The sequence below is a fragment of the Epinephelus lanceolatus genome, chromosome 6 (assembly GCF_041903045.1).
Source record: "Epinephelus lanceolatus isolate andai-2023 chromosome 6, ASM4190304v1, whole genome shotgun sequence".
Classification (NCBI taxonomy): domain Eukaryota; kingdom Metazoa; phylum Chordata; class Actinopteri; order Perciformes; family Serranidae; genus Epinephelus; species Epinephelus lanceolatus.
The window spans coordinates 35,698,777-35,770,865 of NC_135739.1; the positions used below are offsets into that span (position 1 = coordinate 35,698,777).

The 72,089-nt window shown below is 40.3% G+C and overlaps 1 protein-coding gene across 8 annotated transcripts; it reads left to right on the forward strand.

The window, feature by feature from the left end:
- Window positions 1–6,367: 6,367 nt before the first annotated feature.
- Window positions 6,368–49,906, forward strand: LOC117253638 (NLR family CARD domain-containing protein 3-like). Of its 8 annotated transcripts, XR_013491728.1 has the most exons (17): window positions 6,386–6,441; window positions 6,527–6,679; window positions 9,299–9,439; window positions 10,651–10,755; window positions 11,640–11,744; window positions 13,852–13,956; window positions 14,147–14,382; window positions 24,811–26,575; window positions 28,016–28,189; window positions 30,915–31,088; window positions 32,678–32,851; window positions 34,449–34,622; window positions 36,386–36,559; window positions 38,030–38,147; window positions 40,981–41,065; window positions 41,205–41,284; window positions 49,664–49,906. XR_013491728.1 is itself a non-coding variant. In XM_078169016.1 (14 exons), exons 3-14 carry the CDS (start codon window positions 9,318–9,320, stop codon window positions 38,049–38,051), a joined length of 3,330 nt encoding a protein of 1,109 aa, XP_078025142.1. In that variant the 5' UTR covers window positions 6,368–6,445; window positions 6,527–6,679; window positions 9,299–9,317; the 3' UTR covers window positions 38,052–38,896. The 8 variants fall into 8 exon arrangements, 7 of the variants coding, with proteins under 7 accessions (XP_078025142.1, XP_078025141.1, XP_078025144.1 ...); XM_078169016.1 differs by lacking the exons at window positions 40,981–41,065; window positions 41,205–41,284; window positions 49,664–49,906 and having other exon boundaries at window positions 6,368–6,445; window positions 38,030–38,896; XM_078169015.1 differs by lacking the exons at window positions 40,981–41,065; window positions 41,205–41,284; window positions 49,664–49,906 and having other exon boundaries at window positions 38,030–38,896.
- Window positions 49,907–72,089: the final 22,183 nt, after the last annotated feature.

Below are 72,089 nucleotides of genomic sequence, written 5' to 3' on the forward strand. Positions count from 1 at the left end.
TAATGCTCCATAACTGCTGAAAGTGTACAGTCGATGAACAACTGCCTGTTATCAAGTATGCTATATCAACTTAAAGGGGAACTACGACCATTTTCAAAATTCAAAGGTTATGGCTATGGTCTAAGACTGTCAAAAAATAACCCTAAACATGAACAACTCCCTTCTAAATCCAAAAACTAGAGTGCTAAAACTCTCATTTGTGATGTCGTCATGTATAAAACCTGGAGCTTCTCCACAGACAATAAATTGGGAGAGATGTTACAGATGACAATAAGAGCAGCCAGGGGAAGGTTTTAGGGATATGGGAACATTTTGTGTTTCAGAGCTGAGAACATTGCAATAAAATGAAGCTCATTTGAGTATGAGAAAGAAAGTAAACATTCTGTGGGTCTACAAATTCAGGCTCTCATTTGTTGTCAGTGGAGCAGCTCCACACTTTGTACCCAATGCAATGTATCCTCACAGAACGGTTTGTATGATATCCTATAAAAATGCACACACAACAGTTTGTATATTAGCCTATGAATTAGCACCCTACGAATGAGGTGAAGTCCTAAAGGTAAAGTTACTTAAGACAACTAAAGTTAAGGAGGTTAGGTGTAGCCAAGTAAAGTTACTCTGGTTAGGTCTGGAGGAAAGGGCACATGGTGAGGTTGTTCCTTAAAACAATTTAAAGTTCACTCAAAGTTTAGTGATGAACACCCGTCTCGTACACAAAGTCCCGGGGGAAAGTCCTGTGTTTTTGACCCATCCACAACCTCAACCGGTCTCCTTACGTGCTTCATTTGGGACTGCTTCCTTGTTTACTCCTGTCAGTACATTGGTCATGTGGCAGCCTTCCAAAATATGTGAGCAATGCATGAATTACTGGCTCGTGATTACATGGCATATTGTAAGAAAAAACATTTTACGAGAACAGGCTGCCTTATGAGATCGCAAGTTTAAGACTTTCTTCTCATAGACTGTGTAAAATAATTGGCCTAGTTACCTTGTCATCAGCCATTGGTTTACAGACAGCCATTCTAGAGCCTCGAGTTGGTATTTTGGCCATCGCCATCTTGGTTTTTTGGAGCCAGAAGCGACCATATTTGGATGAGACGATGAAGCTGTGGGGAAGTGAGGGGTGGATCTGACTCATAGACTGTAGGGACATCCTCACAGACAGCCTATCATTCAAGCAGGCCCAGCCTAAAACATGCATAACATTAAGCCTCAATAAAACGTAAATGGATGAGTTATACAAAAAATGTAGCCCCTGTACAGTTGACATGAATGAGGAAATTAGCTGTTGAGAACAAAACTGTTTTTTGTAACCAGGTTTATTTCTGCTGTAAAATCAGCATTTAAACATGGGGTCTATGTGGATTGACTCGCTTTTTGTGCCAGCCTCAAGTGGCCATTCAAGGAATTACAGTTTTTAGCACTTCGGTGTTGACATATATATATATATTTTTTATTTTAGTCCAGGTAGGTGTCTTTTAAATATTGACTAAACTTTTCTAGATCATGGAAATACAGTATTCAAATATTAAGATACTAGTCCATACCCATTGGTAGCTTTGTCACCTTCTACCTATGCCAATCCTCAACTTTTGCCAACAGGGAACTTTAGATATTGGTCCTTAGATTATTTTCACCGAGTTTCATGCAGATCGGTCAAACTTCCTAGGAAGAGATCGATTTTAAGTGTTTTTCAAAAAAACTCAAAATGGCAAAGTTTCATGTCTCTATGACATACGGGGCATGAGATATGCCCGTTCAAAGTTTGCAATTTCAATCAGTTGCTATAGCGCCCCCCTTTGGCCAATTGATGCAATATTACGTCATTCGCATCCTCCCATGATCCTCTACCACTGTGCCAAATTTCACATGGATTGACCAAGTCAGTGAGGAGAAAAACGTGGAACAGAGACACAGACAGACACCCACAGACAGAGTTTTCATCATTATATAGTAAGATTCAGGTAATTTAGGAAATGCTCCCCTTACAGATGATAATTTGTGTGTTGTGTTTACAGTTTGTTTCCACTGCCCTGAAGTGGCCAAAAATATCTACTCCATTCATCTTGTGTGTATTGGACAGGATACTGGCATGATTGGAATAGTATATGGGATGTGATGTCTTCCTTTGTTTAAAATGACCACAATAAATAAAAATCTTGTTGTTACCATTCCTTATGTCACCACTGATCAACCATGATCTGAATACAAAAAGTTGTTTATTGGCTGACATCATCCAAAAGTTGTGAATTCAGGCCATTTATCCAGGGAGACACTATTGTGCAAATTTTAGATTTTCAAAAATTAAATAAATGATCTAACATGAAATCTGTGTGTCAAAACACTGATATATTAAGATGATGAGAAAAGAAAATCTAACACTATAAGTATGCACTGAATAATCAGGCATCCATGCAGAACAATTGAAAGTTAAATATTAGTGTCATTTTCATTGTGTTTGCCATTTGTTTTGGCTGCAGGAGAAACCTTGGACAGTAGGTTTTTTTCCACAAAAGATATTTTGACATGTCACAGTCGGAAAGGCACAAGTTTAAAGAATAAAATTCATGATGGATTTGTTGCATTTAGCCTTGGGTATTGTGGAGCTATCATAAATGTTATTAGTAACACCTGTGCTTTTCCTACAATTACATGTCAAAATGTCTGCTATGGAAAAGGTCCTTTTTTCCACAGTATTCACTCTTCATATCAATTATGCAGTGATGTGCAAATTATACTTCCCATTACTCCCCACCTGCTGCTGTAATAACATACACAATTTACCAGCATTTCTGGCACTATGAGCTCAGTTTTCTTGATAGATGGTATATCAAGGAGAGGTGGAATTTTCACTTGGTGGCCTTGAGTCACTGCGAACATGACTTGCCAAAGTCAGAGGAAAGGCACAGTGAGGGGATGTGTCAGTAACAATCAAACAGCACAGTGCAATTTTGGTGTCTGGAGCTGTGCAGATAGTTTACTTATTATCTGAGTGACAGTGAATGAAAGTCACTAAAAACTAAATCAAGAGATCGCAGCAGCAATCAAATTTCTCTCTCTTTTTTTTTACCCACCAGTGTATTACTCCATAGTTTTCACCTGGGGTCTTGCCATAGCTGCTCTCTCTTGCTCAACACCTGTTGGTCAACACAAAAATTGATCACTGGCAGTTCACCATCTCTTCCACTTGGGCTCTAGTGAGAAGCACAACCAAAAACATTTCCTTTGAAAAATTACTTTCAGTGAAATGTCTTTCTTCAGGAAAACAATTTTTGGCTTGCAGCACATATTCTGTACACAACTCGCCATGGCAGGGACTCTGCACAACTTTATAATACTGATGAAAAGCAGGGATGGGTGGGCTACCAACCACATAGCTGGTGAACGGCTGAGTGTTTTGGAAATCATTCAACACGCCCTACTTCACTTCCCTTCAGCACCTGGTAATATGTAGCACTATAAAAGAGTGGTCTCATGCAAAGTGAGGGGGCAGCATCCAAAAGCAGCAGAGGATTAAAAGTGCATCATAGCAGCCATTAAGCAGGTCAAACAAACTGAGGTATGCTGTTCAAATATTTTGCACACTTTTACTGTATATCACATAGTCCATTATGCAGGGAAAAGATATATCAGAAAAGATCATTTGCAGGATGTGGCCCTTGCCTGAACATCGTTGTTCACTCGCTCCCTTGAAGGGTTGAGACTTCATAAAAGTCCACTTGAGTTTGCAGAGTAATGGTAGACACTTAAAATGGCAGCAGGAATTACCCGAAGGAAAGCGACCAAGGGAAACTCAACAAGGGCTTGTTAAACGACTACAGGGATGCTTCACAGATTTGTTGGGCTCTAAGGAACTCTGCAGCTAATACGACCAGGAAACTCAGGTCCTGAGAATAAAAGGGGCACAAGATGTAAGAGGCTTGGCAGCAGAGGCCTCGGGATTCGGAGCAGGACAGGGTGTGGGAGAAGGAAAGCTGAAGCAAAATTGGCAATTGGCCAAGAACAGTTAAAATCTGAGGCATGTGCTAAGCTTGCTGCCCTCTGCAATCCTGCTTTAAAACTCCATGGTCTGTTGTGTACCAAGGGTATTTTACTGTCGGATAACAGTATCAACTAGATGGTGTGCAGTGTGGTCCTAAATATGCTTTGTTATTGTTTGTTTTTTGTTAGTGAGATAGCAAGCAAGCAAAGCAATTTCTCTCTTTAGGTACAGGTTATGATACAGGTTGGGCATGGATGTCAATGGGGATCAATTTGCTTTAGAGCCAGCCACAAGTGGCCATTCAAGGAACTGCAGTTTTTGGCAGTTAGCTGCATTCTTCAGCCCCGGAGGTTGCTGCTGTTATGTGAAGCACTGGGCTTCATCAATACTAGACACCCACTGCAACTGATGTAGTATAAATAGCGAGAAAGTCTATATAGGGAGGTGACTGGGATGGATGGATGAGTCAGACTCAAGACTTTCACCAAGGAGACCACTGTATGTGTCTTATCTGAAACCAAAAGTCAACAGTAAGTTATTTTAACTACCTACAGTAACATGGTATGCCACATGACATACATCGCATTATGTTTCGTTAGTAACAAGCATACATATTTTAACCTAAACAATGATTTTTTTTTTGCTGCCTGAACCTAACAAAGTGAACCTAAAATTGAATAAACCTTCATAGTAAGTTTATTCTAAAAAGAGACTGTATGCATGTAATGAGTGAAAACTGTACATCTCCTGTGAACACTGAAGTTTATTTTCAAAGGTACTATGCATGTAACTAGCAGAAACTGGCACATCCCTGAGCATCCAAGACTGACGCTACAGGGGGACCTCAAGTGTCACAGTTTAACACATAGGGCCATTGACCAAGTGTTGCTTTTTGAGAAATTGGGAATGAAAAGTTGTTGATTATTATAGTGCACTTATTCAGTTAAAACTATGTGAACTACTAAAAAAAAATCTTTTTAAAAAAAACCTTTCAAAGTTATTTCAATGACCAAATATGTTTTGACCATTTCCTTTGTTTTTGTGCTCATTTTTATTCATTATTCCACTGGCCTGTCACTGTTACCAGCAGAGGAGACTCAGGCACACAACTGACTGAGGACACAGCCTAAATACATTAGGGATAAAAAGGTAGGCCTTAATTAGAGGCAACTGAGACAGGGGAGCACAGGACCACGTGTGGGGAAAACACAATGGGATACTCAGGGACTTTTTCTTGGCAGCGTGTTGCATCTCTATTTTAAAAAGCTGCATCCTCCTATCGTGCGCATTTCAAAACCCAATGTCGCTCAAGTTGACAAACTTGTCCTCCTCCAAAGGCCTCTTCAAAGGCAGACAAATAAATGCAGCCTTCAGGGGTTGAAATTGGAGGATACAAAGTGCTCTACACTTTGTGGCCCATTATGCAATGGTCAATTGTTAAATGGTGCCTTCAGAAGGTCCTTGCCAATGAAGGGAAGTCAGGAATATCGTGTTATCATGTTATATTTAACTGGTGTTTGCATCCAGGTTTTAAACAGTCAGTGCAGTGCTGTAAGTGAGTGATAGAAACAAGGCATTTACACCACATCTTGTCTTGTCTAGATTTAAAGGAAGGTAGCAGAGTAGGGGGCACTGGGCAGTCAGAGCAGAGGCGTGTTTAAAACCTGGCTTGTTGGCTATAGCCACAGGTCTCTTTTCATAGCCAAAATATTGAACATGAATATAAATTATGAACTTATACAAACACTGAATCTTGTGCGGCAAACATAGCTATCTCCGCCCTCTAACTCACATGCAGGCACCTGACACATACACATGCACCTCCATCTAGGAACACCCAGTATTGCCAACTTTTTAGACCCTTTTACTGACTTGCTGTAAAATCTGTCATTAGCTACTCTGGCAGCAGCACAGCATCTCTACCTCCCTCTCCTCTCTCACCATGCACAATGGTAACGGGCATCAGTGTCATTTTGTCAAGGCTCAACCCTGAATGTTTTGAGTGCAGGGCCAAATGTCATTCTATTGTAAGCTAATGTCAAGCTCAACAAATAAAAAAACTATATAGTGTGTGTGTGTGTGTGTGTGTGTGTGTGCGAATAAGACATAGTCCTTGTAACAGCCTGTCAAAAGGTCTCTAAACTGTGTGTGTGTGTGTGTGTGTGTGTGTGTGTGTGTAACACAGCCCTGCCCTCCTGTAAACGCACTGATCAAAGTTTAATGCACCAAAGAAATAATAAAAATAATAGTGATAGATTGTTCAAATCTAAGCTCCAAGTAGAGTCTAAAATCTTGAGAACGAGCCTCAGGCAACTCTGTGTGGCTTAACAAAATTCCTATGAATATAAAGGAAGGAGGTGCCAACAGGAGGGAACACTGAAGGTGAAAGTCTAAAGTCCCTGCGTTCAGACTCCATTTCAAACTCGACACAGCAGTCAGAGGAATACAGGTGAACTGAGGCAGGTAGAGTGTTGATACTATAAAGATAATGATTACTGTCATTATTGATTAATCTGCTGATTTTTATTCTGATTCATTGTTTAGTCTGTTATAGGTGAGAGTGCTGCCTATTTAGCATGATAGAAAGTAACTCTGTCATCCACCATGCTCAGCCACGCCCTGTTCACCTTCAACCTCAAAATGGGGACCGTCTGACTATTCCTCACAATGTATTCACAGTTTTGAAATCTGCTGCATGTAAGTAAATGTTTTGGCTCTTTTGTCATTTGTATTCTGCTATACTGATTTTAGTTGTGCCACATACAAAAAACATATCAGTGGAAAGTTTTGAAGCTTTTCAGGCCTATCAGGTTGTGCTAGTTTCAGTTTAACGTTTGTTGGTAGCTAACACGGGAGTCCAAAGTGTTGCGGGGGCACTGGCAGCAATAATTTAGAAAAGGGGCATTAAGGTGTTCTTCGGGGGCATTTATGTACGTCTCCTTTTTTTTTAAAGATTATTTTTTGGGACTTTTGCCTTCAATGGACAGGAGAGAGTGAAATGGGGGAGTGAGAGACAGTGGGGGGATGACATGCAGCAAATGGTTGCGAGTCGGTGTACCTGTTACTGCTGTAGCGAGGCATCGCCTCTGTATATAGGGGGTGCTGGCACTATCCACTACCCTACCGACGCCCCGTACATCTGCTTTTTAATAGCAGTTTTGTCCTACATGCACATCTCCATAATTTTATCATTAGACTTGCTTTTAGCACCACCATCATCTGATATTGTTAACATTTTTAACATGAGCGGAAATGTTTCTTAAACACATATGAGATAATGTCCAGAGGTTTATACATTAGTTGTAGGTAGTGGGAGCCTCTTGAGACTGCATGCCTTTGCTGATGTCGAGCCCAGCTGGATTTGAGCCCTGGACCTTCTGCATGGGGCTCCATGTCATTGGTCCAACAGCCCATTGTTCCGACCTCTCATTGTTCCGATATGTGATTATACTAGGCTATACTGTATTTGTGTACCATAGAGGATCAGCAAACACAACAAAAGTAGGCTACTGGTCGAGATACAACTGTCATAGAGAGGAGAGAGAGGTGTGGGCCCCTTTATCTGCCCATGTTGAGGTGGACTCCGTGTTGGTGTCCTGGTGGCCACGGGTTGTGATCAGCTCCCGGTGCAGACGGCTCCCTGCGGTATTGTTTCCTCACCTGGTTGCTCTGCGCTCTGCCACATGTTTTTATGTCTACATCATGACTGTGTTTGTGGGTGGGTGGGTGTGTGTGTGGGTGGGTGTGGGTGGCTGGGTGGGTGGGTGTGTCTGTGGGGGTGTGGGTGGCTGGGGGGTGGATGGGAGGGGCATTTCTTCTAACCATGTAAAGCACTTTGTGCTACATTTTTTTGTATGAAAAGTGCTTTATAAATAAAGATTGATTGATTGATTGAGAGAATGAAACACCATAACCTCCTGTTATTAACTCTGGGGTCCGGGTTGTGTGGGGAGCTCTCCGTGGTGCTGAACGGCTCGCGGCGGGCGTATTTCTGCCTTGATGGTGCGCTGCGACCGGCTGTGGGTCAGCTGGGAAAGGCTTGAGGCGAAGCACGCTCACGGCTTATGTGTTTGCCACTTACTTTTTCATTTTAACCCACACCATGATCTTTTCCTGACCCTAACCAAGTGGTTTTTGTGCCTAAACCTAACCAGACCTTAACCACAGGGCATCATGATGATTTCGGAACAACGGGACTTCGGAACAATGGATTTAATATGGTCGGAACAACGGGATGTCGAAATAATGGGCAGTCGGAACAATGGGCAGACCCCCTGCATGGAGGACGAGTGCTCTAACCACTACACTAGGGAGGCCCCAGTTTATATTTGTTTATAATATGCTTTCGGGTTGTTCATCCGTCCGTACGTACAAACGTACGTCCCATTCCCATAAATGATGTATCTCAAGAACGTCTTGAGGAAATTTCTTTGAATTTGATGCAAACATCCATTTCAACTCAACAACTAATTAGATTTTGGTGGTCAAAGGTCAAGGTCAATGTGACCTTGAGTCCGTCTCATTCTTGTGAACACTATATCTCAAGAAGGCTTCAAGGGACTTTCCTCAAATTTGGCACAAACGTTTATCTGGTCTCAGTGATGCAGTAATTAAAACATGGTGGTCAAAGGTCAAGGTCAATCTTACAAAACACGTTTTTGGTCATAACTCAAGAATTCATATGCTATTATGATAAATTTCTCACAAATGTCTAACAGGATAAAATGATGACGTGATGACATTTCATACCCAAAGGGTCAAAGATCAACTTCACTGTGACATCATATTTTTCCTGTAAAAACACTTTTCTGGCCAGTACTCGACACCTTGACTCAGACATTTGGTCAAATACTGAATTTGTGACAATCTTGTGTGTCTATCTTAAAACTGTGCTGATTGTATAGATCTTCTGCATATGGAGCATCCATGTTTTCACAGACATGGTTGTAAACTGTATGTCCAACTTATTTATATTTAAAGCCTATCCCAGTACACGATGTCCCAACTGTCCTGGGGAGACAGAATTTTGTGAAACTGCACACACATTGTGCGTTAAAAAAAATAAAAAAATGTCTTTCACATTTGAGTTGGGCTCTGAAAAGCCTCTGAACAGACAGATGCCTCTGTCTGTTCAGAGATCAAATTCTTTTCATTACTGTTCAAGTGGTCTGTGAGTAATCGAAAGTTATTTTGTATAATTACAAAAGTGTCCCAACCGACCCGCTCTCCCATATTGTATGTCATAAAAGTACCCACCCAATATGTCCTATGAATAAGAAGTTACAGACTTTATCTCTTTCTGTATGTGTGTTACAGTTCTCTCAGATTTGGGAAGATGGATTATTTGAAGGAAGAGGGGCACAGATCAAAGCCTTCTATGTCTAGCTGTCAGCTGACTTTGAAGAGTAATAAAAAATCTCCAGTCTTCAGAAATAAACCTGGACCCTCAGATGCAAAGTAAGAGAATGTTTCTACTATAAACTGACCTGAAGACTATTCTGTTTTTATTAGTATCTGATAATCTACACCACAACACTGTTTTTATAAATACATTAAATATTGTTTCATTCAGTCATCAAGGATGTCCTGATCAAATGATTTGGCCCTGAGTCCTTTAAATTTGGTTATCAACTGAAAACAGAAAATAACAATAAAATATGCTTTTAAAAAGAACAAAGTATATAGGAGTAGCACTGAAAGAATAAATAAGAAGGAAAACTAAATTACCTGTATACTTACAAGGGAGTTCAGGTATAGGAGACACGTAGTTGCTGGTGGGTAAAACACAGGCAGCACCAACGGTGATACTGTTTGAACCTGGTCGGTACATAAGAAAGATACAAGATAATCACTGTAACCATGGTGCTGTCTTGTGTGGTAATACATGTACAAATAGATGGGAGAGGGGTGACAGAATACGGTGGCACAGATTTCCTCCTGAACATCACTGTGAAAGAAAATACAGGTGGACAACAGCTTCTCACTCCCAGTTCGTCAAATACTGCCGCTTTGTTAGTGGACCTCGGCGACAGACACCAAGGCACAGAGGCACCCTTTGCTGCAGTATGAGATGCACCAGGCAGTGGCTGTTTCTGACACTGCAGGCAGCTACCGTGGTATAATGACCAAGAAAGTCCTCAAAGGGAGGGTGGGAGATAAACCTCAGACTTTCACTCAGGGGCCAACTGTTCTGTTCTGTTACTTCAGGGGACTGATTGATTTCATAATTCTACATTAATTTTCTAACTCTTTTTAAATCCATCATGTTTAACTAGTTAATGACATGGTAAACTCACAGCAGAATGGAAAATCATAACGAGCAGGAAGAGTTACACTTAAGAATGCTTGTAAGTGCCAACCCACAGTTCATGACCATAGGTGGGGGTTGGGGCATAGGTGGACCAGTAAATTGAAAGCTTTGCCTAAAGGCTCAGCTCCCTCTTCACCACAACAGTCTAGTGCTGTACCTGCATCACCGCACACCACACCAAACCGCCTGTCCATCTCATGCTCCATTTTACCCCCGTTGGTGAACAAGACTCAGAAATACTTGAACTCCTTCGCTTGGGGCAGTAACTCTCTCATATGAGATGTAGGACTTGTTGTAATGTTACCTCTGGTCTTCACAAGGACTAGAAATATGTGTAAAATATCTGTTGTTTCCACAGACAGAGAGCAGAGTCTCCAATATCCAGCTGTCTGTCTATGAAGAGTGACTGGTCAAGACACGAGCCTCTAAAGTTCAGTAATGAACCTGGACCCTCAGATGCAAAGTAAGAGACTGTTTTGACTGTAAACTGACCTGAAGACTATTCTATTTTTATTATTTTCTGATAATCTACACCACAACACTGTTTTTACAATTACATGAGGTATTGATTTATTCAGTCATCAAGGATGTCCTGATCAAATGATTTGGCCCTGAGTCCTTTAAATTTGGTTATCAACTGACAACAGAAAATAACAATAAAATATGCTTTTAAATAGAACAAAGTATATAAGAGTAGCAATGAAAGCATACATAAGAAGGAAAACTAAATTACCTGTATACTTACAAGGGTGTTCAGGTATAGGAGACACGTAGTTGCTGGTGGGCAAAACACAGGCAGCACCAACGGTGATACTGTTTGAACCTGGTCGGTACATAAGAAAGATACAAGATAATCACTGTAACCATGGTGTTGTCTTGTGTGGTAATACATGTACAAATAGATGGGAGAGGGGTGGCAGAATATCGTGGCACAGATTTCCTCCTGAACATCACTGTGAAAGAAAATACAGGTGGACAACAGCTTCTCACTCCCAGTTCGTCAAATACTGCCGCTTTGTTAGTGGACCTCGGCGGCAGACACCAAGGCACAGAGGCACCCTTTGCTGCAGTGTGAGATGCACCAGGCAGCGGCTGTTTCTGACACTGCAGGCAGCTACCGTGGTATAATGACCAAGAAAATCCTCAAAGGGAGGGTGGGAGATAAACTCCAGACTTTCACCCAACTGTTCTCCATTTTACCCCCATTGGTGAACAAGACTCAGATATACTTGAACTCCTTCGCTTGGGGCAGTAACTCTCTCATATGAGTTGTAGGACTTGTTGTAATGTTACCTCTGGTCTTCACAAGGACTAGAAATATGTGTAAAACATTTGTTGTTTCCACAGACAGAGAGCAGAGTCTCCAATATCCAGCTGTCTGTCTATGAAGAGTGACTGGTCAAGACACGAGCCTCTAAAGTTCAGTAATAAACCTGGACCCTCAGATGCAAAGTAAGAGACTGTTTTGACTGTAAACTGACCTGAAGACTATTCTGTTTTTATTATTTTCTGATAATCTACACCACAACACTGTTTTTACAATTACATGAAGTATTGATTTATTCAGTCATCAAGGATGTCCTGATCAAATGATTTGGCCCTGAGTCCTTTAAATTTGGTTATCAACTGACAACAGAAAATAACAATAAAATATGCTTTTAAATAGAACAAAGTATATAAGAGTAGCAATGAAAGCATACATAAGAAGGAAAACTAAATTACCTGTATACTTACAAGGGAGTTCAGGTATAGGAGACACGTAGTTGCTGGTGGGCAAAACACAGGCAGCACCAACGGTGATACTGTTTGAACCTGGTCGGTACATAAGAAAGATACAAGATAATCACTGTAACCATGGTGTTGTCTTGTGTGGTAATACATGTACAAATAGATGGGAGAGGGGTGGCAGAATATCGTGGCACAGATTTCCTCCTGAACATCACTGTGAAAGAAAATACAGGTGGACAACAGCTTCTCACTCCCAGTTCGTCAAATACTGCCGCTTTGTTAGTGGACCTCGGCGGCAGACACCAAGGCACAGAGGCACCCTTTGCTGCAGTATGAGATGCACCAGGCAGCGGCTGTTTCTGACACTGCAGGCAGCTACCGTGGTATAATGACCAAGAAAGTCCTCAAAGGGAGGGTGGGAGATAAACCTCAGACTTTCAATCAGGGGCCAACTGTTCTGTTCTGTTACTTCAGGGGACTGATTGATTTCATAATTCCACATTTAGTTCCCAACTGTTTTTATATCCATCATGTTTAACTGGTAAATGACATGGTAAACTCACAGCAGAATGGAAAAGCAGAATGAGCAGGAAGAATCTTAATGACAAAAACTCTGTGTGTGTGTGTGTGTGTGTGTGTCTGTTCCACGTTTTTCTCCTCACTGACTTGGTCAATCCATGTGAAATTTGGCACAGTGGTAGAGGGTCATGGGAGGATGCAAATGAAGCAATATTACATTAATTGGCCAAAGGGGGGCGCTATAGCAACCGATTGAAATTGCAAACTTTGAATGGGCATATCTCATGCCCCGTATGTCGTAGAGACATGAAACTTTGCACAGAAATGCCTCTCCTCATGAGGAACAAATCTGCCTCAAGAACCCATAACTTCCGGTAATACAGATTTTCCGCCATTTTGAATTTCTTGAAAAACACTTACAATCGATCTCGTCCTAGGAAGTTTGACCGATCTGCATGAAACTGGGTGAACATAATCTAGGGACCAATATCTAAAGTCCCCTGTTGGCAAAAGTTGGAAAACTTACTAAAACTGAGCTTCTATAAGGCAATGAATATTGCAGAGGGCGTGGCTCATCACATAAAGGTGTATAACATCTCAAGGGTTTCACCGATCACCACGCAATTTTGTAGGCATATGACCACACATATTCTGAGGGGACCCCTCCATTATTGACCCCATCAAACAAAATGGGGGCGCTAGAGAGCTAATTTCTTATCTAGGCCTAACTGCCATATTGATTTTTACTAAACTTGGTAAATATGTAGAATAGGATGCCTCAAGGTGACTGGAGAAATTTAACTCTAATTGGCAACTGGGTGGCGCTATAACAACAGAAAAATGCTTAAAAATGGCTAAAATGCGACCGATCGCTGTGGCTCCCCCTGTGGACCAATGTTTTGGGTTTGTTTTTCTAATTTTTGGTATGACTAAGTCATGGTATGGTATGCTGTACTCAATGGGTATGGACTAGTTACACTTAAGAATGCTTTTAAGTGCCAACCCACAGTTCATGACCATAGGTGGGGGTTGGGGCATAGGTGGACCAGTAAATTGAAAGCTTTGCCTAAAGGCTCAGCTCCCTCTTCACCACAACAGTCTAGTGCTGTACCTGCATCACCGCACACGACACCAAACCGCCTGTCCATCTCACGCTCCATTTTACCCCCGTTGGTGAACAAGACTCAGAAATACTTGAACTCCTTCGCTTGGGGCAGTAACTCTCTCATATGAGTTGTAGGACTTGTTGTAATGTTACCTCTGGTCTTCACAAGGACTAGAAATATGTGCAAAATATTTGTTGTTTCCACAGACAGAGAGCAGAGTCTCCAATATCCAGCTGTCTGTCTATGAAGAGTGACTGGTCAAGACACGAGCCTCTAAAGTTCAGTAATGAACCTGGACCCTCAGATGCAAAGTAAGAGACTGTTAAAAAATGAGGGTGCTTTTTGCCTTTTGAAAGACGTCTCACAGTGGAGCACAGCATTACTCATGAGATTTTGATGACGCTCCACCATGAGATAGTTGAACTGCCTGTGACTGAGTGTGTGAATAAAACAAATTATTTTCAGCCAGACAAGATGTACTGAATGTGTTCATCTCCACAGAGAGAAGAAGAAGAGTCATGTTTTTGTAGAGGAGCAGTTGTCCTGCTGTGCTTTGTGTCAGGACGTCTTGAAGGATACCATCTCTACCAGCTGTGGACACGCGTTCTACAGACACTGCATCACCTCATACTGGGACCAGTCTGCTTCATCAGGAGACTCCTCCTGTCCCCAGTGTAGAGAAAGATCCAGAACAAGAGCTGGACTGCAGACAGCTAGTAAGACCAGCACTGTAAACAGTAAGACTGTACATGTGTCTGCTGATGTCATCATGTTGAAAAACATGATTCTTCTTGTTTTTTTTTGTGTTGTTCAGCACAGAGATTGAAGGGGAACTATGCCCATTTTCGAAATGTATTTACTGCCATGGTCTGAGACAACCAAAAATTATTGGTAAAAATAAACTATTTTTCAAATCCAGAAGCTAGAGTGCTTAAATCCTAGTTTGTGATGTCATAGGGTATAAAGTCTAGAGCTGCTCCACAGACAGTGAATGGTGAAAGAATGTTTTCGGTATATCATTTTGGAATAAAAAAAGACAACAAATATTCTGTGGGTCCATACAGTCTGTCTCCCATTAATTGTCTGTGAAGCACCTCCAGAGTTTATACACTATCACAGGTCGATGGGTCAGACATTTTCAGCAGCGAGCAGCATATTAAAAACTTTTTCTTTTTTTTCTTTGAATTTGAAAAAAAACCTATAATTTTAGTCATATAACTGACCAAGGAACATCACATAACACAGAAACAGATTAAAAAAAGCTGTCAATGCACAGAATCATAACACGTGGCAATAACTGTTAGCAATAACTCACTATCTTACGCAATGAAGTTTCCATTGAGGTCAAGTGTTTAGGAAAATTAAAAGGACGTACTTTTATACAGTCTATGGCGGCAACAGTCAAGTTTACAACAGTAAAAACCTTTAAACTTGTTACATTACATCACACTATTAAAGAATGAAGAACACACGCATCAGTCACTATCAGTCATCCCTGATCATCTTGTCCTCTGTGTTCCTCCCTCTGCAGTCAGAGCAGCTTGAAATATCGTTGTCTATGTGCTGAACACGTGTATTGATAAAGGATTGGCTTTTTACTGCCAGAAGTTTTATTGCACTTACAGTAACAAGTGTAGTTGTCATCAACTAGATTTATCTTTGCGTTATCTTTACTTCATCTGCACCGCGGTCTGTCTGCTGTTCTCTGACCTCACTGTGTGTGTGTGTGTGTGTGTGTGTGTGTGTGTTTGGAAGAGATAAGTCCCAACATGCAGACAGCAGAGGGACTGCAGCATGATGATACATTAAACCAAAACTTTCAAAAGTAACAAAAAAGGATCACGTGATGCGCCAAACAGAGCAGACATAAAAATTCAGCTCCCAGCTGGATTACAATGCTTTTCCCCTTTTAATACATTTTCTGCCAGTGGAAAACCACCCCGCTGTACATTATACCCATAATGTCTTTCAACAACTTTTTGGCACTTTTTTACACATAAAAAGGGAGGTAAAGGCAATGCTAATGCTGCCCATGCTAGCCAAGACAATGATCATGACCTGGAGGGTGATGCAGTGTATGGGACTAACCCTGCTGACAGCAAAGAGGTGAATAAACACCAAGACAAATTAACTGTTGAGTGTTACTGCTAACATAGAGAAGATGTTGGATGCTAAGTTTGCGTGCAAAATTAGACCAGTTAGTGAAGTCTTGGAGAAACTTGACAGCCTCATCGAGAGGATGAGGACAGTAGAGCAGTGGGTTTCAGACTTAGAGGATCGCTCAGCTACAACTACACCCCAGGTGGGAGCTCTGGATGCCTCGCTAAAGAAGGCATTAGATTGCCTGAAGAGTTTGGAAAACCAAGTTCAAAGGCAGAACATGAGGCTCGTCGGGCTTAAAGAAGGTGTGAAGAGCAAAACACCTGTTGATTTCTTTGAATAGTTGATACTAGATGTCCTGAATATGCAAAAGGTGCGAATTAAGATAGAGAGAGCCCACCACACAGCCCGATGAGACACACCAGTAAGGAGGGTCCGAAAACTGTTCTGGTGAGGGTGCACAACTACGCCGACAAAGAGAGAATCATCTACGTGGCAAGAAAAGGAGGCACAATAAATATTGAGGGTGAAAACGTGTCTTTTCATCAGGATTTCTCCATGGGGGTTGTGAGAAAGAGAAAGGAGTTGGCAAACGCCCACAAATTACTGAGAGAAGCTGGCATTCTGTACTCTTGCTGTAATCAGAATCTTTCATCCCAATGGTACCAGCTCTTTCTTCTCGACTATGGAAGAAATTAATGACTACATCAATAAACTGCCATGACAAAATAAACCTTGAGGGTAGATAGTCTGGGACTGCATAAGGTATGACTGCTAGATGCAGAATAACGTGAAATGAGGGCACAGTGGGGCTCTCCCTATCTCATTTTATTGTCATATAACTGAATATACACTGGTATTTACATGGCTGCAATTTGTGCTCATTTGATTTTGATCTCCTACAGCTGTTGTTTGTTACAAGGAGTACAACTAGGCAAGGTTAGATTTTATTATCTTTTAGGTTTTTCTTCAACACTTTTTTTTCCCTGTGTTTAAGTTTTTAGTGGCTCCAAGCTTTTTGTTCTGTTCTTGCTTGGAACACATTTTTATGTTCATCAGAGTCAATTTTACATTTGTAGCTACAGACTGGTCCACCTTATGTTTCATGGCTAAATTTATACATTGTACACACTTCATAACACAACTTGTTGTCAATGACCATTAGAATATGTACACTGAATACCCAAGGTTCTAATAATGTGATAAGAGGAAATATGTCCTGAACTGTCTTAAAAAAACACAAGATCCATTCAGCTTTTCTACAGGACACACATTCAAATGATGTAGAACACAAAAAATATTGTGGGGAATAGGTTGGTCAGGTTTTCTTCCCATCACACTCAACAAATAAAAGGGATGTGATTATCCTAATTTGTAAAAACCTTCCATTTACTTTAACAGCTTGCTGTAAAGGCACCGAAGGAAGATAAGTTCTAGTGAAAGGGGTGCTACATGGTGGAAATATTTTGTTAGGAAATGTCTATGCTTTTGTGCATCTTTATTAAGTCAATTAGCTGATATCGACTACACCCGCATGATTATTGGGGGCGACTTATACGATTGCAAATGTATTTAGTCATCATTAAAGCAAAGCAAATTAACACATGTGTTTGCGATATGTGTTGCAAAGGGTGTGGGTTAGTACAGAGGATGTTGAGTTGCATGCAAAACTCACAACAATAACTCAATAAACAGCATAAATCACAATTGACGGAGTTAAATAGTCTTGCTCAGCCTGTACAACTGCAGTGATGGTATGCCCAGATGTTACATTACCAATCCTTGAATGAATGGAGGGAAGAGTTGCTTTGTGGTGTGCTGCTTTTGTTAGCCAGCAGTGGAAGGCTGGAAAGAGCTGTGGTTCCAGAAGCAGTCTTTGCTGTGTCCTTGTACCGAAGGTGCAGATCTGAGGAGGCCAGTTGCTCTGTGTCTTTGCAGAATTAGATGTTGGGTTGCTAACTCAACTTGGTTCTCCTAGTTTCTGGGAAGTTAGTTGCAAACCTTGTGTTTGCCAAACTAACTTCACTGGTCTCCAGGTTCTGCTCCTGCTGTGGGCATGCAGGGGTGTGAAAATGGGGGAAGGGCATAGCAGGTCCACCTGAAAGAGAGCAAGCCGCAAAGCAACTTGAAATTGAAAATATACTAAAACAATTAGAGGAGAGCTACTATATAACAAAATTAGAAGCGACCCTAATTGCGCTTAAATCAACAAGAACAGCACTGCATAATTTAATAACTAGGAAAGCAGAAAAGGCATATTCTATTTGCTAAACAAAAAATATTTGAATTGGCCAAAAAAAACAAATCGTTTTTTAGCACGGCTGGCAAGGAATGCCCCTGTTTAGTCCTCATCTTTGATATACAAGATAAGAATAACCAAAGGCAAATAAATAATCGTAAGTTTAATAAGTGCTTTAAAGGATTCTATGCTACTTTATATAGTTCAGAGATTGACCTGGAGAGGCTCGGGAAAGGTCGCTTTTTAAATATCCTAACTTTCACACAGATGTCAGAGGATCAAGCAAACTTACTAGAGTCCCCTATTGCCCAGTTAAAAGTGGATAAAGCTCTTTTCTTCACTTCACTCAGGGAAATGTCCAAGAGAGGACAGCTTCAAAGTCAAGCTTTATAAAGTGATGAAGGGGAAAATTGATAACCTCTAGTTGAGGGGTTTTAATAAATTATTTCAAGAGTCTGAACTTCTAGAATCCATGTATGGGGCCAATATAACACTAATAGTAAACAAAAATAAGGATCCAGAGCTGTGTTCTTCCTATAGGTCAATTAACCTTCTCGGAGGGGACAATAAAATATTATCTAATGGCTATCTATTATTAGATAATGGCTAGAGTCTGTTATGCCCTCCATTGTGGATGCAGACCAGACTGGTTTTATTAGGGCTCGAACCTCTTATCACAACACAAGATGCCTATTTAGTATTATTTGCTTAATCTTGATCTTATTTTTTGTCAAAAACTGGGTGCAGTTGTTTCTATGGATGCTGATAAGGCATTCGATACAATCAAATGAGAATATATATGCTTGAGGTTATAAGGAGATTTGGTTTCATGTCAAATTTTCTGGGGTGAATTAATCTCTTATATAAAGCACCTATAGCCTCAGTTATAACAAATAATTTGTTATCTGCTCCCTTTAAACTAACAAGAGGCACGACTCAAGGAAGCCCACTGTCTCCTATGCTATTTGCACTGGCTACAGAGCCTTTAGCTGTGGCTATTAGAGAAAAAAAAAACAAATATTCAGGGCCTAACAAAAAGTACAAAACAACATAAGGTTTTATTATACGCTGATGATATCCTTTTGACGTTAAATGAACCCACAAAATCATTACCAGTTTTAACTGAGTGTATCACAGAATTTGGGCTGATATCTGGATGTAAAGTCAATTTATTTTGATAAATCAGAAATATTGACCTTGGACAACAGTGGAAATAATGAACCAGCCTATGTCAAGCATTTTCACTGGGCTCCAGCGGGATTTAAGTATTTCATAATGAAAGTCACCCCCCATATTAATCAACTTTACACAGAAAATATTAACCCCTGGATAAAAAAACATTAAGAAAAAATGTTCAGAAACACTGAAACACGTAATGTTCTAACGACATTAACCCCCAGCATTCAGCACAAGGACCAGGACCATTTTTTTTACTTTAGGTAAAACTAGAGTGTATGACCTCCTTGAGAAAGATAGATTTAAAACATTTGAGTCTCTGAAAGCTCAGTGCAATATATCCAATAAAGATTTCTACAAATACTTGCAGGTCAGGCATTATATGTATAAGAAAGCCAACTTGCTGGAATTTTCAAATTACTTTGCTAGAGAAGATTTTTTCTGGATCACAAGGGGCAAAAATACTTTATATCTAAATTTTATTCTGAAATAATGACACATATTAAACTGTGATTGGTCAACTCTGACCTACTTCCTCTATTTAAGTTAATCATTTTGACTACTGCTTCATGCTTGATAAAGGTCCAGAGGACCGAAACGTTGCTTCATTAAAAACCATTGCTGTGTAAATGCAAGTGTAACCGTGCTCTACTAACCTGCCTGTAATGGTTGAGGACCAAAAGTAAGCTTTGATTAGTAAGCTGAATAGTGGACCAGTGTCTAGGTTCAGGGAGGTAAATGCTGTGCTGTGTAGTAGTCAGAAAGGAGAGAAACAGACCCAGGGATGACTTACGTTGAACACCTTGAATTTATATACCTTGTAGAAAAAATAAAAAAAAATAAACAGTTTACAACTTAGCTGCCGGCATCTCTATGAAAAGAAAACACAATCAAGTCCCTCTTATGAACCCAATAACCTGAGTATAACTCAGTCAGTGGTAAAACAGAATATTAAATAAAATATTAAGAGGTAATAAAGCTCAGCTTTCAACTCAGTTCAATTCAGTTTCCTTGTGGCAATCCTTGAAACAGTTTGTTGGCTCTGCGCAGTTTCTTTCAGTCAGGTCACATAGTTTTGTCAGTGGATCCTTTAAGTTTCAATTGTCTTGGAGTCAAGAGTTTATTCAAGTTCCAATAGGTGTCTTTTGTTCTTCTGGGTGCACCCTATCTGTAACAAGTCAATATCAGGTTGAGGTCATGTCAAATCCTCTCTGATTCTGTTACACTCTTAATAAACACTATTTTAACCAACCTTGTTTTACAGAATAACAATGGTATTAATTGTACTCAGAAATACCAAATTAATTGCAAAGTAAACAATAAAGCTTTGGTTCACACTTTTTCCTCATATTAACATTGACATATGTGCCCTTTTATGAAAAATAAAGCTTTTTACATGTCACAGCAGTAGCTATCGTATTTTGCATGTAGCACATTAGCTAGCAAGCAGAAACACACACACGCAGCATGACGAAGCGATACAGGCTACTGCCACTAGCTACACAAGTACACAGCATGGCGAAGCGATACAGGCTACGGCCATTAGCTACACAAGTACACAGCATGGCGAAGCAATACAAGCTACCGCCATTAGCTACACAAGTTACCACTATTAGCTACACAAGTACACAGCATGGCGAAGTGATACAGGTTTACCGCCATTAGCTACATTAGCTTAGCTGAAAGTAACTCACCATGACGGTTCGTGTACATTTAACCCACATCAACAGGCTTCGGATCATCTCAATCACCTCCCGATATCACTTATGCACCTTTTAAAAACAGGTATATCCAACTTAATGTGCAACAACTGACAGGGATTTACTTCTCATCCCTCACTCGTTCGCATGTGCTCCTCTTGCTGCTCCGGTGTGTGTAATTAACTATCCACCTTATTTTTCACGGAAACACGGAGGCAAAACAGAACGTAGCCAGCTTCCGGTTTTTTGTGCGACACTTCCGGTCCAGCACTCTTACCACTGTGTAAATGGGAATTGCCTTGTTGTTTACCTTGCTGAGTTTAGCACACTTTTCACATCACTATATCACCGTTTAGACTAATCTGATGTTTGTAAAGTCTATAAACACAATGATGAACAAACATTAGTATTTTCTCTGTGCGTAATTAATAACATGGTTATTGTAGATTAGCTGGGCTAACCATTAGCTGTTAGCCGTGTCTGTAATAACTCACTAAACTCACAAAGTGGCCCGTGAAAAAAATATTTTCTCCAGCAGATGTCTTAGTTACAACATGATTGAGCTAATTGGAGTAGTTTCATGTCATATCCGACAACGGGAGGCTTTTAACAGATGACGATCCTGATGCTAGCTTTGCTGCTGCTGTTAACGTTAGCTGTCCCTGTCAGCTGCAGCCACTGATGCTTTCTAGACATCGTGATTTCCCCAAACTGAATAAATACCACACATAGCAACACAAAACTGCTTTGCTAGCTCAATCACGTTGTAATGGCTGGATGGTTGATGCGTACATGCTGATTCAGGTGCTATCAGAGCCGATCCGCGCATCACTATGGCTTAACGATCAACTCAGTCAATTAAAACAACCTGTCCTGTGTTAGGAGTGTATGTCGCTGACAGAAAGAAAGAAAGAGAAGGGGAAAAAAAATAGAAAAGCAGCGTACATCTCACATATTTATTTCTCACAGTTGCGCACACGTGTGGCTGGCATGTAGAAGCACCGTCTGTGTGTCTGTGTGTCGAGGGTGCGAGCCGCAGCGTCAGCTGCTCAGGTAGAGAGGCTGTGTAGCCTGGTGTGCTTTTTCGCTGATTCGGTTTTGCAGGTTCTCTGCTGGTACACTGGAGACGGGGATCAAGCAGTTTGTCTCACTCGGGATAGATTGTGCTTTTTTGGTTCATAGTTTATGATTGACGTGCAATTTATTCGCGTTTAGGGGGAATAAATTTCTGTTACAGCAGAAACGTGGGCACAGTTATCTATACAAAATACACAGACTAACTAACTAACTAACTAACTGATTGACTAACATAAACAACTGAAAACTGAAAAAAAATAGCTTGCACCGTTAGCTCCGGTAAGGGAAAGCATGAGGGAAAGCGGCTGACCGGAAGTCATGCACAAAAAAACGGAAGTTGATCACTATTCACTTCCTTGTTTGAAAATAAGGTGGATACTGCTACCTGTAAGAGGGTGGGGCTTGCTTCCTCCCTCCTATAGCATTGCATTGCTGTGTGATTTGGCCAATAACAATTAAATAATCTTGACAAGCACATAAATCAACCAATTAACTTCAAATAAACATAGTTTGGTGAACCAGAAGTAGTAGGGAAATAAAAGTATTTATAAATCTTAAATTAAATTCTTTTAAATTAAATAAGGAATTGTTTCTACTGGGTTACACAAGTCAGTGTGTGGGCTATCCTTCTTTCCATATTCTGAAATATTAAAATTGAACTTGGACAATCTTGCTTGGTTAAAGACAGTCTTAAAGTCTTGAGTCTTGGTGCACCTTGCTCAAATGTGTTAAAGATAATGATGTGTGGGATGAGATCCTACGGTTGCCTTCCAGAATCTCAATCTGCAATGGATATAAAGAGTTACAATACAATATCCTACATAGTGTTTATATATCACACATATATCATATTTATGGTAAGTATAAAGCTGTAAGTTCACCAAATTATCCCAAATGTAAAACTCACATAGGCACTAGGTTACACCTGTGGGAATGCAACAAAATTCAGTTATTCTGGAGAGCAGTATGCGCAAATATAAGTTCAGCAACAGGTCAACAGGTGTCAGCAAATCGATTTTTATCCATTTTTACATATCCCTGACTCTCCTAAACAACATAAGGAAGTGGTGGGATGGGTACGGCCCTCCTTCTGTTTCTGTGTGGAAATCTTTGGTCTCTGAGGTTGTGACTCTGGAAAAAATAGGACATTGTATTGATGGAAGGACTGATCTTTTTCTGCATAAGTGGAAGGAACTGTTGGAATCACTTGGACTTCAATATAATATGGACTTAAATGGATAAAAATTGGATAAATGTCTGTACTGGGGACAGTGGATATGCATCTGATCGATGCCAGGTGAGCCTCTTCCCCCATTTTCTCACCTCGGTATGCCCACAGCAAGAGCTGCAATTTTGCTCTGAATATGGCCTGCTCCCAGCAGACAGAGAACCTGATGACCAGAGAAATTAGTGTACCAAACACAAGGTTTGCAACTACTTTTCCAGCACAAGGAGAAGCAAGTCAAGTTAGCGCCAGACTAGCTCTGCAAGTGACTGGGCGACCGGTCTCCTCGGATCTGCATCTTCGCAACAAGACTACACCTGGAATCACAGTTCTTTCCAGCCTTCCATTGGCAACTAAAAAAAGCAGCACACCACAGCATCTCTGTCTTCCACACATTGAAGCATTGGTAATATAACAACTAGGAATAGCATTATTACAGTTGTACAGGTTAAGAAAGACTGTTTAATTCTGTCAATTGTGATTTAATGCTGTTCAATGAGTTGTTGTTGTGATTTTTGTTGTTGTTTGTTAGGTCATTGGTTAATTGGCTTCACCAAAGCTAAGTGATGTTAGTTTGCTAATGCTTTACACAGAGTCTTGCATACAAATTACCATCCTCTGTACTAACCCAGACCCTTTTGCAACACATACCGCATACTCATACTCATACACATACACAAATCTGCTTTCAACATAACTACACCCAAATAGGCGACTCAGAGTCCCCACTTCTGTTCCTTTGTCTTTGTCCTGACTTACCATGCTGCCAGGCAAAACCTCCCCCGGACTGAAGCAAACTTTGATTCGGCCATCTTGTAGTTTTGTGTTATCAACCATTTTATTTTGTAGGCCAAACTGCCTTTGTTTCACATACACCTTTTAGCTCCCTCGCTCTCTGGCACACACACACACACACACACACACACACACACACATATACAGATCCATGCTTGTATATAGTTTGTAGTTAGTTAGAATTTGTGTGTTTTGTTTACCTTACTTTCTTTATGAATAAATACCTTTGGAATCAGACCTGCTGCCTGTTTAATATTGCACACGAGTGAATGAATAGTCAACCTCTGCTTCCAAAATCCCTCAGCCTTTACTATTAATATGGTAACTTTAGTTATGGTTATTAATAAAATTATTACTCAAAATTCCAAATTGAAAGTTCAGTGAACTCTATGAGACTGATATCATTAACTGGCTGTCATTTTTCCCTTTTCGGGAATGGTGCCCCACAAGGTGATTTAATGTAAATTAAGTCACATTATTTAACATAATTAACAATTATTATTAATAATTATTAATCTTTTTTATGATAACCAATTTTCATACATTAATTGGAGATCTGTTATGAGGTCAAGCCTGTATTAAGGAAACACTTATTTCTTCGGTTTCTGGCTTTGAGAGAGAGGAGCTCATGTTTACAGGTATTGATTGAACCTTTCAAGATGATGGAAATAAGATGATGTAATTCTTAACTTAGGTGGTGTTCTGCTTTAAAGATTTGTATAAAGACATCATTACAACATTAACATTTTTGTTTCTTTTTCTTTTTTTGTGTTACTTGTTAATGTTGGTCATAAAAATAATCATCAGACTTTAAATCTATTTCTTTAGTCTCACATTTTTCCTTTTCTTTCAGCAGACAGTGGTCTGCAGGAGGTTTTGGATGAACATAAGGTCAGTCTGAAGAGGAGATGTGAACGTGTGACTGAAGGAACTGATGAAAGAGAACGTGAAACCCTCCTCAACAGGATCTACACTGAGCTCTACATCACAGAGGGACAGAGTGAAGAGGTCAATACCCAACATGAGGTGAAGCAGCTTGAGAGAGCTTCTAAGATGAAGACCCTCCATGAAACTCCAATCAAGTGTCACGACATCTTTAAAGCCTTACCTGACCAACAGAAACACATCAGAGTCGTTCTGACAAATGGTGTTGCTGGCGTTGGAAAAACCTTCACAGTGCAGAAGTTCACTCTGGACTGGGCAGAGGGTTTGGAAAACCAAGATATCAGTCTGGTGATAATGCTTTCGTTCAGGGAGCTGAACTTGATCAAAGATGAGAGGTACAGTCTTCTCACACTGCTCCGTGTTTTCCATCCAACATTACAGAAGGTCACAGCAGAGGAGCTCGCTGTCTGTAAAGTTCTGTTCATCTTTGATGGCCTGGATGAAAGCAGACTGTCTCTGGATTTCAAAAGCAAGAAGGTTGTGACAGATGTCACAAAGAAGTCATCAGTCAATGTGCTGTTGACAAACCTCATTAAAGGGAATCTGCTTCCCCCGGCTCTCATCTGGATAACATCCCGACCTGCAGCAGCCTATCGGATCCCTCCTGCATGCATTGACAGGGTAACAGAAGTACGAGGCTTCACTGACACCCAGAAGGAGGTGTACTTCAGGAGGAGAGTCAGTGATGAAGAGCGGTCCAGCCGAATCATTTCACACATCAAGACATCCAGGAGCCTCCACATCATGTGTCTAATCCCAGTCTTCTGCTGGATCACTGCTACAGTTCTGGATGACATGTTGACTACAGAGCAGAGAAGAGAGCTGCCCAAGACCCTGACTGACCTGTACTCACACTTTCTGCTGGTTCAGACAAAGAGGATGAAGCAGAAGTATGATGAGGGACATGGCAGGGAAGTTCTTCTGAAGCTGGGGAGGCTGGCGTTTAAACATCTGAAGAAAGGAAACATCATGTTCTACCAGGAAGACCTGGAGGAGTGTGGTCTTGATGTCACAGAGGCCTCTGTGTACTCAGGAGTTTGTACAGAGATCTTCAAAAAAGAGAGTGTGCTCTTCCACAAAACAGTCTACTGCTTTGTTCATCTGAGCATTCAGGAGTTTCTGGCTGCAGTCTACCTGTTCCACTGTTTTACCAACAAGAACACAAAGGTACTGGAGGACTTCCTGGGGAGAGACCGGATTAATTACACATCCCTGGATGTCTTCTTAAAGAGAGCCATGGAGAAATCCCTCCAAAGTGAAAATGGTCACCTGGATCTGTTTGTCCGCTTCCTTCATGGCCTCTCTCTGGAGTCCAACCAGAGACTCTTAGGAGACCTTTTGGGTCGGACAAACAACAGTTCAGAAATCATTCAGAGAGCCATTAACAACCTGAAGGAGATGAACCTGTATAATATCTCTCCTGACAGAAGCATCAACATCTTCCACTGTCTGCTGGAGATAAACGACCACTCAGTGCATCAGGAGATCCAAGAGTTCCTGAGGTCAGAGAATAGATCAGAGAAGGAACTCTCTGTGATCCACTGCTCAGCTCTGGCCTACATGCTGCAGATGTCAGAGGAGGTTCTGGATGAGTTGGACCTGGAGAAATACAACACAACACAAGAGGGACGACTGAGACTGATTCCAGCTGTGAGGAACTGCAGAAAGGTTCGGTAAGTCCAGATGTGATTAACATCATAAATCTTGTAGATTAGCAGTTTAATTTTTCAAACAGACACACTATGAAATTCTTTTTACTCATAAAATGTTAAAATGTCATATCTGATGTATTTTGTCACAGATGTTCTTGAGCTGTTTCCAATGCTGTGATGCTGTGTAGATGTTTCAGTTGGTTGTGTTTATAGCTGTTGAGTTAATGAACACGTTTTATCTATTTATTTCTAATAATTGTTACAGTTAACAGTTTTTAACCTTTATGATGGAAGCACCATGTGAACCTGATAAAACAAATAATGAACTTCAGAGGTTGTTGTTTATGTTTTATCACAGCAGCATTTCATCACAGCATCATAGTATTTTATGGTTATATATAAAAGCAGTAAAGTTATTACTCCATAAACAGATTCTGCAAGGTGTTTTATATGATCAGACATGCAGATAATGCCTGAGTTTCTTTACGATACCCTTAAGGGTTCTGACACACCAAGTTGATGGTTTGCTGTCGGTCAGTGTTGGGTCATCAGTGAGTGTCCATCACCAAAGTTGGTGCAGTGTGTTCTGTACTGTTGGCCCTCACCAGCACTAGTCAGCTTTTTTCAGCCAATTTAGAGTGTTGAATTGGCGACTGCAGGGCCAGACGGTGAATGACATCACTCTGATTGGCAGTTCAGCTCAGCGCACAAGAAGAGAAATGGAAATGAGGAAAGTAAACATAGAGCTAAAGTCCAGAGGGAGTGAGACCAAAACAAACCTGTTCCATAAGGTCAGATTATTTTTCTTTATCCATTGAGCTCTTTAGCAGAAATGTTTCTTGATGGTTTGTGTTATTGTTCAGAGACGCACAGTAAATATGCTCTGTTCTTTAAACATTGGATTGTGTTATTAACATGCTAACTGGCTAACTAGCGTCAAGATGGTCATCTGGTTTCCCTTTTTGAATGACGATTACAGATGACTGCTGTCTGCTGGTGTGCTGGTTGACCATCTGCTGTAGTCTTTGCGGTGTGTTTATGTGCAACTTTTTGGCCAAGACATGGTGACATCAGATAATGCAGGGGGCCTTCATTGGCATTAATTCTCTGAAGTCAGTTTGGTGTGTCTGGGCCTTAAAAGTTTAAAATATGATCAGCATTATTTTCCAAAGGAGATTTCTGAAGTCCTAAAAAACTGTGACGGTCACTGTGACCTCATCTCATTCTAGTGAATGTGATATCCAAGAAAGCTTTGAGATATTTCTTTGAAATTTGATTAAAATTCTGGTTATAAATTGGATTTTCATTAGCTTTAATTCTCCATGTTGTTTTTTTATACTTAATTATTTTCGATCTATTAAAACAGAATATGTCAAACTTTTTTTTTTATCAAATGCATGAAGTAAATATGAAGTGTCCTCTTTGACAATAACATACTTTGTAATATTTGTGTCATGTCAGATTTACTTCATGTGGAATCTCAGAGACTCACTGTGAAGTCGTGGCCTCAGCTCTGAAGTCCAGCCCCTCCCATCTGAGAGAGCTGGACCTGAGTGACAACAGGCTGCATGATTCAGGAGTGAAGCAGCTGTGTGCTGGACTGGAGAGTCCAAACTGTAAACTGGAGACTCTGAGGTCAGTTGACTTGCTTATATAGTGATTTTTTGTGTGTGTTTTTTTGTATTGTATTTTTTTGTATGTATTCAATTAAAATCTTTGACTGAAGGTATAAAGCGTTCAGTTTTTCTGAAATTTTATCTCTTTCCAAATAGCAGACCAGTTATGAAAGGTAGAGAAATAATGATTTAGAATGATGATACCATCCAAACAGAATTTAAGATTCTTGACGTTCTTGAGTTATGCTGTGGCTCAGGGGTACAGTGGGTCATCCACCAATCAGAAGATCAGCGGTTTGATCCGCGGCTCCTCCAGTGTGCATGTCGAAGTATTCTTGAGCAAGACACTGAACCCCAAATTGTTCCCGATGATGCTTCCATCGGTGTGTGAGTGTGTTAAAAACTGAGTGGCAGGTGGCACATTGTACGGTAGCCTCGGCCACCAGTGTATGAATGTGTGTATGAATGGGTGAATGTGACTCGTACTGTAAAAAGCACTTTGAGTGGTCGGATGAATAGAAAGGCACTATACAAATGCAGGTCGAACTACCATTTACCATTAACATTGACTAATCATCGCAAAACGCAGGTCCATTTACCATTTACCATTAACAATGACCAGTCATTGCAAACCACAGACCTTTACATTGCAACAAAAATAAATGGTCTGCAATGGAAACATCTTTGACTTAAAAGACAGGTTCCTATTTTTTGGGGCCTTTGTCATACAAAACTCACACACCCATCTACATTCAAAAAGTTATTATTTCCCCCAGGCATAAGCCTGGAAGTGATCATGTGTTTGGTCGTGAATATGTCTATCTGCCTCTGTCCACAGCTACTCTCACAAACTACTGGACCAATCAGCCTCATCTTTTATGTGCACATGTATGAACGTATGCTAAAGGACCTCTCGCAGTTGCGGTGATCCACAATTGTGGAAAAACCTGTTTTATTGACTGTTTCATATCATCACTGACTGCTGACTTCTCACTCCACTTAACCAGCCGGGAGGGCAAGTGATTAACGAAATCATAAACCAAAAGCAACAAGCCTTACAAATGTGTCCCTCTCCTTTTTATTCCATATACAAATACAGTATGAAGGTCATGTAAGAAACTAATTAATGAACAGTTTTTTTAGGCCAACGTGTCTGATTTGATATTGATCCTCTAAATACATACTTGACTAAGATCAGCAACAGTCTGTGTTGACATGAAAAGATGAATGAATGTTGTGGTGACATTTGGATAATGTCTGTAGAACGATGACATCATGATGATCAACCATAACACAATGACAAAGTCACTCCATTCAGTTTAGGGCTCATTGATCAGGACAAAGTAATGTTGAGCTACACATTTAACACTTGAACTAGGGGTGTGCCAAATCATGTCATTCACAATAATATCAATATATTTTTGTTATCATATAAAAAAATTATATTTTTTGTATTTTTTTATATTTTGTGAAAGTATTACTGATTCAACAGTGGTTCCAAGAAGAGGAGAAGCTCCAGTAGTGTGGAATAAACTGTGACTTTACTAGGCCTGGGAGTCCTTAATGTTTTATGAACCGCCTCAGACCTCTCAGACTCTTGTAGCGTCTTACCGCTCAGAGGGAACTTATTCAGTTGCTCCTCTGGCAGCCGCACAGCGTCTCTCCCTTTCCTCTCTCGCTGTGTGCACACAGGAGTCAGTGTCATCAAGTGATTTTGTCATAAACCTTTGGTAATGTAAACCTATGTGACGCTCACAGCTCAACAAAAAACGACATATATGTGAATGTGCAATAGTTATCGTGTTCCAGTGTGATGATTAGAGGAGAAATGGCGGAGCATAAAGGTCCATGTGATCATGTCATTTAGGATTTTGCTAAAAGAGAAGGAAATCACCTGTTGATTTATAGTGGTAGAGGGTCATGGGAGGATGCAAATGAAGCAATATTACATCAATTGGCCAAAGGGGGGCGCTATAGCAACCGATTGAAATTGCAAACTTTGAATAGGCATATCTCATGCCCCATATGTCATAGAGACATGAAACTTTGCACAGAGATGCCTCTCCTCATGAGGAACACTTAAAATCGATCTCTTCCTAGGTAATTTTAACCGATCTGCATGAAACTCAGTGAACATAATCTAGGGACCAATATCTAAAGTTCCCTCTTGGCAAAAGTTGGAAAACTTACTAAAACTGAGGTTCTATAAGGCAATGAATATTACAGAGGGCGAGGCTCATCAAATAAAGGTGTATAACATCTCAAGGGTTTTACCGATCACCACGCAACTTTGTAGGCATATGACCACACATAATCTGAGGGGACCCCTCCATTATTGACCCCATCAAACAAAATGGGGGTGCTAGACAACTAATTTCTTATCTAGGCCTAACCGCCATATCGATTCTTACTAAACTTGGTAGATATGTAGAACAGGATGCCTTAAGGTGACTGGAGAATGTAACTCTAATTGGCAACTGGGTGGCGCTATAACAACAGAAAAATGCTTAAGAATGGCTAAAATTTCTAATTTTTGGTATGACTAAGTCATGGTATGGTATGCTGTACTCAATGGGTATGGATTAGTTTTTACTAATTTGTCATATCGTCAGGAATATAGTTATTGCAAAAATATCCTGAAATACTGTGATATTATTTTAGGGCCATATCGCCCGTCCCTAACCTGAACACATCTGATTGTATTATTAATGATTCTTATCTACCTGATTTTACTCTTTATTCAGACTGTGGGGCTGCAGGTTTTCAGACATCAGCTGTGCTCATCTGGCCTCAGCTCTGAAGTCCAACCCTTCCCATCTGAGAGAGCTGGAGCTGAGTGAAAACAAGCTGCAGGATTCAGGAGTGAAGCTGCTGTGTAATTTTCTAAAGAGTTCACCCTGTAAACTGGAGACTCTGAGGTCAGACACCATTTTTTATGCCTGTACTGAGATTATTAAGATGTGAAAGTTGTGGGGACATTAAATTGCAGACATCAGGCTGATATTATACTGATCCACAATTAAGTCTGTTTTTTTTTGTTCAGTGGTTTAATCAGTTGACTGTGGCAGAGCTATGTGGAGCTAAAACCTTAAGGATAAATTCTGCAGGATCTTCCTTAAAAACAGTGTATAGACTCATACAAAAATAATTCCTCTTAATCAGCACTTATGATCTTCTCTCAGTGTGTTGTAGTGTATTAATCTGCAGAGACTCTGCCCTCTGCCTGTGTTTTCTTACTTCTTATTTTCTGTGTTTGGGAGGTTTCTGGGCATATACCCCCACAGCACTCAGGTGAGGTCAGGGCATTATAAAAAGGTAGTGACTAGGTACCAAACTGTAGCAGCAGGCATCAAAGAGATGCACCACTAGAAAATGCAAATACTGTATAGTTGGCTTTTACTTTCACTTTTGCTGGCAAACGTGTTTACAAACAGTAACCTACAATCCTGCATAGTGTACAGTAAAACTTCCGTTAAAAGCAGAGTATCAGTTAAACCCCCAGTACCTCTTACTAGCCCAGTGTGGCTACACATTTTGACAAGTAAACACCTGTCTCAATTAGACTTTAGGTCTGGTTGCCAAGCAGTTCATTTTTTTATAGAAGTTCTTTGGATGTACCTCAAATTATGTGTCCATTCCTGGATTATCCAGTAAATTATTCAAATTATTTTAGTCCATTCTCAGATCAAAAGAATCAAAATGTTTTTTCATAAAAAAAATAATCCAAGTTGTGAGTATTGTTTTAACAGAATAAAGTGATGTTGTGTCGGTTTACCGGGTCCTGTAATCCTTGAGTTCTGTAACTCACTCTCTAACGCGCTGTTAGAGCTATATCAAATAAATGATTCATAAATGATATATTATCTGAAGCCTAATTTCTATACAAGTAACATTTATACTAGTTTAAAAAAACTATTTAATTGTGTTTCCCTTTTTTTTTGCTGAGCAACAGTTTGATATGAAATAAATGAAATTCCTGTCCCTTATATACGCCTGTCCTAAACACAGACCCGTCAATTTCAGTGATTTAAGAAAATAATAGCCCAGGCTACTAATTAAAGTTTTACAGTAACTTTAAGTGATGTAGTAAAGATGAGTTTAAAATTCACTCCTAACCTTTAAACACTTGATTTCATCTTGAATTTACCCTCATGATTCTTTAAATAAGTGATTTGTGTTTGGTTGCACAACATGAGCTTGTGATGATGGAGCCACTGGTGGAGCTGGCAGGAAGTTTAAGAGGTGAAGTTACTACATCTTTATTGAAGTGGCAGCACATTGTCAATGATATTCATGAGAGTCCTTTTTGTCACTTTTTGTATTTTACAGTTTTTAACCTGCATCCTGGTGGGATTACCACAATAACATAATGACAATGTCACTCTACTCAGTTTAGGCCAACACTTATTAATTAGGACATAGTAATGTTGAACTACACATTTAACACCTGAACACATCTGACCTGATTACTAATGATTTTTATCTACATCACATATTCTCTATTCAGATTGTGGAATTGCAGTTTGTCAGCGATCAGCTGTGATTCTTTGGCCTCAGCTCTGAAGTCCAACCCCTCCCATCTGAGAGAGCTGGAGCTGAGTGTCAACAACCTGCAGGATTCAGGAGTGAAGCTACTGTGTGATTTTCTAAAGAGTTCACGCTGTAAACTGGAGACTCTGAGGTCAGACACCATTTTTTATGCCTGTACTGAAATTTTTTAAGATGTGAAAGTTGTGGGGACATTAAACTGCAGACATCAGGCTGATATTATACTGATCCACAATTAAGTCTCACAGGCCACATCAGGCCCAGAAGCAGCTTCCGAGTGGCCCGGCTAGGTATTGGTATCGAGACCACGTATTAAACCCCCTGGGACAAAAGCTCCACTGTTACCGGGTCTTTTATCGTTACTTTTTAAAGTTTTGGTTTCATGTAACACCACACTGCAGACTCTCTCCTGCATTCTGAATGCTGACCTCCTACACACACATACAGACACACACAAACACAACAGAGTAAGGTCAGACAACAGCAGAGAAGCCACGGTGCAGGTGAAGGGAGTATTACTTCAAGATTACTCTAGTTGACAACAACTACGCTTGTTACTATAAGTAAGTAAGTAAGTGCAAAAAACCTGTGCCAGTAAAAAGCCAGTACTTTGTCAGTTCACAAGTTCAGCATGTAGAAAGCGATGTGTCAGTCTGCTCTGTCCCTCATTTACCGCCGTTATGGTTTACAGTCACATTTTGCACAAGCACATCATGCAAGTGGGACCAATACCAAATTGTTAAAAACAAACTAAAATGCAAGCTGACTGTATGTAGTCTGTTTAACTTACTTTGCCATGTATCTTAAAATGTACCTGAGACAGCCTACCTGTGGACAGTGTGTGTCCTAAGTAGAGGTGGGCAAGGGAGCAGGATGAATGACTGATACTGATATCTGTTCTTCATGTTTACATAAGATAACTCAGTATTGTGACGTCAGTAGTAATATTTATTTTATTATCATGTTTGTTTCCAGTGATAAATTATTGAGCTAATAAAGTGACTTTAGTGTTGTAAACATGACTGTTGCTGCCATGGACTGTATAAAACTATATCCTGTGTGTTATTAGTTACTGTTAATGTCACTTGTTATGCTTCTGTGTATTGACAGCTCTTTTTTTATTGTTTCTGCATTATGTGATGTTCCTCAGTCAGTTATATGACTAAATGGTTTTCTTTTTTGTTTGTTTTTGTTTCAAATGTGACACAAAACATGAGTACTCTAACTAGAGTAATTTGTACCTGTTTAGAAATTTGTCATTACCAATTGCTAAAAAATTTCTAATACGTTGCCTGCTGCTGAAAATGTCTGGCCCACTGACATTTTCTGGTTTAAAATCCAGCCCAATTGAATTTGTAATTGGATAGTCCTGCTTTAAACATTTGATTTCAACTTTAATTTACTCGCATGATTCTGTAAATAAGTAATTTGTGTTTGGCTGCACAACATGAGTTTGTGATGATGGAGTCACTGGTGGAGCTAGCAGCACATTGTCAATGATACTCACGAGAGCTCTTTTTTGTTGTTGTTGTTGTTGTTGTTGTATTTTACAGTTTTATTTGCATCCTGTTGGGATCACCACAATAACACAATGACAATATCACTCCACTCAGTTTATGGCAAAGCTCTTTGATTAGGACATAGTAATATCAAGCTACACATTCAACACCTTAACAAATCTGATTTTATTATTAATATATTTTTGTCTACATCATTTATTCTTTACTTAGACTGAGACGCTGCAGTTTCTCAGCAATCAGCTGTGGTTCTCTGGTCTCAGCTCTGAAGTCCAACCCCTCCCATCTGAGAGAGCTGGAACTGAGTGAAAACAAGCTGCAGGATTCAGGAGTGAAGCTGCTGTGTGATTTTCTGGAGACTCCACACTGTAAACTGGAGACTCTGAGGTCAGACACCATTGTATATATTCACGCCACTTATAGCTGTCGCTGGAAGCATTATGTTTTCTGGTTGTCTGTCCACCCCTCTATCCATCCCATTCTTGTGAAAGCAATATCTCAAGTAGGCCTTGAAGGAATTTCCTCAAAATTGGCACAAACGTCCACTTGGATTGTGGTTGTCAAGGGTCAAGATCACTGTGACCTCACAAAACATGTTTTAGGCTATAACTTAAAATTTAATTCACTAATAATGACAAAAAAATCACACAAATGTCAAACAGAATAAAACAAAGTGATGTCATTATATATCTAAAAAGTCAACTTCACTGTAACATCATGTTCTGCAAAAACAATTTTCTGACCATTATTCAACGTCATATCTTAGGAATAGAGGGGGAAACATTTGGTCAGGTATTGAATTGATGTGTTTGAAGCATCCATGCTTTCACAGATACAGATGTCAACTGTAACTGCAACCTGACTGGTTTGATAAAGCCACTGATGGAGCTGGCAGAGTTTAGGTGAAGTCACTATGTCTTTATGGAGGTAGCAGCACGTTGTCAATGATATTTATGAGAGCTCTTTTTCACTTTTTGTATGTTGCTGTTTTTAACCTGCATCCTGTTGAGTTTTAAGTTTCTATTCTCTAAACTTGTACATTCTAAGTCTTCCTTAGCTCTGAACAGACTATTAAACATTGAAGGATTTAAAGGATAACTTCGGTATTTTTCAACCTGGGCCCTATTTCCCCATGTGTATGTGTGCATATGATTCATGGGTACAACTCATTCTAAAATTGGTTCCGTATTGAGGCGCGAAACGAGCTAAAACGGTAACGTGGGCAAATGCGTTCCTTATAAGTTTGCGCATTAAAAGTGCTTTTTTTCACCACTGACCGGTTTAGATTGCCAGTGTTATCTCTGTAAATAGCATATTGTAGTGTGAGTGTGGTATGAGTGGAGTCAGCTGTCAGTCAGTGTTGGAGCAGAGAGGGGGAGGGCTGCCCCGCTGGGTACTGTAAGTGAGTGTGTATGTATGAAGTGTGTGTGTTACGCTAGAAGAGTCAGAGTTTGGGACGTCTTTTACGTGCTACCCCCTGGAGTGTTACTGGAGTTTTTGGAGTGCTCAAATAAACAGGCCTTTTTCCCAAACGCAAGAACAGGATATTGTGCAACACCCCATACAGCTTTCATTGCTGGCTGCCTTTGTCAGACGGCGAGATGCTGAAGTTGTGGCTAGTTGTGCTACAAATGGATCCTATAACTCCTGTCCAGACACTGCGCCTTGCAGACCATCGGGTCTGCAGTGCTCACTTCTCCCAAGATGACTACTGCCAGCTGAAGAAGAGAAGACATCCAATCCCGAAACATCTCTTCCTCAAGAAAACGGCTGTCCCACGAGTAGAGAGAGCTACAGACACAGTGGAGCAAAGCTCGTGACATCACACAGCCCAGAGGTAAGGGAAACACTTAGTATGCTATTTACAGAGATAACACTGGCGATCTGAACCGGTCAGTGGCGAAAAAAAGCACTTTTAATGCGTAAACTTACGGGACGCATTTGCCCCCGTTACCGTTTTAGCTCGTTTCGCGGCTCCCGGCTGCATCCGCCTCCCTCAATACTGAACCAAATTTAGAACAAGTTGTACCTATGAATCATACACAAACATACACATGGGGAAATAGGGCCCAGGTTGATAAAAAACTGAAGTTATCCTTTAAAGCAGGAACACTGTCTTCTAAAGTGACATAATTTATTCTTTATTTCAGATTGAGTGACTTCGGTTTGACAAAGATTAGCTGTGTCTCTCTGGCCTTAGCTCTGAAGTCCAACCCCTCCCATCTGAGAGAGCTGGAGCTGAGGTTCAACAACCTGCAGGATTCAGACGTGAAGCTGCTGTCTGATCTTGTGAAGAGTCCACACTGTAGACTGGAGACTCTGGAGTAAGTAGAGGGTTGAAGTCAGTCCATGCTGGTTTCAGCAGTATTACATTTAACACAGTTAGTATCAGAGCAAAGATCCAGTATTTCCTGTAAACCTCAGACCTTCTGAGTGGCTAAAAGAGGGTAATGGGGACAATCTTCTGGTGAGGATAGAGAGACAGAGAGAACAGTCAGCCAATTAGATCAGCAAGAAACTTGTTGTTATCGTGAGTTTAAGTTGATCTGAAGATGACTGTTGACATCATCACATGTATAGAGACAGCTGTCCTCTTTCATCTAACTGTCATACCATCAAATCTGACCTTGATAATTGGTTATGATATTCTGTTTTTTTGTGTGTTTTATTTAGCCTATAATGTTACAATGAAGGACATTCTTATTAAATGTGGCCAAAGTCCCTGTGAACAAAAACCTCGGACTTCAGCATGCTCTGAATACTCTGTGTTTGATGGCTTTTTCTACTTAAGCTAAGATGTCTTTATATGGTCAACTGCTCCTGGCACGTTAAGTGTTAACATTACATGACCTTCACTGCTACATGTAGCTACATGCTAACTTCAGGGAAACATGTAATCTTGGTTGGCGATGTTGTAAGTTTCTCCCCAAAGTCAGATCATATTCATGCTGGAACATAGCCGGTTTTGTTTAGAAGCTATTATTGGTGATTTTTCACAGCAGAAAGTACTGATATTCTCTGTTATAGTCATTCATTCTCAGACAGAGGGGGGAAAATACAGGCGTTCCAATGCAGACAGTTAACAGGAGGAAATCAAAGCATTATTATGCCTCCACACCCACGACAGCCATGACAGGAGGCATTGTGTTTTTCTGAGTGTTAGTGTTAGGGTTGAAGATGTTTATGAAGCATCCACATTTTAGAATGTGTAGCTTTGTTACAGCAGCATCCATAGTAAAAGAATTGCCAACTGTCAAGGCTACATATGAGTCTTGACAGACATGGATGTAAATTGTAACTGTAACTTGACTGGTTGGTGAGGCATACAACTATAAGGCGATAACTCTAGTTTGAACATTAAAGCATGTAAACAGGTTCTAGTAGAAACCCAGAATGCAAATAAGAACCTGTTAATGAGCATAATATGTCCTCTTTAAAGTGTTTGTTGTCCTTATCTTTGTCACAGCTCTGAGATCAGTCTGACTGAAGCTTACAAATTGCTGACTCTTATTTTATTGAACTATCATTACAGTTGGTAACCATGTGTTCTTCATACAGAGCAGAACTTCTGCTGAAGTCCAGTAATCACAGCTGATGTGTTGCAGTTCAGTCTTTGGATGAACTTATAGAAAATTTAACATTATATATCTGTTTATTAGTCAACTGTTATAACAGACTCAGTAAATCCATCATTAAAGTGAATAACTCTGTTTCTGCAGAGTTACTGTACTGGATGTGCTGCATTACTGACGGACAGCTGATTTATAACCTCTCTTGTCTTCTTCTCTCATCAGATGGAAGGAAACTGCAGTTTGATAAACAGGATGGTGGATGTGTTGAGAGGATCAGCTGTGTCCTGATGATCCAGAGACACAGAAAGCTGACTGGACCATGTTCACTGTGTGATTCTGTGTGAGTCTATGTGAGTCTGTGTATATACTGTATAATAGTGAGGTAATTCAAATAAATCCCACAAAAGGACTTTTTCAAAGTGTTACACTTTCGAAAAGTGGTTGGTGTGTGTGTGTGTGTGTGTTGGGGGGGTCTGATGGTCAGCCCTGAGTGACCCATGTTACGGTAAAGGAGAAATGGCAGAGCATACTTATTTTTTATATCACTATCACTAATTTATCCGGAATGGAAACAACAGTTTTTGAGGTACATATTTGAATGTTTCAATGATCAAGACACATCAGCCTACTTTGAACGTAAATAAAGTGCCAGAGTGCATTAAAAAAGCAGCAAATCCTGAGGGAGGATACAGAGGTCCAGGCTAAGCCCCCAGTGTTTATGTCATGTCAGTTGTATCGCTCTGCTGGTTCGAAATCACGTCCACATCTTGGCAGAACTCCAGAAAAATAGCTGTGTTCAATTTCCTAGGCTGCAGCTCACAAACCTGCTAAATATATTAACTGTCAATGACTTCAGTGTTGTTTTCATATCAGTGAAAATTCAGCCTACCTGGGCTGTTGCCCAGGAGAAGAAACACAGCCTGTGACTTTGGACGCCATGCATAAGCTACGTATAGATAGGAGAGGATGTGCTTGTAATTGTATAACCAGCCTAATGAATACACTCACATCATGTGTCGACTATAATGTTTACACTGGGCCCGCTTATGAAAAAATAAAAGCCTTGCCAATGGATTTATGTCTGCTGCTGGGTCTGTCTCGCATTATAAAAAAAGTTTTTGTGCACAGCTTTGACAGTGAAAGAAACAAAAATGAGTGATTTGAGCAGCCAGGAATTCAAACTCTTAACACACGCTTATTTTTTTTCATTCCCCACCCTCATTTCGATCTGTGCCACAAATTCATGACCAAAAATCAACATCCACGTTCCATAGTCTTTACTTGCTTGCCCCATGACACACTGTTGTACATACAATAAAGATTATTAAATATCAAAACTACAACCAGAGCCATTATAAAGTGGAAGTTGGAAATAAATTGACAAAAATAACAAATCTAATGTGGTCTGAAATTATAGCCATTTAGCATTGGCTAGAAACAGTTTAAAGTAAAATCTCTTTGTGTCAACTAATGGAGAACATGAAAATTAATCTACCACACAACATTGGTAAAAAGTTATCTGAGCGAATCAAATGTCAGTTCAGATCATTTGTCTTTGTGTCCTAACTATATCATCCGCATAATAAAGAACAGAAAAAACGTGACATGTTTGAAATCTTGCAAGATAAAGTTGCCACAGATGGTTGTAGTGTGCCGCACTCTAATTTCCACACCTACATGATTCCCAGTCGCTGTCATTGTGAGCAAACAAGGTGACAGAGGAGAAGACGACTTGCTGTGAAGCACCGTGGGCAAGAATTCAGCTCAGTGAGGAGGCTGAACATAATATGATGAGTTGATATTCAGAGAGTGACGATGTAAAGGAAACGTCAACCCACTCTGCCACCACCACCCCCTCAGGCCCTTTCAGACTCCAGCTGACTCCTGCTTGATAGCAGTGTCAGCCAATGATTGACATTTGCTAATTTCCCACTTTTGCATGGGCAGTTTAAGGACAGTTAAAGGCTCGAGGCTCCGAGCTGGAGTCCATGTTAATGATAGCTCCTGCTGGGGCAAAGCCAGCCTTAGAACAGTTCGTGTGAGCTCCATCTTAATAATCACGGATCCATGGCTCCACTGAGTGTAATTGAGGGAGCTGATTGGACTGGCAATGACTGAAAACACCTTTTTAGATGTAATTTTGCTTTTTGCAACTTTGCCACTGAAAGTACAGCGGGAGTAAAAATATTCTATATTGCACGGAACATAAAAACTTACAACAGTCTAAGAGGAGTAATATGCCTTGTGATTTGCCTCCAATTTCACTGTTTGTGGTGGTTTCCTTTAATTGCTGTAATCAATTTTGCAACTGTATGCTGGTTAATTGGGATTAATTTGTTTTGATAGCACAAACCTCTTTCAGGCTTTGGAGATCTTAATTGTTATTACCACAGCAAACCTGACCCATCAGTAATGACACAGCAAAAAATTTAGACAGCCATTTAATAACTTTATCTATGAAATATGAAACAAAAAGTCCTGTGGAATTATAGCAAAAACCTTTCTATGATTTCATACTATTTTTACAGGTCCAGTGTGTTAAGTGCAACACACACCGCCGCCGTACGCCACGCGTCAAAACGCCCGCCTCCATTATATTCTATGAACCAACCCACACTGCTCATGGCGGTGCTGCGAGAAAAGCCTTTTATGTACGTCTCGTCTCGTAGGATCAACTCCGGTTGTTTCAAATTTTTAATAAGACGACTTTGATAAGAAACTCACCCGTGAAATTCAAGTTGTTGTTGCCTCAAAGTTTTTCCTCTTCTTCTTCTGTTACTAGCAGTTGGCAACCGTTGGCAATTAGTAAAGGTACAGCCACCTGGGGTGGGAAACACATGTTGGCTGTGCGCCGCTGCCAGTGTGTGTTGGGGGGCGGCCCTTGACGGCCACAGCGCCGCGCCGGCGGCGGTGTGTGTTGCACTTAAGATTTAGGCGGTTTAGTGGAATCTAGCAGTGCGGATTGCAGATTGCAACCAACTGAAACTTCTCCTGGTTAGAATTCCTTCATTGTTCAGGAAGATTTTACTGGGAGCCAAACTGGTAAAACCACTAAATAAAGCAGTTTCACATTATAAATCAGTATTTTCTCCTACCGTGTTTGGCATGTCACAGTCGGCCTGCTTGCCCGGCATCTGCAAACTTAATGTGTGCTCACCATATGTCTGATCCAGACGTTCAGGAGGTTCCTACCATGAGGTGTATTGTCTGCAGAGGTCTCCTCCTCATCAAAACGAATGCACCAAGTGACTGAAACAGGTAAAAGCACGGAATAAAGCAGTTTCAGGTTACAGATCCATGTTTCTTGGGCGTAGTTTGGCGTGACAGCCACGGGCCACTAACCTAGCACCTGCTAATCTGTGCTAATCTTTTTTTTTTTTTCTCTCTCTCTCTAAAGGCTTAAGGTTTTTACCAGGAGCCACATTATCTGCAGACGTGTCCTCTTCTCCAAAACAAATAGACCCAGTGTTTAAACAGGTAAAACACTGCATAAAGCAGTTTCATGTTTTTTCGATGCTGCTTGTCATGGAGGGGCTGCTAACTGGTCCCCAGTAAGAACAGGAGTGGCCCTATCTAGATCCAGTGTTTGATTTGTCTGTTCTGTGCTACTATGCAAGCATGGCTGTGCAAAATGGCAATATGTAGATGAGGACCTGCTCCCTACATAGACAGCTCATGTGATTATACACTAAAGAAAACATACTTTTTTTTTTTTTTAGGTTTTCCTTCATACATAATGCAGTCTGTCTCAAACACTAATCAAGTATGTGCAAAGTGATTTTCAAAACATTAAAATCAAAAACCAATGGCTTCCTCAAACACACAAGCTATTTTAAAAGCTTTGGAAAATGTTCAGGTATTAAATTATATGTTGTAAGATAAAGAACTAAACCTTAACAACCACTGCTGAGGTCCTTTTAATGAAAATCCCTCAAAACCAGTAATAAACCATTGAGTTTAGAACAGACTGTTTCCACATTTCCAGTTCCAATTTGGAGATCCAACCATGCTCTGTTTTTCTATTTTCCTGCCATTACATTCAGACATTGCAAGCTATTTGGTTTCCAATCTTATTCATAGCGAGTAACAGTGGAGGACATCTATCGTAAAGTTGACAGCTGTGGTTGTAACAAGTTGATAATTCACTATTACCTGTGCTGTTTGCCATAAACCCCGCTGCTTCCTGTTGAAAAGAGGATGTTGCAACCACTCTGCTTCCCTGCTGTTTGTTTTCGAGTGCAAAATGAGAGACAGTTACAGCCAATATGCATTCAGTCCAGGAAAGCTAATGTGAAGCAGAAACTTTGCATCCACAATAGTACAAACTGAAAGAACAACAACAAAAACTTAAGTAAAAAGTTTGATTGAGTAAAAATTGCTTCTATTTTGTGATGATTGTCCATCCCCTTCAGTCAATTGTGTGACAGTTAATGGTCAATACCCAGTCTTATGAATGATGGGCTTGTTTGCAATGGTCTTGGTAATACTTCAAAATAAGTGCAGTTAAAATGTATTCATCAATATATTCAGCAAGGCTTTGCACTTGTACAACACATGTGATGGAGTCCTTTAACAACTGTTGGAAACCTCTTTTAAAAAATATACTGGTACACACTACAGAGCAGTGGTTTGCCATCAAAAAACTGCATAAAAATAAAACAAACATCTTCACCACATTAGGTTTCAATGAATAGGATCTGACCCACAGGATAAGCTCCAGAAATAAAACTGAGTACATATAATTGATGCAGTTAAAAATCAGGTCTGTTCAGCCTTGAGTGATTGAAGTTGATCTGGTGCTTGAATGAAAATGGGCGGCAAGTCTTAAAAGAGAAGCTGGTAAAAAGTGACTCAGTGACATGACAACAATACCAATACTTAGTGCCCTTGCTCAGCTGATATGTAATTTAAGACCTAGAGTGTTTTTTATTTTCTTCTTTTTTTATTAATAAAAAGTTATTGTTTTCTTTTACATTTGAACCAACGACAAAAACGGTATCCTGTTTTTTTAAATAATTTTGTTCATTGAAGATCACATTTTAAAGGATGAAAGAAAGGTTAGTATGTGTCAGTATCACAGAAATAATTTTAAAATTTTTTATATACTTTATTAATCCCAGAGGGGAAATTAAATTTTTTCACACTGTTGAGAGATGTCAAATCAAATCAAATCAACTTTATTTAAATGGCATTTTTCATATAACAGTAACACAAAGTGCCTCACAGGTTAAAAACAGCAAAGAACCAAAACAGAAAACAAAAAAGAAAGAGTCAGAGTGGGCTGCCCACGACAGGCGCTCCGAGCGGCTGGGGGGTTCGGTGCCTTGCTTAAGGGCACCTTGGCAGTGCCCAGGAGGTGAACTGGCACCTCTCCAGCTACCAGTCCACGCACCATATTTTGGTCTGGATGGGGACTTGGACAGACTACCCTCCGGTTCCCAACCCAAGTCCCTATGGATTGTGCTACTGCTAATACATGGAACTGACACAATCTTTTAACAACACTTTATATAGTGGTGGGCACAAAATGTGTTGAAATCATGTGCTGGCAACACAAAAAAATGGCAAAGCAAAATCTATTGTGAGTGGTCACAATTTCAAACATGTTGCTAAAATATGTCACTAGCATGGTTGGTTGAAATGGTTTCATTTAGGGAAAGGGAAAAAACACTTTGTTAGGTTTAGAGAACAAAAAAGAGAAGATTGTCATTTTATTTAAAATAACTATCCATGGGATGTAAGTGACGTAAACCTATGTATTTTTATGTAGTAAGGTAAAGTCTGTCAAGTCTTGTAACTATGTTGACTTTTGGTTTGACTTGGGACACAAACAGTGGTCTTCTTTGACCCCACCACGTCTCCCACCCACCCTATGCAGACTTCTTCGCCTTTTTATACTTAATTCATGTGTCCACCATGGCAGAAGACCCTCACTGACTTTGCAGTGACATGGTTTTCTTGTTTTCAGCACCTAATTTTAACGCATTTCATGCCCACCACCATGTCAATATCCCTTTGAAGACAGTTCTCAGTCACAACCTGTCAAATAAGGCTGCGTTGTTAATGATTTCGGCATTAAATACCACCATACGGAGGCACTCTTCATGACATGCACCGGGTGGCCAACACATTCTCACTCTGACCTCGTCACATATTGACATTTGGTCATGGACTTTCTATGTCCACATATGACATGCAGTGTACCCTGGGTGCGTTTGTTGGTGACGTTCTGAGACACTGTGTCAAGTTCTGCCTGTTACATGCATTGTCCTCTTTCAAAATACACTTCCGTAGTAGATGTTTATTGGACCCATCCACCACCACTCCCACCAGCCCCAGTCGGACTTTTGCCGCCTTAACTTTCGTCCTCGTCCTGCCACGTTTTCCCCTGACACCGCTGGGTGCCCTTAAACTATAAAGGCAACCAGAGGAACACCTTTTTTCGTTGGTTTCTGATGCCGCAAATCACTGCCCAAGCACCAGATTTCAACAACTTCAGTGAGAATGGGCTCGGGTGGCAGCTATTTCTGACAACATTGGCCACAACCAAACTTGTCAAATACTTATGCACAAATGCTCAGGGCAGCTGCTATTTCTGATGACACTTGCAACTACTGTGGTATAAAGAGTGAGACAGTGAGCATGAGAGGGATGGGAGGGGAGGTGGATGGGTCAAACAATCACTGGACTTTCACCCAGGAGCTTACTATATGTTTTGTAACAACATAGCAACAATATAGTGTGCTAGTATGTGTAGCATACACCACTAGTAACATATGTCACGTGACATGACATTACATTAGTAACTACTGTACTTATTTAAAGACAAACCATGATTTTTTTCTCAACCTAACCATGTGCTTTTATTGCCTAAAGCTACGGAAATACACTCAAAAACTTGATGTCCAAGACCAAAGCAGGGGGCATCATATTTTGATGTTTTGGTCCAATGTCAAAGCAGTGGTATACTTGGGAGGGGAACAGGTTGCCATTTCACACCTTTCCATGAGAGTGGGCTGCATCAGACAACAAAGGGTGCATCTTTAAAGTCTTTACACTCCTGTGACACACCCATACAGGTTTTTTATTTACTTGTTTTGGCTGATTAGAGCTCATAGCTTTGTAGGAAGAGCACAAACTGTGCCTGACTGACATCTACCTCCCAGTCATGTTGTACCCTTTATGGCAGGACAACATAAATTATATATATTGTTTTCTTTTTGAGCTTTTTAATTTTTTGTTTTGTTTTGTTGTGTTTTTTTTTTTTAAACCAACCAAGAAACAGTTCACCAGTTTACTTCACACCTATATGCCCACAGCATACAAAAATATAACTGACCATACTAACAAAAAACAGAAAGCTCAGGTATGAATGAAAAAAAAATACAATTGAAATCAAAAAGTAATTCAGGTGCAAACGTGCAATCAATTTAAACCAAAACTCTGTTTAACAGGTATTGTATTTCTCCTAACAATGCAAGAGATGAAGTTTCTTGGAAACAAATGTATTATGATGCACGGATTAAAGAGAAAAATAGAGACAACAGGTTTGTTTGTTATGAGCCAGACCTACACAGAATCAGTTATCTGCGATCACAGCACAATGCATGCTGGTAACATCTCTGTCCGACCTGATGTCATGTTGACATTAGCGATGATATTCTCAGATCAAGGCATCTGCAGGTTTCAGAGCAATAGTTGCTCTCAACTGACTACAAGACTTCAATACATGATGAAAAATACCTGGCTTACCCTAGATCTCATTGTCTCACACATGTGCTTTAAAAGGAAATCTTCATCTTTTTTTTTTTTGTTTAATTGCAATTATTTCAATTTTATTACTTGCGTTTTTGTATTATGAATATTTATTCTATAAATAATTAAAACTTCAGTGATTTACAGCAGTTTAAGCATCCAGAAAAGCTGAATAAACCCAGTGCAAATACAATAAGAGCTTTACCAGTATTTATTTCTTGTAGATGTTATGAAAAACTTTGTGTACCAAGTGTGATGTGAAGACTTTTCTAACATAACCTCTATACAGTTGACTAATCCCAAACGGCCTAATTGTAACAGATAAATCAAAGAAACTGTGTCCCTAGCTTTTCCTCACCTTTGGTTAATTGTGTTGTTAACCCAACCAAGAAGCAGTTGTTTTCTTAAAGATCCATTTAAACCAAAGTAAACATTCCTGTATCACTGGAAAGTTTATTCTGCATAATTGTATAATTATAATCTCCCTACAGACTCTCTAAGTCAGTACCTATAATTTTAATACCAAATTTGATTCATTTTTAGAGAAACCTTTCCAAGAAGTAGTTGCAGATCAGTTCCTTTTCTTGAAAAAATAAAATAAAATAAAAATAAAAATCCAATCCAAACAAGCACTGTTATTAAAAAATCTCTATCCAAGTGAAATTGCAAAACAGAACTAAAGCGGTGTCAAGGGCATGCAAATAAAGCAGGCAACGACATAATCGTGACCGTTAAGCCAGGCAAAGAAGAAGTGCGTCATGAGTATACCCAATGCCCCTTTGGTGATTTTCTGGGCAGACTCCCTTGGCACACCCGTGGCATACTTGGGCACAGGGTGGGATCAGAAAGAAGGCATTATTATCACAACTTCCGCCCCCTTAAATGAAAGCGCTCTCCTTGTCGTGATGCACTGGCAGTTTGAGGAAACTTGTCTTTTGTTTAGAACTCAAACTATGTCCACCACATCGTGTTGCTCAATACAGCCCCACATCTACCCATCATTCTTATTAAAAATGTGGAAGGTAACATTTTGGCCAGCTTGGTTTGACAAAAGATCATACATTTATCCAAGTTTTGTGTGAATACGTTTGTATTATTTTGATAACACCCAACTAACTACTTTCTAAATGTTATCTCCAATGTCACTGCATCATTGCGTCCCACTTTATCTGGTTTTATGTTTTATTCATACCCAACATGAACCTGAGCAAAGGTCTAATCAGCCTGAACCGAAACACCTGTGAGGGCTTCTAACATGACATGCAGTGAGGTTAAACATGCTGCTGTTGTTCTCCACATTAAAAGATCTGATAGAGACTTGATGTAGTGCAACACCTCTGCAACTCACTCACTGCTATGACTTTACATGCATTTCAAAACATGCCTTATGAATCTTTTATGCCGGTCCCAAGAGAAAGCTTTTGACATCAGCAAAGCAATCAGGCAATGGCCACTTGTTTACTCACAGCTGCCTGTAAGAAAAAAGAAAAGGCCGCTTTGTATACCCATCAAAATCATTTTTAAATAAATATTTTACCCTGCTGCCTTTCGGGCTCTCTTTGCTCAAATGTGCAGCGTGTGTGAGTGACATTTGCACAGTAAGGCTCGGGTCAAAGACTACTTGCAAATCAATCACTGTGTTTTAATCTGCGTGCAGTACATGATGGCAGGGATTTACCGCACCAGCACAATTAAGACTGTGTCAGCAAAGTCGACAGGTTGTCAATCACACAGAAATATACTAAATTGACTTTCAAATACTTTCCTGTTACTGTCAGGAAACTAATTGCATTGATCTATGGCAAAGCCAAACATCATGGCACTTAAAAACAAAGAGAAGGTACTTGGGCTGTGGATGACTTTTACAGTGGATATTGATGTGGATATTTTAGGACTGAGGCTTTTCATTTGCCAGTATTTTGTGCTGATGTTCAATATGTCTGAGTATCAGCATTGAAAAAAATAAGTATCCATTGCTTTTGTAGAATTGTGTTCTGGTGAAGGTGGATATCAATATCTGTGGAACAACATTCAAATTATTAAAGGACAGAAAAGCTCTCCTCTGGAGCTGAGGCTTATGAAACTCAGTGATTCTGTACGGCAGGCTGACTCTATCATTTCAGAGTGGAAACACTTGAAGGAGAAACACTCATGATGACATGAATACATTGTGAAAATTGCAAGTAAAATAACATGTTGAATGTATGTTTTCTCTGAGTTCTTTGTCTCACAAGGCAGAAATCATTTTTGGCATCAATGCATGCAGTACTCTGGAATTAACATCAGGCGGAATATTTTGAAACCTGTTTGCATATTTCACAGTTTTTGGCCACTTCTGTGCAGAACAACTCAGTCCTGACAGATTATGGCCTTATTATGGTAAACGTGTGAGCAGAGAGTTTCCTATTTACACATCTAACAGACTCGGACTAAAATTAGCATTCATTTGGAGTTGCATTTTGTCAACTTGATGAGAGTAAGCCAGATTTACCCAACTTTCAGCTCTGGTTTGGTTTTGAATAATGCCTGAGAAAAACTGTCTCTGTCTGGCAACACATTTCACTTTCCTCACCAGGTAGTCTCTAGGTCTAGTCTTTGGTGTTGGGCAGGTAGTGTATATTGGATTTAACCAAAGTTTTTATTGCCAGGTTGTCAAATACTCATACTTTGTCACACTCTGTCAGCATCTGATCGCCCTTTTGAGTCTGTATGAGCTGTGTCCTTGGTGAAACACATAACATGTACTGTGAAATGGTCACCATTAGGTTCAGACAACAAAACTTCTTGATTAGGTTTCGGGGGGAAAAAAACATGGTTTGAGTTAAAATAGGTGCATTTGTTAAAATAAGACAATTATATAATAATTTAATGTAAATACATCATATAGCAGCTAAGCCTAAACTTAAAGCCACTGAGGGGCTGCATAGACATGTTACTTACTAATTGACGTGCTCGCCTTAACAAACTGACAGCTGCTCTTGGGTGAAAACAACCTCTTCTTCTTTAATGCATAATTTATTTATCACCATTGTTGTCTTGAATGAAACGTGCATCATTCATGAATCTGTGTCCATGAAGCATTCAAATAGACAAATTTTCACCAATACATAGAGCACCATACACCTCACTTGACGTGACCCGGCAACACCTGTCTCTCAATGAATGGTTCCTACCTATATTGGCAGACACCCATGACAATACAGTGACCCCTACAGGACAAATTAGCAACTCACACACATTTCACACCATGGATGGCTCTTATGTGACGAAAATATGCAATGTGACTAAAATACGTGACATATGTACGTAACTTAAGTAGCATTACTTAAAAATAAGTCAACCTTGACTTATGGTTTCACACAGGACATGGACAGCAGTCCACTAGTGAATTTATATATAACTCACCCATTTATATTTTATCAAGGCTAACAAAAGACAAATAGCACCCTTTCTACAGATGTATGACACATACAGCTCTCCCCTGAATAAACATGTAACATGTATTCAACATTGTGAAATGGTTCTCATTAGGTTTAGTCAACAAAACGACTTGGTTGACAATTTAATGTAAATATGTGATGTGAGTAAGTACATGATGTATATATGTAACTAAAGTAGCATTACTTTAAAATAAACCAACACTGACTTTTGGTTTCACACAGGACACAAACAGCAGGCTTATGGCAACCCGGTCTCACTCTGAAGTCGTCAAAAGGACCAGGACAAGAACGAAAGTTAGGGTGGCAAAAGTGTGGGTAGGGCAGGTGGGAGAGGTGGTGGTTGGGTCCAACAAACACCAACTTTCACCCACGAGAGCGGTGTTTGCATTTTGCAAGATTATAAAGCCAAACCCTGTTCTTTTTTTTTTCTAAACCCAACAAATGAAGTTAACTAGTTAACTTAGGTTTGGGAGCAGGGTCACACCTCAACCACACCTCTAATCACCTGACAAGCCTACATATACCTGGCCAACCCATCCAGCCCTGTTTGTCTCAGATCTCTCAGCCCGCCCACCCTTTCCCCTTCTCTTCATCATCTCCACTACTCCTCTCATCCCTTCCAATTCCATCTAGTGCATATCTCTCCCATGTCTCATTCTAGGTACAGTCCGGGGGTCCATAATCAGCTTGGGCGGAAAACGCTGAGACGGAACCCCCACACTGAGTCTCCTTCTGCCCAGCGTCCAGCGTACCCTCCGGACCAGCCTGGCTGATGACACCCTCCATCCATCTTTGCCCCTCCCCTCTATATTCACTCACCATCAACATCATCTCATACCTCAGAACATTCATTAAAATGTTTAACTTCATATTGTTGTGGCGTGATCCTTGCTAGTGAACGTGTTTTTGTTGCCTAAACTTAACCGTGTGCATTACATGTTGCAGGAAAAAAAAAAAAAGTCAATTTGTGGTGTTGTACCGATGTAGTGTCTGTTTGAAAGAGACTGTATGTAAACAGTAAATAGTTTGTGAAAACGGAAGTGTATTTTGAAAGAAAACAATGCGTGTAATAGGCAGAACTTGACACAGCGCCCCAGAACGTCAACAACCAACGCACCCAGGGTACCTTGCATGTCGTACCTGGATGTGGAAAGTCCATGACCACATGTCGATATGTGACAAGGTCAGAGGGAGAATGTGTTGCTTCTGGGTGAAAGTCCTGTGTTTTTGTCCCATCCATCCACCCGGAAATCCACAGCGGTCGCACACTTTATACCCCAGTTGCTCTGAGTGTCAAATATTACCCAGAAGGGTTTACACTGGAGTTAGAAAAAAGCCTGGTGCATCTCATACAGACACTAAAGGGAGCCTTGTGCATTGGTATCAGGTGCTGAGGGACATGACAAAGCATCAAAGTTTGATGTCCTGGGGGTGAGATCAGGCTGGTTTTTCTCCCTGCTGCAGCTGGAGTTGGGGCTTGATGAGAGTGCAGACAGAGTTAAGCATTTATACATATGTGAGGTATACTGTGCTTAAACAATTACTTCATTGATCACTTGAGCTGAAAATAAACCTTCAATTTTGATAAATAATGAAATAACTCAAGTCAAATAAAAATGATATTTACTAATACTGACTTTAGATGCTGTGCACTGCTGTTTCTTTTTATTTATTTACCACTTTCAAACATGTTATATACTTACATGATATGAATTGAATGTTTAATGAATCAAACAGGCTATTAACGTACAAATAGGAAATATAGCTAAAAGAATAATCGATGATGAAAATAACTGTCTGTTATAAGAACCAAAGTAATGCCATGTGAGCAACACTTTTTGTATTACAAATGATTATTTAATTCATTTCAAAATTATTTTTTATAATTATGTTAATGAGGCTCCAAATTAACTCAGCCACAGCTGCTGTATTTTTCCCTGAAACAACGTTAACCTGTATGGTTGCTCTTAAATAAGCATAGCAGGTATGAGCATAAAGAGCAATATAGAAAATATTGACTGGTGGAGTTTTGAGCAAATGGAAAGGATGTAATTTGTCAAGTAGTGTGCCAATAGCATAGAGTTCCCTCTTTCCAAAGACCTGGGAGGCTATGATAAAACAAAATTGATTAGGTAAGAGGTGATAAACAGGAGACACAATTAGAGGGAAAGTGAAGTATATCAGCTGATTCATTTGCTCAAATCACATCATACACTGACAACAACACACATGCAGGGATAAAACAAACTGGAAAGATAAAGGGCCTATAGATTTCTGTCCCTTCCTGTGCTGTCCTCCCTCAGCCTCCGGCCTGAGCGATGGCTCTCAGTAACTTATGTGACGCTGAAGTTATCGCCATGATTGATGGAGTCCCAAAGGAATCAATAGCATGCGTGCCTCCGACGGGGAGAAAATGCCTACATATTCCAGAGCCATTAACTGACCACAGTTACCATACTCAGGGCAATGTTTCTCAATTTGACCTGCCTCTTCATATCAGGAGGGAGGTTAGATATAAAAAAAATCAAAAGAATCAGATACAGAATGCAAAGGTGTACGCTTACCACTCCCGCTCTCTGCTAAAAGCGTCGGGGGGCGAGCAGGAGGGCCGTCGGCCTGTTCCTCAGGTCAAAGGAGATTTGTTAACAGCGTCTGCTAGATCTCTACAATCTCTTTTTAAGTGAAAGTGTTTACAGGCAGGCTCGATGATTTATGACCTTGCCTTCCACAATCCTATACATCGCTCTCCATTTCTGAGATACCACATGTAAAGCAAAGTCAATTAAATGACTTGGTGCCACTGTGTTTTATCAGAGGGGGCAACACTGCAAATTGAGGCACTACCTTGATCAGTCATTTGACCTTTAATTATCTTCCTTCAAAACTGGATTAGATCAAGCTTCGTACCCAATGGAAACATGTTGTTATCTATCCTTTCAATTACCCCAGCCCCTTGATGAAGGGGAGGAGGGATTACATTTGAAAGGTGGGAAAAAAAGGTTTCGAACTTCTTTGTGAGTGAAGGATAAAGTGTGTTATTTTAAGGAGTGACTATCTCAAAGACGACATTCATGTTTTGTCTGTAACGGAATTTATTCTGTTTTGTTTTCTAATGTGTCCATACATGTGTGTTTTAGGCATTTACTCTCAGTCTCTAGATGTTGATACGTAAAATTGTGTATGAAGTTGTAGATAAGTGTTTTGTGTTTTTTTTTGTTCTTTAATTCGTTATTTTTTAAGAATGAATTTTATTTGTCTTTTATTTTTTGTGTCACATTTAGTTGTTTTGTCAGTTGGATCATCTCTTCTTGAACCACCTGTAATTGGTTTCCTATGATTGTTGATTGTATAATGTGTTCTGTTAATAAGGCAGAGAGTCCATTGTCCTCTGTGAGGCTGTTCCTATGCTGTGTCTCAGATTGGATACCTCTGCATTTATACTATATTCGAGTGCATAGGTGCCTTTAGACTGAGATTTATGACAAAATGCAGTGTACAATGAGTACTCGGATAGTGCACTCATAGCTGTCAAAAAAAAAAACCTTACCCTAAATGGTCACTATGTTGCGTACATCGCACCACAGTGGACACTGAAACATTGTACAAACATACATGCTTATTTTCCAACACATTCTCACTATGACGTCATCACATATTGACGTTTGCTTGTGCTTGTTACATGCATTATCTGTTTTCAAAATACACCTATGTTTTCAAGTAAATGTACAGTTTCCATGCAGTCTCTTTCAAAATAAATGCACTACGTCAATACAACACTGCAAATTGATGTGTTTTTTTTTTTCTTTCAACAACACTCGCACATGGTTGGGTTTAGGAAAAAGGAATAGGGTTTGGCTTTATAATCTTACGGGATGTGAACACCGGCCGCCCAGGTGTAAGACGGTGGTTATTGGACCCATCCACCCCTCCTCCTGCCGGCCCTACTCAGACTTCCGCTGCCTTAACTTTCGTTGTTGTCCCGCCACGTTTCCTCCTGACGCCATTAGGCGCTGTTAAACAATATTGGTGACTGGCAGCACATCATGCCAATGTGACAGAACAGCTTTTTTTATTGATGTCTGGCACTGGGAGTCACTGACCAAGCAGCAGTTTACAATGACTTCGGACTTCACTAAGACTGTACTGGTATTGGATATAAGCTATCAGTTTGCTCATTAAGCTAGTATAATAATGATTTCATACCACCAACAATGACGCAAAGGCTAATGTTAGCTTGCAAGCCAGCTAACAGTGGCACAATTTATCATCAGGCGTTGACATTACACGTGTTGTGGCCAAAGCCATTCCATGCTGAGGCATGTTAAATTGTTGTCTTAAAATATTTTAAATGTTAGATTTGTGGTCAGATGCTTGACAAGATGTAAATATTCACAAAATGTGGCAGCTATTATTAACTGGGTTGATCAGCTGGTGACAGTCACTCATTATTGGCTATAGATATTCACAGATATAGAAACATGCTATAAAAGCATGTTCTTTTTTTCATACAATACATAATTACAGAAAAAGTCAAACAAGCAGATGTGGGAAGCATATATTTTGGTGAGGGGTAATCCTTCGTCAGATGTTGGTGCCCGGTTACAATTCACTGAGCAAAAGAAGAAAAACTGTCAAATCTGGCATCATGATTTCCGGAAAGTGTGCAAGGGCCTTGTTTGATTTATCACTACCATGGCAAAATTTGCACACTACATAAGTAAGTACATAGCATACACAGTGTACTACATCTAAGTATACTTACTGAAGTATGTGATTTGAGTCACAGCTGTGCTTTGAGATAAACTCTAAAGTCAGCATGCTAACATACTTGCAATGGCATATGAGAACTCTACGCTGCAACATATCCTCACATGGGTTTTGTATGATATCTTACGAAAAGTTATGTACATAGTTGGTATGATATCTTTCAAAATAACACGCCTGATGGTTAGATTTCACAGACTTTCGGTTTCACACGGGACAAGAACAGTGGTCTCCTGGGTCAAAATCCTGTGTTGGTTTGACCTTTTCATCATGCCACCCTTCCTCCCTATGTGTACCATGTCACTTTTTGTACTACGTGACCTGATTTCCTCTTTCGCTCCTGTCATATGACGGGACAGCCTGCGGCGCATAGGTCATGTCATAACATCCTCCTAGCTCATGATTATGTGGTTTTTATATATGTGCATTACTCTCCACACGTCTAAGAACAGCCTGTCCAATAAGAGCTTTAAATGGTAAATGGACATACATTTGTTTTCCACCTCTGTATTGCTTGGACCAGTCAGAGTGCTTTCACACTACTTGTTTCATTCACCTATTGCCAGTGTGCCAAGGCTACCGTACAAGGTGCCACATGCTACTCAGTTTTGGTTTTGTTCTGTTATTTTTGTACATTCAAATGCACTAACAAACTGATGGCATAGCCTTCAGGAGCAAATTACGGTTCAGTATCTTGCCCAAGGATACTTCGACATACAGGCTGGAGGAGCAGGGAATCAAAACACTGATCTTCCAATTAGTGGACAACCTCCTGTACCTCCCGTGCCACAGCTGTCCCCTTTATAACCCACAGAAACACATCAGCACATATGTCAGATTGCATTGTAAATAAAATGATCCAGATTTTTTTTTTTTTTTTTTTTAAAGCAATACGGGTACCATTGTAAAATGTAATGTTAAATTACTGAAGCTTACAAATAGTTTCAGTGTTGTTAAATGCAGTTGTAAATAAACAATAGCCTTAGAAACTATTACAGATAAGATCAGACCATTAGATTACGATTTGAATATGAATATATGAGAAACACCAGAGATTAAGTACAAAAACTGAAATTTCCTGTCAAAAGAATAACTAATTGGATTTCATCAGATAAAATTCAATCAGCGTGTTGAGTGAAAACTATCCACTTGTGTGGAAGCACTAACTTCTTTTCAGATCTGACAGCACATGAAAGCCCCAAGTGCCTTGATACCGAAATTAATCACAACATTTTTGGAAAGCAATGGCTCCGTAAACAAAATTAACAAAGCAGATGAGAGGGGCCAATAAGGGCATGTCCCAGTGACACCAAAGCATTATTGTCACAATAGACATGTACACAGCAGAATATTTCCTCCTTGGCATTGTATGTCATTATGAGGCCCAAGCAGCTGGGGCTCTATTAATTAACTTGGCAGTGGCAGCGTTTGGTTTTTGTTCAGCACCGAGTGCACAGGGGTGTTTTAGGGCTGTTAAATTAGGGTTTGGGAACAGGGGAATGCTTGCACCAGATTCGGGGAAAATTACAGCCAGTCAAACCACGAGGGAAGAAGCCTCTTCTGGAAGCTCTCTGTAATTTAACATGGCTGTCAATCACTGTTTCTAAAGGGCCCCTCAATCCCTTGTCTGTAGTGGGGATAAAGCAACAACGCCAGGGATTGGCGACAGCTCTGTCTCTCAGTAAATATTCTCCAGAAACCCCAAAAACAGATGTCCAACATTCATGTTAAATGAATGTTGATGGCCGATAGTTTGTCTTGAAAAGACGCCAGATAGCCATGTTCAGTGTCCCAATGAAAGCACATATCTGCTGTAAGTGGGGAATAGAAATATCCCTAATAAGTTCCAGAAGCAGGCGGATATATTATGAAACTGACTTTGAGTTTGGACTTAACAGTTCACTGGTGCAAAAAAATGCTTCTAGCAATGACCTTTCCTTGTTTTCAGGTTGATGACCATGTATTTTTTGGAATATTCTATTTTAGGTTCTATGCACTCTGAGGATTTAATTGATAGTCAGTTCATTAAACTGTATGCATGTGAAGGTTGCCGAACCTCTCAGCAGCAGTATTAGTGTTTCTATCCAGTACAAGAACTGAGTACTACTGTAATATTTTTAGTGCTTCCTGAAAATCAGCCACTTGATTTATCGAGATACATGCCATCATTATTTGCTCTGGGGTGTGCTAAGGGCCTTTGCAATACTTATCACCCCCATTTAAAGTGGCTATAATCAATATTTTTTAATAACAATATATTGGTTGACAATGTGACAGTGCTGTGACAATGTGAGAGGTCTCGCTTGTAGAACCTACAGAGCATTATTATTAAGTTTAGATAAATATTCAGAATACCAGCAAACAGTGATGTTTTGATTTGCAGTCATGATCTGCTGCTAATCTCTTATTCATAGACACTGACAGTGGTAGCATGCAAGGGCACCAATGAAAGCCACGTTGTCTGTCTGTTCTGTTGCTACCACCTCATTTCAGTTTACTAGAGGAAGAAGAACTTTATTTGTCATTATATGAGCAGGCATACAACGATACACTTTCCCCTGATTGGCATTTATTGTGACAATCATCAACTCAGCTGCAACAACACTTTAGAGACTAAATGGCTGAAAGCACTCTCAAGACATTAGAGTGTTGTCAGGCATATGACAATTGAAAAATTAATTATTTTTGTGGACCTAAAAAACCCCTCATCCTATCAACATATGGTATTTAACATACCAGGACTTGAGCCTCAAGTCCTTGACCGTAAGAATAGACTACTGTGAGAAACAACCATCAGAGCAAAATATTTAAATGTTAAAAACATTATTAGTTACAGTATGTGATTAAAGGAAATGGCCACTTTAGAATGAAAATACAGACAGTACTTACTCACCCTCATGCCAAGTCCAGTGTAGTTTTGTAATCCACAAAACTTGTTCGGGATATCGAAGGATAACAGCTACACTTGAAGTGCATGGAACCCACATTTTGAAAATGTTATAAAACTCCGCTAATGCATTCCAAAAACATCAGAACAGCTCGTCCGTCGTAATCCAAGTGCCCTGAAGCCACGGCATGCAAAACTGACTTAAAAAGACGTAATTTACTCCACTTTTATAGCATCATTTCTCACTGTGGTCAGTTAGCCTTCCCTACAGGAGTGCTGTGTTTACATGGCAACTCACGCGAGACTCGAGAACTAGCACCACCACTAGCCATCAGCTAGTCTTGCGCGAGTTGCCATGGGCACCTGGATTACGACGGACGAGATTATTGAAAAACCTTGTCAAAAGGGCAGGGAAAATAATGGGCAATCACCCCCCATCCTCTCTACATGAGATTTATGAGGAGGCAGTTAAGAGACAGGGCCTGTTAAGAGACGGGGGGGGGGGGGGGGGGGGGGGGGGGGGGGGGGGGGTTCGTGCAATAATCTCCACAGTGTACTGTGAATCTTTGTATGTAGTTGTTATCATCCATTTATTTATTTATTCTGTAGTGTGTGTGTGTGTGTGTGTGTATGACCGCATGTGAGTGTGCATGTGTATGGGGATGGATGGAGGGAGGGTAGAGCATTGTACTACTCTGTACAGTGACTTCTGCTAGGATTTTATGCACTATGTGTATTCTATGTTTTATGTTTATGTAAAGAGCCAAATGTGACTGTAATCTGTGTGTTGATGTGAGATGCTGGTACTTTTTTCGTATGCCCAAGATGAATTTCTCTTGAGAGACAATAAAGATCAATTTTAACCTTAATCTTAATCTTAATCTTAAATGCATTAGCGGTGTTTTATTACATTTTCAAAATGTGGGTTCCATGCACTTCAAGTGTAGCTGTTATTCCAGCTAGCTGTCATCTTCCGATACCCCGAACGAGTTTTGTGGATTAAAAAACTACACTGGACTTCTTGTCGGCATGAGGGACAGTACGTACTGTCTGTATTTTCATTCTAAAGTGGCCATTTTCTTTAATGCCATCTGAAAAAAATACTATTATTTTAGAATATTGCAGTTAGTAATTAGATTTAAACATTGTTTTACCTTAGGAAGAGCAGTAGCCTATTTAGGACTGATGACACAACCCGGTCTCAATCCAGCGCTTGGTCGGTGACTTCCGGCGTCAGACACTGATGAAAAAAGCCATCCCTTCATGTTGGGTTGTTGCGGAAGGGACAACACTGAAAGTTAAGGTGGCGATGGTCCGAGTTGGGCAGATGGGAGGTGAGTTGGATGAGTTCAACAGCCACCAACTTTCAACAGGTAGGTGTTTGCTTCCCATAAGACTGAAAAGCCAAACCCTGATTTTTTATTTTTTTCCTAAACTGAACCACATGCTTTCGTTGCCTAAACCCAACCATGTGCATGCGTTGGCTAAATCTAACCATGTGACATTGTTGTTGAAGGTAAAAAAACATCAATTCACAGTGTTGTACCAGTGTAGTGTATTCATTTTAAAAGAGACCGCATGCAAATGATACATTTCCTGTAAAAAAACGGAAGTATATTTTGAAAACAGACAATGCATGTAACAGACAGAACTTGACACAGTGTTTCAGAACATCAGCAACCATTGCACCCAGGGTACCTATCACGGTATATCTCTACGTTGAAAGTCTATGACCTATCATTGATATGTGACAAGGTTGGAGTGAGAATGTGTTGGATGACAGAGCACGTGAGAAAATCTGTCTGCCTCCTTCAGAATAACTGGCAGATTGCCCATTGCAAACAAATAAATAATTCCATCTATTATAAATGCATAGTTGGAATGGGGTGCTTTTGACTGAGGTTTCCCTGGACCCCATTACATTGGTACGTCTAAGAAGCTGCAATTAAAATAGAAACAGACAACAGTGACATGAAGGTATTAGGAACAAACTGATTGACGGTCATGAAAAAATGATAGAAAGCATCTGTGAGATATGACAAAAAGTATACTTATGGGATCTGCAGGTACTTGAGTCATAAGGATAAACAATCACTTAGACACAATTACATACATTTCAATGATAAGGAAATTATCTCTAAAGACAGATAGAAGGAGAAGGTGTCTTTAATTCACTCAAGAGAACTAGCTGACTAGCATCACTTTCATCACATAGCTAGCTCCAGTCTGGCCCACTGGGTGACTTTGCATAACTAATGATGTACGGGTGAAGGTACCAGGTTTCAAGAGCAAGTTGAACAGTGAGTAAGCTACTTCATGTAAAATTCTTCATCAAAGGCTTTTCCACTCTGTTCTCTGAGGGAAAAGAAATACTATACTTACTGTGGTCCTATATATAGACTTAAAACCCTGTTGCTAAGGCACTGACAAAACTTTAAATTTGTAAATGGTTTGTGAGGCAGGGGATAACTTAACCTGCTTCCTCAATAGCTCCCACTTTAGTTTGGTGTGGTGATGCCAGCATTAGCACACAGGAGTGGAACTGTATGGAGAAAAGCACATGTAATGACAGTGAGTAGTGGCCTGACTGAGACATACTGTTGAAATTGAACTTCGTGTTCTCAATACATTTCAGGCTGTTCATCATCTGATTTGTTAATGGACGACTGTTTTCAGAATGCACTTGTACTTCTTTACACTAAAAGAAGGGAACAAATTTAGAGGGGATTATTATGCAATGTTTCTTTTACTGGTCCGGCCCACTGGAGATCAAACTGGGCTGCATGTGGACCGTGAACTAAAATGAGTTTGACACTTCTGGTTTAGATGCTAAATGGTCCTGCAAACACAATGCTGTCTGGCCTTGGCTTGTGTGCTACAAACTTTGTTTACATTATGCCTGGGTGCTTCTGCTGGCTAGATGCTCACCCGTCTGGCCACTCAGAGGCTTGGAGGCTAAATTATGTAAGACCTTCATGCTGACTTTTTGAGCAATTAAAAAGAATTGTGATGAAAAAAGGCAAAAAAAAGTTAAAACATGCAAATTTCTGCAGATTTAAAAACAGATGTATTCCCTTCCCATGTTGCATCCTGTGCGAAAAACTTCTACAAAGGTGTTTAGTGCATTAAGTCTGCAGATTGTGGTGAATTTACCTCCATCCATTTTCTTTGCCATCTGTGCTCATGCATGGTAAATGTACTTACAGGTGTGTGTTGCAAGGCAATGATCATGCAAATACTGAATAGCTTGAATAGAGAACAGTGCAGGACGTGATATTGGAGAGCATTTTATGGCATGCACAAGCTGAAATACATGACCATTATATGAAACATCAGCGCAAATCTCATTGCATGACAAAGGAAGTCAGAAAAAATCATGGACTGATAAGAAAAGTTGTCTTATTTAACACACATCAGTGAATGCAATCACATTTACTTAATTTCTAAAAGGACAAGTGCATATCTGCAAAGACATTTAACAAGATAAAAGACTAAAATTAAGCTTTGAAGCACAGAAAAGCCGTATGATCTTTATTTATTTATTTAGTTATTTATTTTAATCCGATGTCCATGAGTGAGTGATAGTCAAATAGGAGTGACTGGCTTTTGCTCTGTGGCCAAAAAAAAAAAAAGCAAATCCATTTTGCTAAGCTCCACTGTAATTGAAGTAATTAATTTGGGCAGACAGATATAAGGGTATTATGGTAATGTCTAAAAAAAGAAATCAATTTCACTGCATAACGTTGGAAGCGCTGGTTTTAGTAATACTTCAATGAGGAAAGCCAGGTTTTAGTTATGCTTTTAATTTGTGTGTTTAATCAGGGCTCATAGTCCACAGAAGAAATTAATCAGTTCTATCCATGGTTTTGTGCACACATTGAGATCTGCCTGCTGCTTTTGGATACTTAAAAATTCCCCTTTCTGGAATAATAAATGTTCCTCATCGCAAAGTGGTAGAACTCAGGGGTAATTCAGCTCGTACTCACACCTAATGTCCAGCAGAGACCCAATCTCACTCAGGCTCTTCCAGAAACAAATCATCTGCACAGCGAGTAATGTGGTACCTGACTCACTGTTTGACAAATTAAAACCCCACTAAACCATAACTGTTGACTTTGTTACGAGTTTACACAGAAACAATAAGTATCTAAGCAGCAGCGGCACATTATGATTATTGATTATTCAAATCAGTACCCATATAAATGTCTTCTTAACTTTCTGTAGCTAGCACATTCACGGCTTCTTCTCCTTTTAGCTTTACTGATGAAATGAAAGCTGGAGGTTTTGACATCTTTAATGACAGAGGAAGATTCAACAGCCGACTGGGCAGACAGTGCACCAGCCAGCTCATCCCTGATAAATTAACTGTGGACAACACAGTGCCAAACCCATCGCTGCTTCGACAGCTTAAGTAGAGGTAGGTGTAATAAATGATTCAGTAGTCTCGAGAAGTAGGGTGTCAATTTGTAATGTCCTCCAAATGCCCAACCACCTCTGCCTACAGCCACAGAGCTTACAGATTTGTCTGAAACCAGCTGTAAATTTAATTTTAATGGTGCGACACCTTTCGCTGAGTCATGCACTTTCCCCCCATCCCTGCTTTTCCCCCGCTCCTCTCTGCTTTTCCCAACGCTGTCACAGAACAGTCTTTCTCTCCGCCTGGTATTATCTCTGTCAGGAGAGGGCCCATGGATCTATCAGGCCAAGCTGGGAAATACAGATAGTGACAGGGGTAATGTGGACCGGGTCACTTCACATGCCTTAACTTGTCCCTTCTTCCAACACTCAATCCTCTGCAAACCACAGGTTGAGAATTTATCTGTACGACTTCCACTCAGCTTTGTGTCATTTGTTTACTCTCCTCTAGCGGAAGCACAATGTTGGATGAGAAGAATACACAAGGAAAAAAAGACAAGAAAACCATTCAATCTTCCAACACTCCTCAGTCGCAGTAAGAGAGCTTTTCATGTAAAACCCCCTCCCAGCCTTAATCATAAAGTGATGCCGTAGATTTATTTTACTTGCCAAATAAAATTCTGATGTAAGTTACGGTCATAGCGGATAAAATCCTTTCTCTCAGGAACTGACTATGCAGAAACATTAGATCATATTCTTCTACCATTTCTTTGGTTGGCCCGAGGCTTTTCTGGGGACCTAAGCAGTACTAAAGCCCAACACCACATTGTTGGTTATGTCATTTGATTGACATTAATCTGATGATATGTCTTCCAACAGTACAAACACCATAAAGTGCAGATGTCTGGGTAAATAAAATAATTTGTGACAGAGCAGGGAATGGTAATGAACAGCTATACTCCCTCTTACATATGGCTTGGTCATGGCTTCCAACAAAGACAGTCAGCAGTCTTTAAAGGTGGGAAGCCAGTGAGGGATCTTGTCCCACCAAGTTTCAGTGTTATCATTTCAATAAATGGGTGTCATTAGTGGTTATTATAGATATGGGTTAGAGGCTGTACACATGCCAAGTTTTTTGCGCCCTCAAATTCATTGTTTTCAATGTAGATGTGTGGCAGGCAAGCTTAAATGCCAGAGCAACGTCGTCGTAGCGCACACATGTCCCGAGCGCCTTCTTTTACAACACGTTCTCACTCCGACCTCATCACATATTGATGTTTGGTCATGGACTTTCCACGTCTAGATACGATGTGCAAGGTACCCTGGGTGCATTGGTTCTTGACGTTCTGGGACACTGTGTCAAGTTCTGCCTGTCACATGCATTGTCTTCTTTCAAGATACATTTCCATTTTCACAGGACATTTAACGTTTACATACTGTCTCTTTCAAAATAAACACACTAGGTTGGTACAATACCAAGAATATATGTTGTTTTTTTCCTTCAACAACAAAACGCATGGTTGGGAGTAGACAACAAAAACACAGTTAGGTTTAGGCAACAAAAGGAAGTGGTTGGGTTTAGGAAAAAAGAACAGGGTTTGGCTTTAGAATTTTACAGGACACAAACCCTGCTCTTTCGGGTGATTGTTTGACCCATCCAATACCCCTACTGCCTGCCCCACTCAGACACCTTAACATTCGTCCTTTACCCACTGCGTTTCCCCCTGACACTGCCGGGCACTGTTAAACTATAACGGCAACCGGCCACTTATCATGCCAACGTTAAAGGATGCCTTTTTTTGTTGTCACAGGTCACTGCCCAAGCATTCTGACTTCGATGACTTCAGAGTGAGACTGGGCTTACTTTTCAAGGTGCGACAACTGTGCCCTGACATAAACAGAGCTCAACTTTGGGAACGCAGCTTCGCACACCACAATGTCATGTGACGAGTAACAACCAATCACAGCTGGCAAATATCGTTCCCTTCTGTAAATATTAGACTATGATAAATACGAAGAAGTTGATGATTTTAGTGCAGTGCTGCCAGACCTTTACATCTGCCCCATGGACAATATTTTTGGCCTAATACACACTAGCAAAGAAACACTTGGAAGAAGATCAGGTCTGCACTCAGAATTACTGGTAAGTAGACTATGGTACGGTGCTGCTCAGATGCAACCTGCCTCCACGCCTTGGAAGTTGGCACAGAGTAGGCACAAGAGTAGTGCCCAGTGCCTCACGTTGTCCAGGTAGTTTCAGATGGTCCATGTGTACGGCCCCTCAGAAGGGTCCTGTCACACAGATTAGTATGTCAAAAAGGCCATTATCACTAGGGATGAGAGGATAAACCATTATCTTTATCTGTGTCTGTATGTGGAATGGGCAGAGTTTAAGCGGGAGGTGGGTGTGGCTTAAATCGGAAGAGTGGGGGTCCCTATCAGAAGTTATTATTTTGAGCCTGAAATCGATATTGGTTGATGAAAAATTCCTATATTTATTATTTATTAGAAAAATATTTACAGAACAATCTCATAATTAAGTTTCAGATTGTTTTTGATCACAAGAGTAAGACATTGGACACAACTACCAAAATGAGGATTTTCCTTCACCAGGAGTACAGATTTTACCCCGAACCCTAGCCCTTATAACCTCAACCTAACCAGATTTTACTCATATGATAATCGCACTTGCAAAAAGTACATTTTCTGTATTGGATACTCATTTGATCCAGCTATCCTGCTCACATTAAATGGCCATGCTTATTGTTACACTACAATGGAGGACGTCAGCTGACATGATGTTAGTATAAACAGCAACAGTGGCAATGTAGGGAGGTCAAATGGCATGGTAGAAGGACCAAACACAGGACTTTCACCCAGGACACAATGGTTTATGCCCCGTGTGAAGCAAAAAATGAACATTGTTTTAAGAGCATAATTTGTGTCATGTGAGGTATGTCGAAGTATGACTTATGTCACTGCACATGTCACGTAACATGCTAATTTTAAGTCAAACCATGGTGTTTTTTCCAAACCTAACCACATTGTCTTTGCACCTACACCTAACAAAAATAAATTAAAAACCAATCAAAACTGCTTCAGATAGCAGCACTCTGAACATACTAGTCAGTGTAACGGGACCCTTCTGACGCATATCTATAATGCAGTTAGCCACTAATAACACCCATTTAATCAAGCAATAACAATTAAAATAGGTGCTTGTCATTTTCTTTCTGTGGAAATGACTCTTAATGGTTGGACTGGGCATCAAAATGCACAAAGGATGGCTCAGTCTGGGGGGATCACTAATGCCTGGTGAAGCTCCTTGCTTGCATGTGAAAATATATCCTATGTATCAAATGAGACTTGTCTACACCCCAACCGTGTCTTCTGGACATTATTTTCATGTACAATTGTTTTCCACGATTGCTGCCTGGATAATATTCACAAGCATCTGTGTACTGCATCCAAATCATAGAGTTAGTTGTGGTGGGCATACAAAGCCTAAGACTATGATACCAGGGGCCAGTGTTTGCATCCTGAGGTACTGCTTGTGGTTACATTTAGGCAACAACTTTGTTTGGGTTTAGAAATAAATAAATCCTTCAATCCGTCTTTCAAGTCACTGCAGACTTCCTGTATGAAACCAGGGCTGGGATCTTTCCCAAACCTTACCAAGTGCTGTAAGTGCTTATATGTATAAAAGTTTAATAATGTTTAAGTTTTATTTTTCTAAGGAAAACAAATGACAACACACTTAACAATGTTTCCTCACAATCTTGGCTGAAAAAAAAAAGTAATCCAGGAAGCATTATTTTTCCTACAAAATATGTTTTGCTGATGCATTAGCTGTGTTTCTAGGGGACATTGTTGGTACACCAGCTCAACATTAATGCCATAGGATACTTTATTCAGTTTTATTGGAAACCCCAAAATTAAACCTTTTACATAGGCTATATTTCTTTATGCATGGGCATTAACAGAATATTTAAATGATTATAAATGTTCTCATTACCTTTAATGCATGCATTATGTAATGTGTGCACTGTGCAGCTGTGCTACAGTGGTAAAAAATTTAATTTTGTCTGCTGATAGAGGTCAACCTAATATTTAAAGGACTGAAATTAGGACTGTGGGCTAAAAACTTAATTGGGACATCACTACTTAAAAGGGCCCTGTTATTGCCAGGATATTATTATGAAACGGTATTGCTGAGGGTCATGTTTTTTAGAGCTTTTTGAAAGATGACTCATCTCTTCGGTCAACTGTGTTATAGACTGACGTAGGTTGAAATGTAACCTACTGCTTGTTTTCTCAGACTAGCGGTCAACAATGATATCAAAACACAAAATGACTCACCAGCAGTCCATTCATTACTGTCAATGGAGAAGGAAACCAGGTGCGATTTGAGCAAGTAGGGTACAGGTTAGTGAAGATGCACATCAGCTACACAGTGAGTATAGCCTTCTGACTTCCCCTTCAAGCACCGATGTCGATGAAGGGAACTTTCCATTCCATGTCTGGAGACAAATTGTGTGTTTGCTCTTTTCTGTCAGTGCACACACACCACCCCCTACAAGTAATTGTGTTGATATGAGTTCCCTTGTACAGAGACAAGCTCTGACTGTTGTATTGAAAAGAGGAGGCTGTGTATGCTGGGATGGCCATGGGGGAGTTTTCGCTTTCATCAACGAGGTCAGCCTCTCAGCAAGAGCTTGTTGCTGCCTGGTAGTTTATCTGCAATACATCATCGGTGATGGATGGGTAATGGAGAAGCCGTAGCCTTCTCATTCACAGCACTATATCATTTCTGATAAATCTCCAAGCTATCTGTTCATTGGGTTTCAATGATAGGCTTCCTCCATGGCAGCATACTCTAGGTATAAAGGCACAGTGGTCTATCCATATCTGGCCTCTCAATTCCACCTTTTTTTTTTTTTTTTTTTTGCGGGAAGAGAACTGACTGATAATGTCTACACTGCTGAAATGTGTAACTACAAAGACAGACACATGCTGTGCTGCATTTTTTTTTTTTACTTCATTTTAATGTTTTAAACATTTATACTAGGCATGTTAAAAAGGGAATACATTACTGCAACAACAAGAGAGCGGTTGCAGTGGGGATTCTTTGTCAAATGTTTATTACAGCTCTGTTTTGTTGGCCAGTGAACAGCTTAACGGGGTAGTTGTAAGTTCAGTGCCTAACCTAAGGGCACTTTGACTGCAGTTGATGTTCAACTACTTCTTTTCATTTTTAGCCTGTCCAGGGATTTGTGCCAACAACTTTTTCTTTTTTCTTTTATGGTCATAAATTTATTTTTCAGAAAGAAAATGCAATCTGCATTCCCAGTTACAACTCAAAACTTTACTAAAGCACTCTAAGCCTGCAGTTCTTATGGCATCACATGAGCAGGAAGAATAGCATATTATCTGTATGAGATTGCGAATGTGATCTGTGTTTACTCAAGGGTAGACAAAGCAGCTTACCTTCCTCATCCCCCCTCCATAGTTGTTTTATCAATCCTGCGATCCCACTGAATTAGCAGCCACGCTGCTAAGCACTGAAGCTGTCATACTATGATAAATATCTTGAATGAAAACACTGATTACTATCGCGGCATTACTGTTGTTGCTTTCAGCTGAAAACAAGGTTATCTCACCTTTTATAACACAGCCTCTGGTATCATCTTAATTCCTCCTTTCATCAGGGTCATCATTAAGCCTCGCATTGGCTATTACACAAAGTGTTGTTTATAGTATAATAAGTACAACAGAAGGGTGCATCTGGGAACTGGTTATGATATTATGAGAAGTTCCGGTAGATTAAAACATTAACCCTGAGTCCTATTATGTCTTTTTCAGCACCCAGTAAGACGGATTGTCAGTGGGGCTGTTCTCCAGATTTTGCTGCATTCAATAAAGGGTAAATAACGATGATTGCTGCCCAACTTCTTAAGCAGTCAAGAGGGGAAGGAGCGGAATCTGCTTTGTGATGAGACAAAAAAGTTAAATCTTCCCTCTGACTGAGAAGTTTAAAAGTTCCTTCTGTTCATGAACCTTTTGTCCTGGGCGCAGGGTGATAAGCATACACCATAATAAACAGGGGATGATACTGCTGGCACTGGCTTATATTCTAATACTGAATCTGTAGTGCAGCAATAGATAGAAGGTAACACAAGATAGCTTGAGGTAATCTGTATGAAGTATGAGGTATATTCATATCCTGCACCAAATAATCCTGGCTGTTTTAAATATAGAAGAGATAACTGCTGGTCTGATGGTATTCTGGGGGAAATGATAGACGGTGAAATGGAGCCAAAATGAATGGGCCCTTAGTTGAACAGGCCTAAATTCATTTCACAGGCCTAGTGGAATGGAGTTATCTGAATCAACTGTCCTCCATGGCTGCCTGAGGGATATTGGAGACAGCTAAGGTCAAATTACAGGGGATGGGGGGGGGTTCAGCTTGTGTGTGACTGTGGAGGAATTGCCTTAAGAGTTCGCGGGAGCCTGACTGTCAGGCATTCTGCTCCAGTACAGATCTAATAAGATGGAGAACAAAATGTGGTGGAAAAACTGTTGTGTGTTAAAGGGAGACTATTTTCTAATGTTATTATGTCTAAAGGACCGGACACACCAAACCTGCATCAAAGAACTAGCGGCCAAGAGTTGTGTCGTCTCATGTTGTCTGTGTTTTGAGCAAGAAGTTGTCTGTGTCTTGTCCAAAAGTGGATGGGTCACACACTACAAGTCAGACTAGAGTCAATTAGCACATCCGTCTGTGCCGGCATGAGAGAAAACAACTCTTCATATATTCGCTATTGATTCAAAAAGGGAAACTGGAAGACCAACGAGATGGAATCTTGGCGGCTGTGGCTCAGAGGTAAAGGGGTCGTCCACCAATCCCAAGATCAGCGATTCGATCCCCAGCTCCTCCAGCTCTTAGGTGGAAGTATCCTTGAGCAAGATACTGAACCCCAAATTGCTTCTGATGGCTGTTCCATTGGTGTGTGAGTGTGTTAAACCTTGTATGGCAGCCTCGGCCACCACTGTGTGAATGTGTGTGTGAATGGGTGAATGTAACTTGTAGTGAAAAAAAATGCTTTGAGTGGTCGAATGACTAGAAAGGCACTATACAAGTGCAGGACCATTACAATGAAAAAAAAAAAATGGACAGGGGCCAACTAGGGTGACAGACACCCACAGCTCGACAGTGACCAACAGCTAACCGTCAGCTTTGTGTCAGGGCCCTGAGTGACTAATGAAGACAACAATTTTTGAAACTGGTCCAGTACTGAGATAGACTGCTCCATTGCATCCTTAATTATGTGCACCAAAAGTACTTGTTTTTGCCACTGACAGGCTCAGATTGTTATTAGAAGTGTTGACAACATTACACAAAGGATCCCACAGAGAAATAAAGCATCTTTCCTTACCTTTCTCTGCTCTTTTTGTTATCTTCAATGAGAAATCTTGTTCGGAAATCTCGCAAGAGTTGACTTGTTGCAGGAAAAACAACAGTGGAAACATCAGAGAGAGTTAGAGAAAAGATTGCCGTAATGAGTTTGTTGTGTTGGGAGTACAGAAAGGGTAGCTAAGTGTTATCTAAAAGATTATCAATGTCATGGCTGAATATTTAGCTGATTTCAGGCCCCCAGGAAGTGAAACACTTTTAAGCCAATGTCCCTAGTGGCTAAACAGTGGAATTACAACTTCTGAGGACGTCAGGTGATGACATGGGGCCCAAAAAGACTTTTTTCCCACAGACTTACATTGTGGTAGAGACATCTATAAATCAGTGGATACATTTTTTTGAGTGCCACAACTCCACCAAATGACTCATTTTATTATCAGGATTTGATCCAGTCAATCTGATAACATTTTAAAGGTCAAAAAAAGAGTACAGTTAAATTATTCATTCATTTATTCATTCATTCATTTTTGCGGCAGGACAAGGATGGAAGTTAAGGCGGCAAAAGTCCAAGTGGCGAGGGGTGGAGTGGTGGTGGTGGATGGGTCCAACAAAAATTGACTTTCAGCCGAGAGAGCGGGGTTCACGTCCCGTTAGATTCTTAAGCCAAACCATGTTCTCTTTTCCTAAACCTTACCACTTGCTATAGTTGCCTAAACCCAACCATGTGTGTTAATTTGCAGTGTTGTACTGATGTAGTGCATTTATTTTGAAAGAGACTGTATGTAAATGTGAAATTTCCTGTGAAAATGGAAGTGTATTTTGAAAAAAGTTTTTTGAAAGAAGTTGACACAATGTCTGAAAGTCCGTGACCGAGCGTCAATATGTGATGAGGTCAGAGTGAAAATATGTTGACCTATCCCAGCTGACATTGGGCGAAAGGGGTGGGGTACAGCCCGGACAGGTTGCCAGATTATTGCTAACATGTAGAGACAGACAACCATTCATGCTCACATTCACACTTAAGGGCAATTTAGAGTCACCAATTAACCTAATCTGCATGTCTCTGCATGGGTGGAAGCCAGAGAACCCACTCTGACATGGGGAGAACATGCATACTCAGAACATAGGGGCACCCCCACCCTTGATTCGTACCAGGAACCCTCTTTCTTCGAGGTGACAATGCTAACCACTGCACCACCATCCCATTTAAGTAAAGCCTAGTTCACATTACACGATTTTCACTGCAATTTTAACGTCCCATGTTAGCATGCAGGAGGACGGAAGAAATGTGAGGAGGACAAGCTGCAGGGTTGCCACTTGCCAGGTCCACTTATTAGCCATGACTTTGGGCTTGTTTCTAAAGTGGAGTTGCTTATTTGGGCTTGCTCTCTAAACGTCACCTTTGTGTATACATATCCGTCGCTTCTTTTGGCCTTGTTTCCATAGCCCTGGTTGCTTGTTTCTCTCCCAAGATCTGGCAACACTGACAAGCCGGCAAGCAACAACAACAATGGCGGCATCCACAGGATCACGGGGAGCATGTTGTGTTTGGACCCAGGCCTGATTCAACACTGGGAAGAATATCCATTTCTTTACGATGTGTCGTGTCCAAGTTTGGTGACATCACTGTGTTATCTGGGGCTCTGTCGGCGAGGGTTAGGTGGAGAAATCTTATGGTGTGCACACACAGGTCGTAACACAGTTGGTGAGACTCCCGCTGACAGAAACACACGTCGCCAGGTATGAACACTCAAAAGATTACGATTGTCTCCACAACGCAAAATCAGGGTGAAAATTGTGTAATGTGAACTAGGCTTTAGTGGAGGGCTGAACTAAACAGTTTGGGCTTTATGCCACTGAGCAACTTTTATAGGAAAGAACCACTTCTCTTTACACATCCATGGCTGATTTCGACAATGTGAAAAAGATTTCAGATGGAGACTTCTCCTTGAGCAGCACTTGGTTACACACACTAACAAGCAGCCCAGATCAGCAGAAGTAAAGTCTTTTCTGTTATATTGTCAGATACTTGTGATAATCTGAGCTTGTCATTTGCAAAATAAGTGCTTTTAATGGATCAAATTGACTGTGCACAATTGCCTATAGGGATTACATTGCAGCCTGTTTTGCTGTTGCAGCTGGAGCATTTTTATTTCAATACTGGACCAATTTCAAAAATCGTTGTCTCCATTAGTCATTAAGCCACCAAAAAAAATATATAAGGAAATATGATCTAGGTTAAAAAATACTGAAGTTTCCCTTAAAATTCACTATTGTCATAAGTGTAAAACCAAACAAGCATGCAAGCTAAACTAAACAGCTCTCTTCCCTATAAAGATTTTGTCTCTGATTCAGGAATGACTCATCTCTGACATGGACATGAACTTTTTTTTTTTTTAACAGAATGCTGGCATTAGAAAATGAAGAACGACAGTGAGAAAGGCCAAATGTTACACGTGACAACCCTCTCTCTATTGGAGGAACATTTCCTGCACTCGCCCAGACAGTCACAGAGCTAAAATGAATGTGATGCTCTCCAGACACTCCCAGGTCCTCTAATGAGACTGTGCTTAAGGTGTAAATTAGTTACACAGCCTTGCTCATCACAAACGCCCGAGCGGCAAATCCACTGGGTTGCTCCAGTTCCACCAGACATGATGAAGATCCATTTCATGAACATCACTCATTAATATGCTAATGGCGGTCATTAATGGTTGATAGCAAAATTAATGGAATTACGGTACTTAGCGGGTCGTGGCCGAGAAGAAAGGGACACTGTTTCCGACAAAGAGCCATTTGGAGAAAGAAGAAAAAAAAAATTGTTGGTGAAATGTTGGTTGTAGTGAAGTGTTTTTGTACAACAACATAATCACATTAAGTGGTTGGTAATTATTATGTTTTGTTTAATGTTATGTAAGGAGAGCACTCTTGGTAATGCTTTGCTATACTCTGAATCACTTATCCAATCAAGCATTTAAGTGCTTTTTAATCTAAAAGTTAAACTTTGATGATCCCGGGGGCTCCAAACAGTGTGAGGCTGGTTATTCAGCACCACGGACAGCACCCCATCCATAAGCTTATCATCTGCAACAACAACCACAGGGCTGGATAGGTTTAATATGGATGATAAATGGATTGGGATGGGAACAACGCTGTCGTTTTTCTAAAGTAGCATACAGATGGATGAATACACTTAAGGAAATGGTTAAATTAATGGCATTTTTCTAACAAGTTGTCACTTTTTGCGGCACCGTCCTGATCGGAATTGACAGTTAGGAATATAGAACGGAGTCTGTGTGTCACACCGAATCTGGCACAAATCTCTGCTGGGACGCGACATAAATCAACTTCAGAACCGTGGACAGCCACGGCACAGCACAGCATACTAAATGGACACTGAAATACACGGGGAACTGGGTTAATTAGCACCACACTGAGGCGGCTGTGCCTGTAGAATTCCAAGACCTGATTGCTCTCACGGATTAATTTCTGCTGTTTCTGGGTAGACTTCAGTTTCTTTTCTGTAGCTCCAGCAGAATCATGAATTGAAACCCACAGACACCACCCACATGGTACTGTATATGACACAGCACCCAATCCCTGCACATTGCCTCAGACTTTATCAGCATCCACACATGCCTCTGTTGCATGAAAACACTAATTGCA

Coding starts and splice junctions, on each gene's coding strand:
- LOC117253638 (XM_078169016.1), top strand. CDS start 9,318: ATGGATTATTTGAAGGAAGAGGGGCACAGATCAAAGCCTTCTATGTCT. Junction 9,440..10,650: donor CCTGGACCCTCAGATGCAAA/GTAAGAGAATGT, acceptor TTGTTTCCACAG/ACAGAGAGCAGAGTCTCCAA. Junction 13,957..14,146: donor CCTGGACCCTCAGATGCAAA/GTAAGAGACTGT, acceptor TCATCTCCACAG/AGAGAAGAAGAAGAGTCATG.